The sequence below is a fragment of the Cololabis saira genome, chromosome 7, assembly GCF_033807715.1.
Source record: "Cololabis saira isolate AMF1-May2022 chromosome 7, fColSai1.1, whole genome shotgun sequence".
In the NCBI taxonomy this organism is placed as follows: domain Eukaryota; kingdom Metazoa; phylum Chordata; class Actinopteri; order Beloniformes; family Belonidae; genus Cololabis; species Cololabis saira.
Window position 1 is genome coordinate 13,962,763 of NC_084593.1, and position 71,291 is coordinate 14,034,053.

At 44.8% G+C, this 71,291-nt stretch overlaps 3 protein-coding genes, 1 long non-coding RNA gene and 1 pseudogene across 4 annotated transcripts; all 5 read right to left on the bottom strand.

Annotated features, from left to right (window-relative positions):
• The window catches only part of LOC133447332 (NLR family CARD domain-containing protein 3-like), a 9,958-nt pseudogene extending 9,042 nt beyond the window's left edge, over positions 1-916 (bottom strand).
• An 8,672-nt stretch (positions 917-9,588) lies between these two features.
• On the bottom strand, positions 9,589-23,658 carry LOC133447333 (NLR family CARD domain-containing protein 3-like). The gene is made up of 7 exons (XM_061726005.1): positions 23,385-23,658; positions 20,012-21,779; positions 19,599-19,772; positions 16,012-16,185; positions 10,899-11,072; positions 10,626-10,672; positions 9,589-10,524 (listed from the first exon to the last, which is right to left on the bottom strand). The coding sequence occupies exons 1-7, from the start codon at positions 23,656-23,658 to the stop codon at positions 9,968-9,970; spliced, it is 3,168 nt and encodes a 1,055-aa protein (XP_061581989.1). The 3' UTR covers positions 9,589-9,967.
• A 96-nt stretch (positions 23,659-23,754) lies between these two features.
• LOC133446775 (uncharacterized) lies at positions 23,755-25,779 on the bottom strand. The gene is made up of 3 exons (XR_009782879.1): positions 25,669-25,779; positions 24,365-24,517; positions 23,755-23,833 (listed from the first exon to the last, which is right to left on the bottom strand). It is a non-coding gene; the product is annotated as an uncharacterized LOC133446775 (long non-coding RNA).
• Positions 25,780-34,120: 8,341 nt separating this feature from the next.
• On the bottom strand, positions 34,121-46,722 carry LOC133447334 (NACHT, LRR and PYD domains-containing protein 3-like). Its single transcript, XM_061726006.1, has 10 exons — positions 46,634-46,722; positions 46,068-46,190; positions 44,959-45,037; positions 44,589-44,796; positions 40,356-42,135; positions 39,705-39,878; positions 36,674-36,847; positions 36,389-36,562; positions 35,622-35,668; positions 34,121-35,520 (listed from the first exon to the last, which is right to left on the bottom strand). The coding sequence occupies exons 1-10, from the start codon at positions 46,720-46,722 to the stop codon at positions 34,970-34,972; spliced, it is 3,399 nt and encodes a 1,132-aa protein (XP_061581990.1). The 3' UTR covers positions 34,121-34,969.
• Positions 46,723-62,606: 15,884 nt separating this feature from the next.
• tmem216 (transmembrane protein 216) lies at positions 62,607-68,725 on the bottom strand. Its single transcript, XM_061724847.1, has 6 exons — positions 68,689-68,725; positions 68,134-68,147; positions 67,940-68,033; positions 64,154-64,246; positions 62,911-63,112; positions 62,607-62,828 (listed from the first exon to the last, which is right to left on the bottom strand). Exons 1-6 carry the CDS (start codon positions 68,696-68,698, stop codon positions 62,813-62,815), a joined length of 429 nt encoding a protein of 142 aa, XP_061580831.1. The 5' UTR covers positions 68,699-68,725; the 3' UTR covers positions 62,607-62,812.
• Between the last annotated feature and the right edge of the window lie 2,566 nt (positions 68,726-71,291).

The following is a 71,291-nucleotide window of genomic DNA, read 5'->3' on the forward strand; positions in this document are numbered from 1 at the left end:
TGCAACCACAGCAGAAAGATGCCCCCTGCTGTACAAACCAGTGAACTACAGTCAACAAACACCCCATTTAAAGTCTGCTGTGTTTCTGGAAACATCAACAACCATCTAAGAATGGCAGCAAAACAGAGAAATGTTCACTTTAAACGGGTTATGATTAAAATGTTTCAGTCTCAGTTACGTTTTTCAGAAACAACGTTTACAAACAACTCACCTCTTTGAAGGACAAACAGGAGCATCATTAAAACTGATTAAAAAATCCTTTGATCTGTCACTCTTCAAGGACACACAGCTGGGTTCAGGTTCAGGTTCAGGTCCAGGTCCAGATCCGGGTTCAGGGCCAGGTCCATGAGAGTCTGTTTTCTGATGAAACCTGGGAAAAAGAAATCTTTAGTTCCTGACATTTGCATCTAAACTTCTGGAAAAGGTAGTTTCAAGCCAGTCATGTGACCATTTGTATAGTAATGATCTATTTGAAGTTTTTCAGTCATGGTTCAGGATGCATCAAAGCACAGAGACAGTACTGGTTCTATTGGACCTCATAAGGGATTAGTGTCCATACTGTTTGAAACAACGTTTACAAACAACTCACCTCCCTGAAGGACAACCAGGAGCATCTTTAAAATTGGTAATTAAACCCTTTGATGCATCACTCTTCAAGGACACACAGCTGGATCCAGGTCCAGGTTCAGTTCCAGGTCCAGGTTCAGTTCCAGGTCCATGTCCATCTCCATGTTCAGGATGTCTCCTGTAATAAAGGTGTTTGGTGAAGTGAGGGCTGAACTCTGACGTGCAGAAGAGTCATGGACAGTTAGAGGTGATCATCTCACCTCTCTTCTTCTCTCCGACTCTCAGGTTTTCCCCTCGGGGAGGTTTTAGAGGGAAGGACTCCGTCTTCTCTGTCCTCACACTGATCCATGCAGCTGGATTAAAATCAGCTCACACACACCTTTTACCTTCATCTGCAGAGGAAACACACGTCATTGTAGATGTATAACGACCAGCTGCTCCATCTTCATTTTTTGATGCAGGTGGTTTTTTTTCATAAATGAATGATGTAGTGATGAAAAGGCAGCAGCTTCTCTCTAAAGTCCAAGCTCAGTCCTGGATGACACATCTCTAAATATAAATGTGTATTTTAAGAGTTTTAGTGTTTAATTGTTGTGTTTTGATAACTTAAAGCTCAGTGTGACTGGTGAAATATGTCTACATCCTCCTAAAATAATAGTAACATTTATGCAGCACGTTTCTAAGCAACCTTGAAAAAGTGTTTAAAAAGCAGCAAAGAATTAAAACAAGAGTAAAAAAGTTCAAAAGGCTTCCTGATAAACTGAACATTGACAACAATAATAACAAAGGTGTCGTCTGTATGACACCTGTCTGTCCATCCATCATCTATAACTGCTTATTCCAGTGCAGGGTCACGGGGCTCTGCTGGAGTTTCTCCCAGCTGTCTTCAGGTGAGAGGCAGGAGCTCACCTGGACAGGTAACCATTCCATCACAGGCATCACCTCCCAACAAAATGACATGCTAACCCAGATTTGATCCTTATCTGTTTCATCCTCTTATTCTTGGACAGTTACATGTTCTCAGGGTGCCTGGTGAATGATTGTGGTTTTTGCTTTACAATCTGAAGCATCTGGTCGTTTGTCTCCAGCCGATAGTGAGCAGACCGCTTCTTCTCACCAGACAGGGTGTACGTTGCAGTTTTTTCACAATTATCTCAAAAGGGATCCCAGATGCTGCAGAATCTGTTTTTATACCCACTTTTATTGGCATAAACCTTTTTATGCATTTAAAAGTTGGCCACACATGAACAAATCCGGCTGTTTTATGTTCTATTATTTCAGCTGAGTTTTCAGAGGAAGGTAAGGAAAGTGTGTCATTCTTGCTTCAGCTTTCTTGCAGAAAAAAGGGGAGGGCTTAAAGGAGCCGTCTGTAAGAAATGGCCAAAACTGGTACTGCAGTCACTTTCAAAATATTGTTGAGCGGCGTGTACCCTCCCCCTCCTCCCCCCGACCAGAGGTTGCCAGGTAGGCTGCAGAATGCAGCAGGAACGTAGGCTGCGATAATTAGAGCCGAGCTGGCAACCCGGATGCCGAAACAATACTGACTTGGTGATTGGGAGATAGGTGGAGGGTGGAGCTTCAGGCCAAAACAAAAAATGACAACATAAACATCAGTTGAGGGCTGCAACTCCTCTTTTTAAACTGGAATATCCTGGCTTGAGTGCTGTTGTCAGTGACATAAGTATTTGAAATGAACATGATTTTTAAATGTCTGTTGACATATCGGGGGTCATTTTATGATTCGTTTTATTATTGCTCTTACATACAGCTCCTTTAAATAAGTAAAAAAGAAATCTATGAACCACGTTTTCGTAGTCCGAGTTTCATTGAAGGGTCATTTTATCTGCTTATTTTTTTATCTGTCTTTTTCTCTCAAAGGCTTTAAACAAGTCAACGACACTTCCCTTTTCCTGTCCTCAAAGATGTGTCACTGTCCATCCAGGAGGCATCTTCAGTTCAACCTGAACTCAGGTGAAACGTCTTCAAGAACAACAGAAATGGAAGTCATATTTGTTTCAGCCTTTGAGAGTTTCTCTGACCTGGATGATAGTCTGTTATTTCATATTAACTTTTAAAAAAAAGCTTTAAATAAAGAGTCAAACTTCCAAATGAAGTGAACAAGTTTACAGAAAACAGTAAAGTTTCTGGAGACCAAGTTCAAACATGAATCAAACTTACAGTTTGTTGGATCGCAGCTCGCCTGATGACTCCATTCCACGGCCTGAAAAACCAGATCTGAGTCTCAAAAAGGTTCACAGGTAAGAGTCCAGACTACGCCCCCTTATCTCCAGGAGTAATGCAGTCTTGTTAACTCTTGGTAGACTGGATTCAGTGAATGATCCATGGAATGAGTAAAGTTCAGGAACTGTCAGAAGCAGCAGTGTTGTTGGTGTTGATGCCGGATATTCATTTCTGCTGTGGTTTTAGTGAGGAGAGTCGGCTCTCTGACCCTGGAGGACTGGAACTACTCTAGTCTTGTTCCTGTCAGTCGTTTCAACCAACAGGAGGCTGTTTTTTAGTTTTGTTGACAAGGAAGTACATACCTGACATGCCTCAGCTTCGTCTCAAACACCCAAACACATTTAGTTCTGCTGTGTCTACCTGAGGATTCACAGATGAAAGAATGTGCCCTAATCTGTCAACACAGCTTCTCACGTCCCAGCAGCACGTTGACCAGCAGAACCAGACGGACCAGTTCAACCCAGTCAGAAGCAGCATCTCTAGAGGAGATCCAACTGTTAAAGGAACTAACTCATTTCTAACATTTAACACAACTTACAGAGAACCAACAACTGTGTCATATAGCAGAACTAACGTTGCCACAGTAACTGTTAAATAGTAACGTAGAATGTTTTGATTTGCAGTTAATGTGTCGTTGCCTTGGTTACTGAGACACTCTTTTTATGCCGGATAGCTAGATGTTGTGTGCTCGCCATTAAATAAATATTACTGATCAAGCCGACTATCGATCACTCCACATGGTGTCAGAAGTAGTTCAACGAACGATCAAGAGACAAAGTAAGAAGACAGACGGCCAGAAAGTTTAAGGACTTCTTTTTACTTTTTAGGAGGAATATTATCCACGAACGGGCATGTTTACACCATCGGATCAAACGGTCGGGCGAGAAGGCAGAATGTTTCATCAGAGCCCTGTATGACCTCTCAGAGCAGTGGTTCCCAACCTTTTTTCCTTGGAGCCCCCCCTACTTGTGTCTAACACCAGCCGGGCCCCCTGACCCGTACGTACTAGCACCAAAAGAGTTAAGTGATTCGTTACAAATCTTTAATTGAAAAAATTAACATTAATTATGTTTTTTTGATATATTTCGCTTTGGTTTACCCTGTATACAAATGACTTTTTTTTTCTCACCTTCATTTTGTGTCACCAATGTATAAAATACGCAGAAAAAATAATTGCAAGAACATAAAAATATTTCTGAAAAATTTCTCTTTTAATATGAGAGTACACATTTTTAACATTTTTCCTTTAACAACCTGTCGGAGTAGTATGATTAAATATTGAATAATGATACAATAATATGTATGTAATTTGTAAGTAATTAAATCATTTCCTGTGTTTGTCACCAGTGTACAAAAAACACAAAAATGATTCAAAGACATTCATAAATTATTCCTAAAAATGTCTTATGAAGAAATAAACATTAAACATAAGCCTGACCGTTTTCCTTTAACAACCTAACACAGTAGGCCTATACACGCACATCCTTACAAAGGAATAAAAAAAAGCTCTATCACACATCTGAATTAACTGCATTAACTGAAAAAAAAACATTGACTGAAATAAAAGAAGAAAAAAATTAACTGAAAAGCAGAGCCAGTTTGTTGTCTCATATCCACATGCGCATCATTTCAACACAGGTTTTGGTACAGCTATACACAGTATGTCTAAGCATTATAATAAGAACACACAGTAAAAATAACAAACAGCTTTTAGCTTACTTTTTTTTCTGTGTCATTCTGTTCATTCATGAACTAATGGCCACCTTGGGCTTCAAACCTCTGATAAGGGATGCAATGTCAGGTGTGATGCTTGTGACAGCCAGCCTGGAGTCCTGGTGGACATCAAGTCTGTTGCGTGCTTTTGTCTTTATTGTTACAAGGGCACTGAAGGCGTCTCGGACAGGTATGTAGTGCTAAATGGGAGAATAGTCTTCGTAACTGCATGTTCCGCCAGTGTGGGAGCAACAGTGTGTCCAATGGCAATCCAAAACCTTTTGTATCCGTTCTCCTGGAAGAATTTCTTTGACACCGAATCAGCTTGAAGGTCACAAAGCTCATCTTCACAGCCGAGATACTCCACGTCCTCAATTGTGGAAATGTAGGGATTAATCACCCACGTTTCCTTTGATAAGTAGTCGTTAACATCGGCAAAACAGGTCTTGATCTCCTCCTGGAGCAGGTTCATGTGTTGGATAAACACGGTGCGTAAAGACGCACGCACAGTGCTGCCAGACTGCTTCAGTAGCAGTGGAAAATGTTGCAAGTCCCCTTGTGACATTTTTTTGACTCTGCAATCCACTCTGCGCACAAACGCGTCCTTGCACTGCATGACATTCGATTCAGGCCCCTGCATCCGATTGTTCGTTTCATTGTAGAGAGTGAATATGTCTGCCAAGTATGCCGTTTTGATCCAAAACGCATCAGTCAGCTGTTCATACAGTGATCGATTGTGATCTTGCAAGAACGCCTTTATTTTTTCCCGTAGCTCCCTAAAACGCCCGAGCACTTGTCCACGCGACAGCCACCGCACCTCCGTGTGTAGCAGCAGTGTTTGATGCGCTTCATCGTCACACAGCTGGGCAAATAGTCTCTTGTTTGAAGAGCGCTTTTACGTTTCTCAGACATGGTTTCACTAATAAAGAGGTGCACTGAAAGAAGGAAAAAGCTAGCCGTTAACTGACCTGACGAACGTGACTGACACACTGTGCTGGTCACAGATGTTCAGAAGATACAGAGTGACCTGCTAAATAACTTAGTATTTTAAAATAACCAAAATATATTGTGCATTCTGTTCTGCATTCTGATTGGCTAAATAGGCACTTCTTCACTTCCTGTGTCAATAATGTTGGTCGCTTAGCAACAGTGCTGGCCAATGAGCTTCAGCAGCATCTCAAGAACGGGAGCCTTTGATGAATCGTTCATTACAGTTCTCAGATATAATCGATGGTGACATGTCGGTTTATAAGAATCTTTTCGCCCAGAAGAAAAAAGAGCGCCAACAACTACCCATAACTATGTTCTTCTCTCCAATAAACAAACCTGCACCGCGGCTTTAGAAGAAAAAGACGCTACAGAGCGAGTCAGGATGCAGCGGCATCAGAAGAGTAGTGAAATACGCGCCAGTCACAATTTGTCCTACTGTACTTATTATATTTCTTTCATAATCATTTTTTATTTTCTCCCGTTCAAATCCAGTTACTCGGGTTGCGGTGGGGCGGAGCTGATCTCCGCAATTTGAAGCCTTGTATAATAATTGTAAAAAAAAAAAAAGGTTGCTAATTGCGAAATTTCACTTATCACAGGTTCTTTTTGGAACGTAACCCCTGCGAAAAACAAGGGATTACTGTATTCTGTTAGGTGTGTTATTATGATTTTTGATTTATTTAACATGCACAAATGTAATTTTTACAACTGCATATCCTCAAAGCAGACAAAGTTTTGCGCACCCCCAGAGATCTCTGGTGGACCCCAGGTTGGGAGACACTGCTCTAGTGGACATATAATTTACTGCATTAAGATTTAGTTAGTTGCCCTCTAGTAGACATATAAATTACTGCATTTAAAGGTATTTACTTCCACTCTAATGGTCGTATAGATTACTGCATTAAAATGTACTTACTTGAACTCTCGTGGACATATACATTCCTGCATTAAAATTAACTTTGTGGCCCCCTAGTGGACATATACATTCCTGCATTAAAATTAACTTTGTGGCCCCCTAGTGGACATATAAATTACTGCATTAAAATTGACTTAGCTGCCCTTTAGTGGACTTATAAATGATTGCATCAAAATAACTTAGTTGCCCTCTAGTGGACATATAAATTACTCCATTAAAATGTACTTGGGTGCCATCAAGTGGACATATCAATCAATGCATTAAAATGTACTTAGTTGCCCTGTCAGGGTTTGACATTTCCCCCAGTTTGTGTTTCAGTTCTGTCCCTCCTGTTTCCCATCTGCCTTGATTGTCTGCACCTGTGTCTCGTTATCCCCTGTGTATATCTAGTCTTGTCTTTCCCCTGCTCCCTGCTGGTCCGTACTGTTTGCTCCCTCCATGTCTTCTCGTTTAGTTTTGGATTCCTGTTTTTGCGCTGCCTTTTTTGATCCTGTTCAGCAGCGCTTTTGGTTTGTTTTTGGTTTTGCTGAATAAATCCAGCTTTGGTGAACTCCTGCCTCCTACCTCATGCTCTCCTGCGTTTGGGTCCTCAACAAACCTAATCGTGACATGCCCTTTAGTGGGCATATAAGTTAGGACAATTAAATTACTGCATTAAAATTTACTTTGTGGCCCTCTAGTGGACAGTACAATTAAAAAGATTTTATTTATATAGTGCCTATTACTATACAAATTGTCTCTAGGATCTTTCCAAAGATGCAGAACATGACCCCCGAGCAATTATTACATAGACATAACACAAACACTGGCAGGTAAAAACTCCCCTAGTGGGAGAAAAACCTTAAACTTAAACTTTAAACTTAAACTTTATTTATTTATATAGCACCATATCATACATTTAAGAATTGCAACACATGCAGAATAAAATGACAATCAGAAAAACACAATTTAAAACATCCCATACGACCCCACCCCCCACCCCCCACGCGTACACACACACTCGTTCACGCTCATACACATGTGCACACACACACACACACACACACACACACACACACACACACACAGTAAGTGGACTGGTGACATGGCTTAGCACTAACAATCCAGGTGAGGAAAACACTACCTATGGGTGGTCGTCCGCACTGAGAGGCATCACCGACCACGACCACAAGGAGCATCACCACAGAGACCCCCCCAACCGGGACAGATCAGGGCAGACCCCACACAGAAGGTGGAGTCAGGCCTGAGGGACCCCCATGACGACATACCCATGGGCTGAGCAGGCACACCTCCCAGTGTGGATGACCCCCCTGAGGAAACACTGGAGCTAAAAACTAAAAGATGAAAAGAAAGTAAAAAATGCCTAAAAGTATAAAATGTTTAGAGAAATCTATACAAAACTTAAAATGAATAATAAATAACATAAAATAAAATGAAAGTCATTAAAATGGATTAAAGGTTTAAAGATAATAAAATAGCTAAATAAATAAACACAATAAATAGATGAAAAGACTAGGTAAATGAGATCAGATAAAAGCCAAACTAAAAAGGTGTGTCTTGAGCCTCCTTTTAAAAATATCAACGTTCTCTGCGGCCCTGAGGTTCTCTGGCAGGCTGTTCCATAAATAAGGGCCATAATGGCTGAATGCAGCCTCACCGTGGGTTTTTGTCCCGGTTCAGGGAATGGTTAAAAGGCCGGTGCCAGAGGACCTCAGGGTCCGTGAGGGTTGATACGGTAAAAGCAGGTCAGATAAATAAGATGGCCCAAGACCGTTAAGACACTTAAAAACCATTAAAAGAACCTTAAAATCAATTCTGAAGCGGACGGGGAGCCAATGCAGCGATTTTAAAACAGGTGTAACGTGTCGCCTCCCGCCCTCTGGTCCTCGTCAGCACGCGAGCGGCTGAATTCTGTAGTAATTGTAAGTTCTTAATACTCTTTTTAGGAAGACCAGAGAGCAGGGCATTAAGCCAAACAGTGGCAAGGAAAAATTCCCCCTTTAGGAGGGAAGGAACCTGAACCAGAACCTGGATCATAAGGGGGAGACCCTCCTGCCGGAGGCCAGACTGGGCAGAGTAAGAAAAGAGAAAACAGACAGAAAGAATGAAGAACAGAGAAAGGAGAGACACAGACACCATGGCTAACTGGTGCACTAGAGGGATGACAAAATAAACAGATGTAGACCGCAGACACTGAGGTGGTCAGAGGCGGGGGGTAGGCCAGGATGTCAGCAGGTTTTTTTCTGTTGAACATAATCTATAATCTATACGTGGCTTCAAGCAGAGTTAATGATCTATAATTACTCCCAAACTTTTAGATTTATGTACTCTTTCAATTTCAAACGCACCATTTATGTACCCGTCATTAATAATTGTCTTACAATAGTTATTAATAATTAATAAAGAAGATGACTTAATTATCAAAATGATTAAATCAAAACAGGGCACCACCTGACTTTATCAGGAAATAATAACTAAACAGCAAAATCAGTCACAAAGTAGCTGTTATTCCATACGTGCCAGCCTGTTGCCAGGGGGGGGCGTTACAGAATAACAGTGAAGAAAGGAGTCCGAGCACAGAGCTTTGCAACCAGCAGTCGTGACAAATATGTATAAAATAAACACAAACAACTTCTCTCATTCAAAAATTAATCAGAATTTATTTACACAAGTGTCAAAAGACAAACGCAAACTTCAGATCACATGTGTGTGTCAGTGTCTGTGTGTGTGTGTGTGTGTGTGTGTGTGTGTGTGTGTGTGTGTGTGTGTGTGTGTGTGTGTGTGTGTGTGTGTGTGTGTGTGTGTGTGTGTGTGTGTGTGTGTCAGGAGGACAAACCCACTTAACGTGGACCAAAAGGAAAATGATGGACAACATCACGTCACATAAGACCTCAAAGAGAGATAGCGGACGCACACTTTCAAAACTGCATGTGGGTTGCTCCACCCGGACCTTCACCTCCTGAACTGAGTGTTTCCATCATCCATCCTTTGATCTGGATGAGTGTAGATGAAGCTGTGAGAGGAAGATGGAGTTCCTGGAGAAACCCACACAAGCACCAGGAGAACATGTGACCTTCACCCAGGAGTTGAAGGTCAGAGAGGAAGAGGAGTCATCACTTCATCTTCACTTGGTTTCTAACGCTGATGCTGATGAACTGGAAAAGTTGAATGTAAAATGGAAATGTTTAGATTTGAAGCTCAAACTTTCTTTCAGGGAACAAACAAGATTTTAAGAATCTAAACGTAAAGTTAAACATAAAAACATTTAGAGATCGAATCAAGAATAAAACAAGAAAAATGAGATAAAAATGTAATTTCTGATCAAACATCAACAATCCAGTAAATGATTTAATGTTTAAATGTGACAAAGATCAAATAAAAACACAATAAACAAAACTAAAGAAAATCGGTGATCATTATCATTATCATCATCATCATCATCATCATCATCATCATCATCATCATCATCGAGACACTGAGGAACCAGAACCAGAGTCCAAGTCCAGGATCCAACAGTTTTCTCTGACAGGACTCTTGAGACTAAACTGGACACAGAGACACTGAGGAACCAAACCCAAACCTGGACCAGGACCAGACTCCAAATCCAGGACAGAGAGGTTCAGTAAAGTTGGTGTTGAAGGTGTGGAGGTGGATCAGTCTGTCAGAGACGACTTCATAGAAGGACAGAGTTCCAGCAGGAACGTCCACGTACACTGCTACTCTGCCAGAGTCTGAAGATGGAGATGAGGAGATGATGGATGTTTCTCTCTTATTGTGCCAGACATAGTACTGACCATCTAGATAACGGTCCAGACTCCAGGAATGATCGTTTCTTCCAAACCTACAGTCACCAGAGTTTCCTCTCCTGCTGATTTTTCTATAACTCACTGAAACAGAAACATTTCTGCTCCACTGCACCTCCCAGTAACAGCGGCCCGTCAGAACTTCTCTACACAGCAGCTGAGGATGAACATCAAACCTGTCTGGATGATCAGGATATGACTGATCCGTCCACACATACATCATCTTCCTTTGGTCATCAGACAGTTTGATGTTGTTGTGGACCGTGTTGGTGTCGATGGTGAGTTGACAGGAATCTGATGAAGAGAACAAACAAGCAGCTGCAGTTATTATTGATCAGTTATTGATTACTGATGGACTCATGAACGAGTGAAGATGGTTGAATAAAAACACTTACACTTCCTCAGACCTGGTCTTAACCATCGTTGTCCAGCAGGCTCCACCCTGAAAGGAGGAGGGGGGTCAGACCAGCTGAGTCTCTTTCAGAGGAAGCAGAGATGTCAGAGCCCTCCCACCCCCATTACCTGTTGGGCACTCCCGTATCCGCTAAATAACATCCCACTACACCCCTGAGCAATCACCTGATGTGGAGGAAAACCCCCACACCGGTGCCACCATAACTACCACAATATAACCCCGCCCACCCCCCGACCCAGCAGTGTGTCCATACCTGAGAGTGTCCAGCCTCCAGCGGGGATCATCCAGTCCAGCAGACAGACGCTTCCCTGCTGACTCCCCTGGATGGTTGTAGCTCAGGTCCAGCTCTCTCAGGTGGGAGGGGTTGGAGGTCAGAGCTGAGATCAGAGAAGCACTTTCTTCCTCTGAGATCAGACAGCCTGACAGCCTGCAGACACACAACACAAGTCTGCTGCATGTTATCTGCACAAGTGTCCTGCTGCAGACTGTGGCAGGGTGCAGGATTGGGGCGTGGTCTGCAGGGGAGAGAGGGAGTGCGGGGGAGTGGCACACAGGTGACGCGGCTGGAACAGCTGACGGTACACAGGTGTGTCTAATCACTATCTGTGTATTTCAGTAGGTGTGCGGGCCCTGGAGACGGGAGAGGACGGACGCAGAGCGGAGCAGAGGTGCAGCTCTGCGGACGGTGCAGAAGCACAGGAACTCTGAGAAACAAATAGAAATAAAAGATCTCTAAACAAATCCCGGTATCTGCTGTCTTGAGTGACCCCCGTAGCAACGAGCAGTGCTACAGTGGCTCCCAACGTAGGGCACCGAAATGACAGCGGAACGCGGAGGAGAGATGGAGCAGACAGTGGCGGCCCTCGCCCAGGCGATGACCGAGATGTCGGCCGCGCTCCGGAGCCAGGGCGAGCGGCAGACGGCCACCCTGGATGCGCTGGCGGCGCAGCAGCAGGCAGGCAGGGGGGGTCGCCCGCCCGCTCCTTTTGCGGGGGTGTCCCTACAGAGGATGACTGAGGCGGACGACCCCCTCGCATTCTTGGATACCTTCGAGGCGGTGGCGGAGGCCTGTGATTGGCCGGCGGCGGAGTGGGCGGTGCGCCTCCTGCCGCTCCTGTCAGGGGAGGCGCAGATGGCGGCTCTCGCCCTCCCAGCGACAGCACGCGCCACCTACGGCCAGGTGCGGCGGGCGGTGATGGACCGGCTGGGGCGGTCCCCGGAGGACTACCGCCGCCGGTTCAGGGAGCTCAAGCTGGGGCCGACGGACCGCCCCTTCACCTTCGCCCACCAGCTCCACGACGCGGCGGTGCGGTGGCTGCGCCCCGGCGAGACGGAGGGGGAGAAGCGGCTGATGCAGCAGTTGGTGATGGAGCAGTTCGTCCAGGGGCTCCCCACCCGGACGGCGGCGTGGGTCCGCTGCCATCGCCCGGGGACCCTACAGGAGGCCATCACCCTGGCCGAGGACCACCTGGCGGTCCATCCGGCGGCCGCAGCCGCGGCGGGACCCGCAGCGCGTCCCACTCCTGCGCCGCGCCGGAGGTTCGCCGCTGCAGGGGGTCCACCAACTAACGCTTTTCCTTTTTCCCCTCCCCAGAGCTCGCACACGGTTCCGCCCGCGCCAACTGACCCTGCGGGGGCCCCTCAAACGCCTGGGCAGGGCTGCTGGCGGTGCGGCCAGCCCGGACACATCAGGCGGGAGTGCCCGCTGATGGAGGTGGGCCAGGTGATCCGGGTGGCCGGTCCGCCAGCATCCTCCCCGGACTCAGGAGGGACATACCAGGTTCCGGTAAGGATCCGTGGGGGTATACACTCGGCCTTGGTGGATTCTGGCTGCATGCAGTCGGTAATTCACCAAAGCCTGGTGCGACCCGAGGCTTTGATGAATGTGTCGTCCTGGGTGGAGGTGGTGTGTGTTCACGGTGATGTGCATAAGTACCCCGTGGTACCAGTGGAAATTAGACACAAGGGGAAAAATCATAGAGTAAAGGCCGCGGTTAGCTCCCGCCTTTTGCATCCTCTGATTCTAGGACTCGATTGGCCAGGGTTTGGAAATTTGGTGAGTCAGTGTGTGGGGATGCAATCACGGCAGTCAGGGACATGCGGTATGTGCGCTGTGCTCAGTGGTGACGCGAGGTTGTCCGACGCTGCAGACGGAGAGGGAGAGGGACCCGCGGAGGCTCCGGCGGAGGCTCGGCGGGACCCGCTGCACTCTATGGAAGATTTTCCACTCGAGCAGTCTCGTGATGATACTCTACGCTCAGCCTTCGACCAAGTGATACTAATTGATGGTCACAAGGTGCGCCCTGATGCAGCGCTCACATATCCGCACTTTGCATTGAATAGGGACAGGTTATATCGAGTGAGCCGTGACGCTAAATCTGGCCGCATTATTACCCAGTTGTTGGTACCAAAGAACCGCCGGGAAATGGTTTTCCAGGCGGCTCATTATAACCCGATGGCTGGTCACATGGGGTGCGACAAAACACTGGCCCGCATAATGGACCGATTTTATTGGCCGGGTATTTGGGGGGAGGTGCGCCGCTGGTGCGCCTCCTGTCCCGAATGCCAGCTAGTTAACTCACCGGCTGTGCCAAAAGCACCTTTGCAGCCGTTGCCATTAATGGAGGTTCCATTTGAGCGTGTCGCCATGGACCTCATCGGTCCATTTCAGCGGAGCGCACGGGGATATCGTTTTGTACTAGTCCTGACGGATTATGCAACACGTTATCCAGAGGCAGTGCCGCTGCGCACCATCTCGGCAACGAGTGTGGCGCGGGCGCTGCTTCAGGTCATCTCCCGCGTCGGGATCCCGAAAGAGATTCTGACGGACCAGGGCACGCAGTTTATGTCACGAACACTGAGGGAACTTTACGGATTGCTGGGCATTACGTCGGTTAGGACCTCCGTTTATCATCCCCAGACGGATGGTTTATGTGAGCGTTTTAACCGGACGCTTAAGGCCATGATCCGTAAGTTCATTCACGAGGACGCTAGGAATTGGGATAGGTGGCTTGATCCTCTGCTGTTTGCAGTGCGTGAGGTTCCCCAGGCCTCAACAGGGTTTTCCCCCTTTGAGCTGCTGTTTGGCAGAACACCACGGGGGGTTTTGGACCTGGTTAAAGAAAACTGGGAGGATGGTCCGAGCCCCAGTAAAAATGAGGTTCAGCACGTCTTGGAGCTGAGAGCAAAACTCCATACACTGGGGAGGCTATCACGGGAGAATTTGCTCTCAGCCCAGGAGCGGCAACAACGGCTGTACAACAGAGGAGCCAGGCTGAGAAATTTCACTCCGGGAGATAAAGTGCTTGTATTGCTGCCCACTTCTAGCTCCAAATTACTCGCCAAGTGGCAAGGGCCCTTCGTGGTCACACGGCGAGTGGGGGACGTGGACTATGAGGTGGTGCGTCCTGACAGGGGTGGGGCGACACAGTTATACCACGTCAATCTCCTTAAAGCATGGAGGGAGGCGGTGCCGGTCGCTCTGGTGACGCAGGTAAGAGAGAGAGATGAGTTGGGGCCTGAGGTGCCAAAATCTGCAAATCCAGCCTCGCTCGCTTGTGGGGACCAGCTCTCAGCGTCCCAGAGGGCAGACCTGGCCTCGTTGCAGCAGCGGTTTGCTGATGTGTTCTCTCCCTTACCAGGACGCACGAACCTCATAGAGCACAAGATTGTGACACGCCCGGGGGTGACGGTGCGCTCACGTCCCTATCGTCTGCCTGAACACAAACGCAAAGTGGTGAAGGCTGAATTGGACGCCATGCTGGCAATGGGGGTAATAGAAGAGTCCCACAGTGGCTGGTCTAGTCCCATCGTTCTTGTGCGCAAGAAAGACGGGTCTATACGCTTCTGTGTGGACTACCGCAAGGTGAATGAGGTGTCACGTTTTGACGCGTACCCGATGCCTCGGGTCGACGAGCTCCTGGATCGGCTGGGCACGGCTCGCTTTTTCACGACACTGGATTTGACCAAGGGCTACTGGCAGATTCCCATGTCTCCAGAGTCTAAGGAGATTACGGCTTTCTCCACTCCGTACGGTTTGTACCAATTTCGCACACTTCCGTTCGGCTTGTTCGGGGCCCCGGCCACGTTTCAGCGTCTCATGGACAGAGTGCTGCGCCCGCATGCTGCGTATGCTGCCGCCTATCTGGATGATGTCATCATCTACAGTGACAGCTGGGCGGAGCATGTGCGGCAGGTGGGTGCGGTGCTCGGTTCACTGAGACAGGCGGGGCTCACGGCCAACCCGAAGAAGTGTGTGGTTGGACGGAGGGAGGTACGGTATCTGGGGTACCACTTGGGAGGCGGGCAGGTGCGTCCCCAGGTAGATAAGACAGCTGCGATTGCGGCCTGCCCAAGACCCAAGACCAAAAAGGAGGTTAGGCAGTTCTTGGGGCTGGCGGGGTATTATCGGCGGTTCATTCCGGACTTTGCCGATCTGTCCAGCCCCCTGACTGACCTGACCCGAAAGGGTGCCTCAGATCCGGTCCAGTGGACGGAGCAGTGCCAGCAGGTGTTTGAGAGGGTGAAACAGGCCCTCTGTGGGGAGCCGCTCCTTTATACTCCTGACTTTTCTCTCCCTTTTGTTCTGCAGACTGATGCCTCGAACAGAGGGCTGGGGGCCGTTTTGTCCCAGCAGGTGGAGGGGATGGACCGCCCCGTGCTATACATCAGCCGCAAGCTGTCGGAGAGGGAGGGGCGGTATAGCACGGTGGAGAAGGAGTGCCTCGCCATTCGGTGGGCGGTCGGGTCCCTGCGCTACTACCTCCTGGGACGCCCATTCACCCTCTGGTCGGATCATGCTCCCCTCCAGTGGCTCCATCGCATGAAAGATACCAATGGGCGGATCACACGTTGGTATCTGGCTTTACAGCCCTTTAATTTCAGAGTGGTTCACAGGCCGGGGGCTCAGATGGCGGTCCCTGACTTCCTCTCCCGCTCCGAGGGAGGGGGGGGGGAGTTGGCTAGGCCGGACGGTCCCCGGCCTGAGTCGGGCGATGGGGGTATGTGGCAGGGTGCAGGATTGGGGCGTGGTCTGCAGGGGAGAGAGGGAGTGCGGGGGAGTGGCACACAGGTGACGCGGCTGGAACAGCTGACGGTACACAGGTGTGTCTAATCACTATCTGTGTATTTCAGTAGGTGTGCGGGCCCTGGAGACGGGAGAGGACGGACGCAGAGCGGAGCAGAGGTGCAGCTCTGCGGACGGTGCAGAAGCACAGGAACTCTGAGAAACAAATAGAAATAAAAGATCTCTAAACAAATCCCGGTATCTGCTGTCTTGAGTGACCCCCGTAGCAACGAGCAGTGCTACACAGACATATTTAGCAGCATGTTCACTGGAAAAGGAAAAGACTTGCATGAATCCTGACCTGAGAGACTCCAGTTTACAGTGTGGACTCTCCAGTCCAGGACACAGCTTCTCCAGTCCAGAATCCTGCAGGTCGTTGTTGCTCAGGTCCAGTTCTATCAGACTGGAGGACTGAGAGCTGAGAACTGAGGACAGAACTGGGCAGATGTCCTTTGAGAGGTTACAGCCACTCAGTCTGCAGACAGAAGAAAAGAACAACAACCAGGTTATTTCACTGTTATGGAAGAAAATGTAGTTGTATCTCCAACTGTTCTGATGGTCTTCAGTAAAGTTTGCATTAAATCACATTTCAGCAACAAACAATTCAAGCTGCTTTACATGATAAAAACATGAAAAGTAAAGAGGAAAAAGTTAAAATCATGACTTTTAGTGCAGTTGGCAGAATAAACAAAAGTTAGACTTAAACTAGAGTTACAATTGAGTACTAATATTAAAACTGTTTAAAGTTAAATTCAGAATAGTTTCAATAATCCAGTTTTAACTTGATTCAAAGGAACTGAGGGTTTCAGTTCCTGCAGGTTTCTGGACGTTTGTTCCAGATCTGTGGAGCATAGAAGCTGAATGCTGCTTCTCCATGTTTGGTTCTGGTTCTGGTTACACTGAGCAGACCTGAACCAGGACACCTGAGAGGTCTTGATGGTTGCTATTGTAACAAGTCTCTGATGTATTTTGGTCCTGAACCATTCAGTGATTTTTAAACTACCAGAAGTATTTTAGAGTCTATTCTCTGAGGTGCAGGGAGCCGGAGTAAAGATCACAAAACTGGACTGAGTGTGGTCCACTTTCTTGGTTCTGGTGAGAACCAGCAGCGTTCTGGATCAGCTGTCAAGCTGTTTCAGCTGTGAAAGCTAGTCAAACCTGTGAAGACGCCGTTGCAGCAATCAAGTCCACTGAAGATAAACACGGATGAGTTCTTCAAGGTGCTGCGGAGACATCAGTACTTGATCCTGGAGATGTTCTTCAGGTGATAGAAGGACGACTTTGTACATGTTTTAATGTCTCTGGAGGTCCAGGTCTGAGTCCATGACTACACACAGATTTCAGGTTTCATCAGTGGTTTGTAGCTGTAATAGCTGAAGCTGTTTGCTGACTCTTAAACGCTCTTCTTCTGGTCCAAAAACAACAACTTCAGTTTTGTTTGTGTTCACCTGAAGAACATTATCCCACATCCACTTATTGATTTGTTCTCTGCATCTACTCAACACTCGTATGGGCTCATTGTCTCCTGGTAACATTGTAATGTACTGTGCTGCGTAGTTATGGTAACTTATCTTGTTGTGTATTATTATCTGAGCTAGCAGAAGCATGTAGATGTTAAATAGGAGGGGTCCTAGGATAGAACCTAGGGGAACCTCACAAATAGTCCCTGTCCTTTAATGGCGCTTTTCCACTAGTACATATTCAGCCCGACTCGTCTCGGTACGGCTCGTCACGCATCGTCCCGGCTCCAACCGCTTTGTCCTCGTTTGTTTTTCGACACCCAGGTGAGAAGTGGGCAGGTTGGGATGAAGCTGCTGTGACGTACTCGATTGCGCAACCCCTTTGTTTGTGTCGGCGCAGATGAGAAATCAGCTGGAGCCGTGAGCGGCTGAGAGTAAAACAGAGCGCCTGTGGATCTGATCGTTCCTTATCGCCCGTCTACATCCCTTTTTTAATTCTCTCGTCAGCCACCAGGTTTATGAACATCTGCGCTTCAGAGTTTGGATCACCAAACAGACGTTTGCACTGTATAATAAAATCGCAGCGAGCCGTGAGTTGCTCTCGCGCTGATCCCGCTTCCTGATTCAAACATCTGACGGCCCCGCCCCCCGACCAATCAGTGGCGTGGAGGGTGATGACATCAGATATAGTGCCGGCTCAGCCCGGTTAGAACCTCGACAGAATAGATACAGAAAAAGTATCTGCTTGGCACGGCTCCACCCGCCTCGGCCCGTAGTGGAAAAGCGCAAGACGGGGGCGTGGCGGGTAGAAGCGCGCTGAGTAGATACTAGTGGAAAAGCGCCATAAGTGAGACTCAAACAAGTCAAGTATTGTGCCAGAAAGTCCGACCTAGTTCTCCAGTTGTCTGTTGCCAGTTGTCTCCAGCGTCTCTGGATGATTCTTCACGTTCTGCTTTTGACCAGAGGATAAAAACTGACGGTCACGTTGATGCAGCTTCTGGCAGATACCACGTCCCCATGACGCTGCAGGGGCATTCTGCATCACTTCCTGTTGCGGTCTGTGTGTCGTAGTGTGTCTCTCCTGTCTGCATCACTGATCAGCGCTCCATTTCTGAGTCTAGCCACATGTTTACCGCCGTGAACTCGGGGTATGCACCTCGCCACTAAAACACTAAGTTAGTGTGGTACCGCTGTGTAACTCTACCAAAACAATGTGAGAATCCGGAGTTTTCTCTGACCTCAAATCTGACCGGTGACATGTTTGATGGCATGTCGTCTTTCACCGCTGGCTGTCCAGGTGGAGACCAAGCGCCGACCATCTCACTTCTGGGTCGGGTCTCATGAGGAACTCTGACTCGCTGCAGTTTCTCGACTGGCCGCTAGAAGCTGCAAAAACCAGCTCATCGTTGATTTTACATCCACGACAACTCTGAGGACGGATAATGTGTCTGTACCACGTCAGGAGAGTTTAAGGAAAAAACGTACATCTATTTGTAACATGACTGATGGACAGTCAGATCAGCTGATGGTCATCCAGCACCATCCCTAATCGTCATAACAGTCATCAGTGGGTTGTAGTGACCCAGCGTGGCTAAACGCAGTAATCCTGGATTTCTCCGGTGAATCAACATGTGGAAGGCGATATTCTGCTGGAATCCTGAATCCTGCTGCTGCACAGCTGGATGATGTTGTTTACAGAACTACAGCTTCAATGTCAACAACGTTGGATGGTGTCATCTCTCAGGAACAGAAGGTCAAAGGTCAAAGCAGGTTGGCCCCGTGGTTTAATTTACAACTGCAGGTTTTAAAGCAGACCTCCAAAAAGATGGAGAGAAACTGTTGTTCCCATAATTTAATCAAGATTACATTAATCAAGAATCAATAATATCGTACTTGTAAGTGGCTTTCCAATGTCACTTACTTGATGGTGCATGTCGTTGCAATTTATTGACGCACGCCAGGCTTGGCTCCCACAAATCAATGTCCACACATTTCCTGTTGCTTTTGTTTTGTTTATTTGTCCGGTCTTTAAGTCCAGCAAATACAAAACCTCGGTTTGCTATTAAGTAGCCTATAATTTCACACTGCTACTATCTGCAGACACCTCAGCCTTGCCTCAGCCACGCTCAAAAACTGTTTGCTTCCACCAATGCACACCTGGTCTCATTAACGTGGCTTAATAAATGCACTTCCACAGGAAGTTACCACAGCGCCCTCCACAGTACAAACAAAAACATTTACAAAGAAAACCCACATAGGAAAATGGCATTACAGTACTGATTAGACCACACTGAGGTTTAAACCTTTGATTTCTGTGTGGAGTGTTGAGGGGACATTCTAGTGAAGTGGGTTCTACCAGTAAAACTGGACTGAAGTGAATTATCTGCTGCAAGGGAGTCAGCAGGAAAAGACTTGAATGAATCCTGACCTGAGAGACTCCAGTTTACAGTGTGGACTCTCCAGTCCAGGACACAGCTTCTCCAGTCCAGAGTCCCGCAGGTCGTTGTGACTCAGGTCCAGTTCTGTTAGACTGGAGGACTGAGAGCTGAGAACTGAGGACAGAACTGGACCGATGTCCTCTGAGAGGTTACAGCGATTCAGTCTGCAGAGAGAAAGAAAAGAACAACAACCAAGTTAGTTCACTGTTATGGAAGAAAATGTAGTTGTGTCTCCAACTGTTGGTCTTTTAGGTCCAATGTGTCATTAAGGTCTCTGGAAATGAAAGAATCAGCGTAAACTCACTCATGTGGGGTGGTGCTGAAAAAAGACCCCAAACAAGTGAAGAAAACATGGAATCTGGAGGAAAAACCAGAGGTCCAACATGTGTCCGTTGGTACTTACAGAACTTTCTTGGAGGCTTGGACCACCGGCAACAGCCTCCGTAAAGCCTCCTCTGAAGCTGAGAACTTCTTCAGGTCAAACACCTCCAGATCTCCTGATGACAGTAAGATGAAGACAAGAGCTGACCACTGAGCAGGAGACAGTTTATCTCTGGAGAGACGTCCAGACCTCAGGGACTTTTGGACCTCATCCACCAGAGACCGATCGTTCAGTTCATTCAGACAGTGGAACAGGTTGATGCTTCTCTCTGCAGACAGGTCCTCACTGATCTTCTCCTTGATGTATTTGATAGTTTCCTGATTGTTCTGTGAACTTCTTTGGTTTGATGTCATCAGACCTCGTAGGAGGTTCTGATTGGTCTCCAGTGAAAGACCCAGGAGGAAGCGCAGGAACAAGTCCAGATGTCCGTTTGGACTCTGTAAGGTCTTGTCCACAGCTCTCGGATAGAAACCTGTTGAAAAACGGTGAGTTGTTAGTTGATCTTCCAGCAGGTTGACTCCAGACTTGATGAAGGTCTGATGGACATGAAGAGCAGCCAGAAACTCCTGGAAACTCAGGTGGATGAAGCAGAAGACCTGGACCTGGTACAGGCTGCTCTCCTCTCTAAAGATCTGGGTGAACACTCCTGAGTACACTGAAGCCTCTATGACATCGATGCCACACTCTCTCAGGTCTGGTTCATAGAAGATCAGGTTTCCTTTCTGCAGCTGCTCAAAAGCCAGTTTGCCCAGAGACTCCATCATAGTCCTGCTCTCTTGACTCCAGTGTGGATCCGTCTCAGCTCCTCCGTCATACTTGACCTTCTTCATTTTGGCCTGGACCACCAGGAAGTGGATGTAGATCTCAGTCAGGGTCTTGGGCAACTCCCCTCCCTCTCTGGTTTTCAGGACGTTCTCCAGGACCGTAGCAGTGATCCAGCAGAAGACTGGGATGTGGCACATGATGTGGAGGCTCCGTGATGTCTTGATGTGTGTGATGACCGTTTTAGCCTCCTCCTCATCTCTGATCCTCTTCCTGAAGTACTCCTCCTTCTGTGGGTCAGTGAACCCTCTGACTTCTGTCACCATGTCAACACAGTAAGGAGGTATCTGATTGGCTGCTGCGGGTCGGGTGGTGATCCAGAGACGAGCAGAAGGAAGCAGGTTCCCCCTGATGAGGTTTGTCAGCAGCACGTCCACTGAGGTGGACCTTCTGGGGTCACTGACGATTGTAGGTTTGTGGAAGTCCAGAGGAAGTCGACACTCATCCAGACCGTCAAGGATGAATGCGACCTGGAAGTCTTCAAAACTGCAGATTCCTTTGGTTTCAGAGAAGAATCCATGAACTAGTTCCACCAAGCTGAACTTCTCCTCTCTCAGCACATTCAGCTCTCTGAAGGTGAATGGAAGCAGGAACTGGATGTCCTGGTTGGTTCTGCCTTCAGCCCAGTCCAGACTGAACTTCTGTGTTAACACTGTTTTCCCGATGCCAGCCACTCCCTTCGTCATCACTGTTCTGATTGGTCCTCCTTTTCCAGGTGGGGGTTTAAAGATGTCTTCCTGTCTAATGGCTGTTTCTGCTCCCTCTGGTTTCCTGGAAGCTGCTTCAATCTGTCTGACTTCATGTTCTTCATTGACCTCTCCGGTCCCTCCCTCTGTGATGTAGAGCTCCGTGTAGATCTGCTCCAGAAGGGTTGTCTTTCCTGCTTTAGTGATCCCCTCAAACACATGCTGGTGCTTCTTCTGCAGGTGACCTTTGAGTTTGGATTGACAAATGGCATCGACGGTATCTAAATAAAGATGAAGTAAAGAAAACCACTTAGGGCCCGATTTACTAAGATCCTAAATAAAGAGTACTAAATTGCGTGTGCACTGAAAAAGTTTGCACGTGCTGTTGTTGTGTGTTGTGTGCGGGTGATCAACTAAGATTGCGTGCGCAATTGATAACAGGTGCAAACCTCAGTATTTAAATGAAGTGTTGCGTGTCTTACGGTTTGCGAGCGCAAAATGAAATTTGACGAGTTGGAGTTAGAGATATTAGTGGAAGAGGCAAATTGTTGTGCCGTATTCAGCACCCCTGCCGTGAAAAGCACCCCCTATATTCAATGATAAGTAGACCAAGAAAAAAAACAACACACTGACACTTCAATATATTTATATATACACACTCACACAAACACATACTTAGGAGTTTATATTATATATATTTACAAATATTATGGAAGACAACAAAGTAAGCAGGCTATTAATTAATGACATCAATAACCATTTACCCGATTTTTGTCATCTGTGACTGTGATTGTGGAAAAGTATGACTATTGTGGAATCCATGAGCGCATTTAAACATGAATCATTAAAACAAAACTGGACGCTAAACAGAACGTGACACGGAATGAGAATATAATTTTTGCATAATTTTTACACTTTTTTCTCCATGAAAACACGTGATTTATTTGTTATCACAAATAAAAAAAATTAAGGTGCCTCCTGTGGCAACCTTTTGCTGAATAATACTCGATTTAACATTCAAATAAAATATTTCTTTTGCATGTGGAGAATCCTCACCACAAGTTGAGCCATCCCCACCCCAGTCGTCAAATCAGGCACCAACAAGCATCCCTGCGTAATGCTGGGCAGATTAGCACCTTCCTTTCGAACGTATTAAATACAGCCGCAATCACAATCCCCGCAAAAACTTTCAGGCTTGGTAAATCTCATTGCGTGTGGTAAAAGGAGATATTTGCATTTTCCCCTCCCAGTATTTAGCGATTTCTGGCGGGTACGCCCCATATTGATTATTCATCAGGGCAAAAGTACTAAATGAATAGCGTGTGCTATTTTGCTCATTTGAGAGGCGCAGTCCTCTTTGCACGCTGTTAGTAGATCAGCTTGCACATTGGTTTGCGGGTGATGTCAAGTTTGCACACGTTTTTACGCACGCAAACCTTTAGTAAATCAGGCCCTTAGTCTTTAAAACCAGCCCCAACAAGTTCTACTTCCTCAAAAGAATCAACATTTCAACATTCACTGATCAGCAGTTCAATGAGGAGTATTGAAGCGTTTTCCTCCCAAAAACCCCTCCGATCAATCAGAAGAACAAGAACAGTGTTTCCTCTATGATTCACTTCAGACACACAAGTTGTGTTTGTTTTGTGTTTTCTGGAACTAAATATTAAATGCACACGGTTCAACTCTTTGGAATAAAACTTTTGTAAACTGGGATATTAATGACCCTATTAATGAGATGTTCCTAACAGAAGACTGGTGCAGGAAGATGAGCTGAGTTACTCCACGTTCCAGTGGTTTTAATGTTACTGATCTGTGAATGTTGGTCATCTACTGAGACATTCGGTGTCGTTTATCCAGCAGCTCAGATGTTCAGAGAAACGTCTTACTGCTCCGCAGGAGGTCAGCCAGCTTCTCCTGCTTCCTCCTCCTCAAGAACTTCACTGTTATTTTCATGAATGCCTCTCTGATGCTCTTCTGCTCTTCATCTTCATCCTCTTCCAGACTCTCTGAAGAGTCTGGGTGATCTGGACTCAGAACCTTCTGGATCTTCTTCAGCTCGTCCTTCACAAACATGACGATGTCGTCTTCCAGCAGCTGGAACAGAAGATCATATGAATGACCCAACCAGACTGAAATCATGGAGACAAACATCAGGACCATGCTGGACAGACTGACAGTCCACTGGTCTACAAAGACCAGCATGCAGATGGACATCAGGACAACAGATGGAGAAGCAGTTGTTGTTCATGTACAGACCTGAAAGATGGAATCCAGCTGGGTCTGATGCTGCTGGACAGACGGACCACTGGGGGACTCTGAGATCTGCTGGTCCACTCTGTGGAGGAATCATGAAGAACTAGGTCACATCATGTCTGAAGGTCCATGGAGTCATGTTTGGATGAGAACAGTCCACCAGAGGACTTCCTGTCATGTTAAAGGTTTGCTGGTCCTCCTGAGACGACTGAGATCGTCCACGTTTTACTCCCAGTACAAGGTCTCAATCTGGTGGTACAAGAAGGTCCACCAAGTGTCCACAAAGACCACCTTCTCAACAGATCAATGTTTACATGGTTCCAGGAACCATCTGTCCTCCTGCATCCAGCAGCACCTGCCACCTGAGGAGAACTTCCTCCCTAAATGATGTTGCAACCACAGCAGAAATATGCCCCCTGCTGTACAAACCGGTGAACTACAGTCTACAGAAGAGCCTCCAACACCCCCTTTATTGTCTGCTGTGTTTCTGGAAACATCAACAACCATCTAAGAATGGCAGCAAAACAGAGAAATGTTCATTTTAAACAGGTTATGATGAAAACATTTCAGTCTCAGTTACCTTTTTCAGAAACAACCTTTACAGACAACTCACCTCTCTGAAGGAAAACCAGGAGCATCATTAAAACTGATTAAAAAATCCTTTGATCTGTCACTCTTCAAGGACACACAGCTAGGACCAGGTTCAGGTTCAGGACCAGGTTCAGATTCAGGTCCAGGTCCATGGGAGTCTGTTTTCTGATGAAACCTGGGAAAAACAAATCTTTAGTTCCTGACATTTGCATCTAAACTTCTGGAAAAGGTAGTTTCAAGCCAGTCATATGACCATTTGTATAGTAATGATCTATTTGAATTTTTTCAGTCATGGTTTAGAATGCATCAAAGCACAAAGACAGCACTGGTTCTACTGGACCTCATAAGGGATTAGTGTCTGTAGGAGCCAAAACAGCATTTATGTTTTTGTTAAAGGAATATTTATGATTTCACCACTTCCCATATTTTTGGTTCTAGTTTATTGTTTGTTTTGGCAGTTTGGCTACTGATTGACAGTCTGGCCACTGAGTGACAGCTTGGCCACACCCATGGTAATTGTGGGTGTGGTGCCAGTTGACAAAGGGAAGTGGAAAATGTTTGTCAGACAATGGAGTCTGAGACTTAGTTGAGAAGCAAACACAGTTTTTTAACCACAACTAACCGTAGAATCTCACCATAGCATTCCCATACATTTTCTTTCTTTCCCATAAACAAGAACATACACTTTGTGCTGGCGTAAGAATTTTTGTGGGGTATTTTTTAAGTTTATTTTTACACAATGACTGGCTGCATGGTGGATCTGGATCTACAACCAAGGTGCGTTAAAACCACTCATCTAAGGCTGGGGCTGTGGCTATATTAAAGAAAATAGCCAGAACAGTGTCCATACTGGTTCTATTGGACCTCAGTTTGGATTTTGACCCTGTAGATCAGCATTTTACTGCAGGTTAGAGCATGTTGTTGGAATTAAAAGAGACAGCTCTAGATTGGTTTAAATCACATCAATGCTGATGATCTCGTTTACTCTGATCAAGATCAGGGCTCTGGCTCCAGCTGGAGAACTTTGAGACCGTGTTTGAGGGGAGGACACTGAAGAAACTGTCCTCCATCATGGACCAACAGGACCACCCCTCCACCTGGTACTGGAGAGACAGCGGAGTACCTTCTCCAGCAGACTGTGAAAGGTTTTGGGGGCCTACTTGACTTCTTGGTTCCATAACCTCAGGATCCTTTAAAACATTCATAAAGACCTCAACAGTGATGACGCGTTGAGAGAGGCCTTGCTGATGCAGTGCAACAACCCGACCACCTTCAAACACAAGTCTCAGTTACGTTGTTCAGAAACAACGTTTACAAACAACTTACCTCTCTGAAGGACAACCAGGAGCATCATTAAAATTGGTAATAAAACCCTTTGATGCATCACTCTTCAAGGACACACAGCTGGGTCCAGTTCCAGGTCCAGGTTCAGTTCCAGGTCCATGTCCATCTCCATGTTCAGGTTGTCTCCTGTAATAAAGGTGTTTGGTGAAGTGAGGGCTGAACTCTGACGTGCAGAAGAGTCATGGACAGTTAGAGGTGATCATCTCACCTCTCTTCTTCTCTCCGACTCTCAGGTTTTCCCCTCGGGGAGGTTTTAGAGGGAAGGACTCCGTCTTCTCTGTCCTCACACTGATCCATGCTGCTGGATTCACATCAGCTCACACACACCTTTTACCTTCATCTGCAGAGGAAACACACGTCATTGTAGATGTAAAACGACCAGCTGCTCCATCTTCATTTTTTGATGCAGGTGGTTTTTTTCATAAATGAATGATGTAGTGATGAAAAGGCAGCAGCTTCTCTCTAAAGTCTGAGCTCAGTGTGACTGGTGAAATATGTCTACATCCTCCTAAAATAATAGTAACATTTATGCAGCACGTTTCTAAGCAACCTTCAAAAAGTGTTTAAAAAGCAGCAAAGAATTAAAACAAGAGTAAAAAGTTCAAAAGGCTTCCTGATAAACTGAACATTGACAACAATAATAACAAAGGTGTCGTCTGTATGACACCTGTCCATTGATGAGGCCCCCTGCAGATCCCCTGCGGGGACACGACGCCGCCCTGCGGACGGCTCCTGAACTCATATCCCCCTCAGCTCATTGACATGCAATTCCAGTTGCTAAGGACCCCTGCCGGTACGACACCTTGCCAGCAACGTATTGTCTCATTCAATGTCCCTAGGCATTGTAATTCCAGTCCCTGCGTCTTGTTTCCCTGCTGGGACAGGCACCAGGAGAGTATCGGACTTCCAGCCCCCCGCAAGGCCACGCCTCTGACTGTCACACTGACTTGTTTAATTCTGTTGTTTGTTCTTGTATAAAAAAGCTTGTTACAAACCATTCGAGGTCAGCCCACCGAACGAGACACTGTCTGTATCTGTCGGCTGAATGCCGGCTAGATTAAAACCTCTCTATACCACGAGCGGACTTCTGAACTGGTTTTTGATAAATTCCACAACACCATCCATCATCTATAACTGCTTATTCCAGTGCAGGGTCACGGGGCTCTGCTGGATTCTCTCCCAGCTGGATGGTAGTCTTTTATTTCATATTTACTTTAGCTTTAGCTTTAAATAAAGAGTCAGACTTCCAAATGAAGTGAACAAGTTTACAGAATACAGTCAAGTTTCTGGAGAGTTCAAACATTAATGTACAAACTTACAGTTTGTTTGGATCGGTCCACAGCTCTCCTGTTGACTCGCTTCCACGGCCTGAAAAACCAGATCTGAGTCTCAAAAAGGTTCACAGGTAAGAGTCCAGAATCCGTCCCCTCGTCTCCAGGTGTAATGCAGTCTCGTTAACTGTTGGTAGACTGGATTCAGTGAATGGATCCATGGAATGAGCAAAGTTCAGGAACCGTCAGAAGCAGCAGTGATTTTGGTGTTGATGACAGATATTCATTTCTGCTGTGGTTTTATTGGTGAAGTCGGCTCTCGACCCTGGAGGACTGGAACTACTCTAGTCTTGTTCCTGTCAGTGGTTTCGACCAACAGGAGGCTGTTTTTTAGTTTTGTTGACAAGGAAGTACATACCTGACATGCCTCAGCTTCGTCTCAAACACCCAAACACATTTAGTTCTGCTGTGTCTACCTGAGGATTCACAGATGAAAGATAGTGCCCTGATCCGTCAACTCAGCTTCTCACGTCCCAGCAGCACGTTGACCAGCAGAACAAGACGGACCAGTTCAACCCAGTCAGAAGCAGCATCTCTGGAGGAAGTCCAGCTGTTAAAGGAACTAACTCATTTCTAACATTTAACACAACTTACAGAGAACCAACAACTGTGTCATATAGCAGAACTAACGTTGTCACAGTGACTGTTAAATAGTAACGTAGAATGTTTTGATTTGCAGTTAATGTGTCGTTGCCTTGCTTACTGAGACACTCTTTTTATGCCGGTTAGCTAGATGTTGTGTGCTCGCCATTAAATAAATATTACTGATCAAGCCGGCTCTCGATCATTCCACATGGTGTCAGAAGTAGTTCAACGAACAATCAAGAGACAAAGTAAGAAGACAGACGGCCAGAAAGAAGAAGAAGAAAGAAATGGCGAAGTTTAACCCTTTGGAAAACTACGACGGAGTGGCCCGAGTGGAGACAAGGGTTGGAGCGATAGATTCACAACAAAACACAAGGACCAGGGACAAGTACAATGTGAGCTGCCTGATTTCTGCCGTGTCCAACAAGGCAGAAACATTGTTAAGTCCTTCACGTTTGCTCAAGAGGACGATCGCCATGACTTTGTCTTCGTCATGTGGAAGTTTAAGGACTTCCTTTTACTTTTTAGGAGGAATATTATCCACGAACGGGCATGGGGCATGTTTACACCAACGGATCCAACGGTTGGGCGAGAAGGCAGAATGTTTCATCAGAGCCCTGTATGACCTCTCAGAGCACTGTGAGTTTAGAACATGTCCAGCAGGTCAGAGGTTACAGAGAATGAGAGGGAGATCAGTGAAAACACCAGCCATCTATAAATCCACAGTGAACACGGCACTCTAATAACTGAACCGGTCAAAAGAGAAGATGCTGTACCATATCCTGTGCACACTGCACGCCACATGCCCTTTCCCATGTTACAGAAAGCAGAGGTAGAAATACAGAAATACAATACAAATACAAAGAAATACAAAGATGGTGTCACCTACTGAATGGTGCACTCCCATGGTACCAGTCCTGAGGAAGAACACAACCAGGAGCTGCGGTGACCTGACAAAAGGAAATAAGTCAGTCAAAAGAGAACCCTACATCCTACCTTCCTCAGACGAGATAACAGCTAAGCTGAGCGATGCAACTGTGTTTTCTTCCCTTGATGCTGCCAGCGGATTTTGGCAGATCCCTCTGCATCCAGATAGATCCAAGCTGACAACTTTCATAACACCGTTTAGCAGATACCATTTCAAAAGATTAGCTTTTGGCATAACAAGTGCGCCGGAGATCTTCCAGCGGGAGATGCTGGAGACTCTGGAAGGACTGGAAGGCGTGGCGGTCCTCATGGATGACATCCTCTTCTACGGGAGCTGGATGGAGCAACATGAAGGTGCAGCTGCAGCGTGTTGAGTTGGGTGTCCATACTGGTTCTACTGAACCTCAGATAAGGGATTAGTGTTAGAGGTTATTATTTTTGGTCCAAAGCATTTTAGGAAGGGATTAGATGGTGTTGCAATGGCTTCCAGTGCAACTGTGAGAAACCTTGGTGTTGTTTTCAATCAGGATTTGTGGTTTAAACAGTATATTAATTAGGATTTTAAAACAGGGTTTTTCAATTTGGGTAATATCACAAACATCAGGAACATCCTCTCAGAAAAAAAAGTCCCAGGAATAAAAAAAATATTCTAGTGTGTCCAACTGAACTCCCAGCAGTCTGACCAGCACTTATCCAGCTGGACCCTCCGATGTGATTTCTTGCTTGTTTTGTTCTCTCAGATGTAAGTCGCTTTGGATATAAGCGTCTGCTAAATGACAGTAGTAGCAGTAGTAGTAGTAGTAGTAGTAGTAGTAGTAGTAGTAGTAGAGTGATGCCAAAAAACTAAGTAATGTAAGTAGTGTATTATTGGCAGGATGTCCCAGTAGTTCTCTGAATATCCTCAAGCTGATGCTCCAAAATGCAGCTGTGCGAGTGCTGACAGGAATCAGCAAGAGAGATCACGTCTCTCCAGTGTTAGACTCCTTCCATTGGTCCCCGTAAAATTTAGAATCCAATTCGAAATTTTATTAATTGCGTAGTCCTAAATGGCCTCGCTCTGCAATATTTGCAAGACCTGATAGTTCCTTATGTTTCTAATAGAGCTCTTCGTTCTCAGAGTGCATAATCCACAATCCAGGAGACCAGGGGCAACATGTACAAAGAGTGCGGCGCACAAAAACATGCATACGCCACTTTCTACACTCACGGTCGGATGTTCAAAAAGTGATTTGAACGCAGAAAGTTGCGGTCCTCCACATCAAGTCTGGCGTACACACATTTCTGAGGTTTTTTCTGTTAGCGAAACTCACTGGTGATGCAGTGAAATCCAGAATATGAGGAAACGTGATGTCATCAATAAGTTCACGACCACACGTGAAGGACACGACAGTCGCCACATTACCGGATAAGTTACGCAAGAGTGGAACAGCAATCTCACAATCAACAACATGAACATATGAAGGTAGGAGCACAACGATAGAACCTGTCAATCGAAACGATGGAACCTGTCAATCACAACGATGGATCCTGTCAATCACAATTATGGAAGCTGTCAAGGAATGTTGTGCTCCTGCTTGTGTGCTCGATTCCACGTTCATTGTGATGTTCAAAGAAATGTGCGTGGATTTGGGCGTACGCACATCTGAATTTTTTTTGAATTACTTAGTTGCATTCTAATGGACATATAAATGAATGCATTAAAATGCATAGACATATGCGCGAGAAATACGGCCGCCATCTTGGACCAGTCATCCTACCCATACGACAACATAAGACAGAACAGTATTGAAGATGCCAGAGCACTGTTCCGCGTATTCCTGTACAAAGCGGCGAACAATTGCGACCAGGGATCGGGGGATTACTTTTCACAAGTAAGATTCTGAAAATTAGGGCCCGAGCACTGACAGTGCGAAGGCCCTATTGTATCTGTAGGAATTTTCTTCTTTTTTTTTTCTCGTTTTTCTCATTTTTTTCCTTCTTCCGACGAAATGATGGCCTTTTTGCCCCCCTAAACGTGCCCTAAAAGTCACCAAATTTTGCATGCAAGCCAGGCCTGGCGAAAAATTTGATATTTAATGGTTTGCATTATTGGGCGTGGCCTAATGGCTCAACAGCGCCACTTAGAAAACTTCATGCCTCAAGCCCCACAATACGGTTTGACGTACATGCATGAAAATCGGTACACACCTGTATCATGTCGCAACTTAAAGGGGACCTATTATGTCATGTAATATCTATTTTAAACAGGCCTTGAATGTCTTAAAAACAAGCTTTTTTTTGCTAAATAAATTAGAAATTCAGCCTCTGAGCCATGTCTTTATCTCCCCCGTTTCTAACCTCTTTCTCTATGCTTAGTTGTGGGCGTGGTTTCACGCATCGCTCCTGTCGTGACATCACGACAGGAGCAGAATCTGAACGGCTCGTAGAAGCCACATGACACTGGATGGATCATCTGGGCGGCTGTACAGACACTGCAGAATTTGGTTGCTTTCTCTGAGTTGGCAGGCTGAGGGGAGACCACTTTATATTTGTTAAAGCAAGAAAAAACGTGTTTTTCATAATAGATCCCCCTTAAAGAAAAGTCTCTTGGCGCCGAAACCAAACAGGCCATTTTGAACCGTCGGCCATTTTGAATTAATCATGTAATTTTGGCGCCGGAACCGTAACGTGCACCCAGGTGTGTTATACATCAAAATGTGCGTCTCGATCCTGCGACGATTTTCTCAGTCAAAAGCGTTACAGTGACGACGATAAATGCCAAAAGTGCGCCCCCTAGTGCCCTCTAGTGGACATATAAATTACTGCATTAAAATGTACTTACCATATTTTCTGGACTATAAGCCGCTACTTTTTTCATAGGTTTTCAACCATGCGGCTTATACAAAGGTGCAGCTATTCTGTGGATTTTTCTTCCAGCACTCGGGGCGCTCTAACCGGAATTAGAATCAAAACTAAGACAAGATAAATGCAAAGAAGAAGAATACGCTACTTCTTCTTTAGTCGATAGAAGTAGTTAGAAGCAGATTTCAAATAGAAAAATAGATCAAATAAATACGGGTTATTTTCTCTTGGTTCTGTCCCATTTTAATCAGCAAAGTTGCTGCCGTGTTAAAAGACACTGTTAGGAAAGGATCTATTTAGGTACAAACATGTACATCATTTACAGTTCAAAATCCTTCTGTACATGTAGTAAATATCTAATCTAACAACATAAATATCTGCGGCTTGCATATCTTTTTTTTTTTTAATAGAACGGATGCGGCTTGTATGCAGGTGCGGCTTGTATATCTTTTTTTATTATTTTTTTAAAAATAGAGCGGATGCGGCTTATAGTCCAAAAAATATGGGTAGTTGCCCTTTAGTGGACATATAAGTTACTGCATCAAGATTTACGTAGTTGCCCTCTAGTGGACATATAAATTACTGCATTCAAATTATTTTATTTGCACTCTAGTGGACAAATAAATGACTGCATTAAAATTGACTTTTTGGCCCTCTAGTGGACAATACAATTAATAAGATTTTATTTATATAGTGCCTATACAAATTGTCTCTAGGATCTTTCCAAAGACACAGAACAATTATTACATAAACATAACATAAACACTGGCAGGTAAAAACTTCCCTAGTGGGAGAAAAACCTTAAGCCAAACAGTGGCAAGGAAAAACTATGCACTGTCCGCGCGGCACTTTCATACCACCCCTTTTATTGCCCTTCGGGGAAAATGGAGTCATTCCTTAATTTTAAGACCATGCGGTCAACGTAAAGACAATGTGGACTTAAAATCAAGGCTGATGTAGCACATATAGTCAGGCTACTATCAAGTGTGGGCTAGTGCAAGGCTCAAGGAGCTGATTGAAGGACAATGAAATACTGAGACCAAGGTTTGAATTTAACTGCAGTATATTGTTAAAATGATTAAAACATTACAAAAAGCACAACATATAACAGAAAAAAAACAGACAAAGGCCTTTCAAACAGTGACTAGATTAGTCATTTCAAATACTAGTATTTAGAGTACTGCACTTTTACTTCAGTTCTTAACCACTGTCAATGTCAGTCAAGCCAAGTCAGGAAAGTCCAAGGCAGGCTTGATGCTTATAGAGCCGTTGAACAAGGGCTCAAATCCTTTCTGCAGGTATTCAAGGTTCAGGGTTGGCTCGCCATCCAGTTAGATCAGTTCAAAGAAATTCAAAGCTTTCAATAAAGCCTGACCAATGCAGAATGAAGCACCATACACCACACCAATAATCTTCAGTGATTCAGCACCTCAGCTTTGGGAACTAGTGGAAATAGCTGAATTAGCATTGAAACTTCAAATGAAATGCTGAAGTGGATCTCAGCTCACCTCCAGGTGGTTTGCAGATTTCCTTCAAGGCTTGAAAGAAAATGTTTAGTGAGAATGGAGGATGGGTGCAGTGTGGAGCCTGCATCCATTGGCCCAGGGTCCAAAGGGCGTTTCCAGTTGGAGTGTCCAGTCAAAGGGTAGTGGGCGTGTCCACAGGTAACAAGATTCACTCAACTCTTTTCACCAGGGTTACACTGATCTCAGAGTTAAAGGAGCCGTCTGTAAGAAATGGCCAAAACTGGTACTGCAGTCACTTTCAAAATATTGTTGAGCGGCGTGTACCCTCCCCCTCCTCCCCCCGACCAGAGGTTGCCAGGTAGGCTACAGAATGCAGCAGGAACGTAGGCTGCCATGGCTGCCATAATTAGAGCCGAGCTGGCAACCCGGATGCCGAAACAATACTGACTTTGTGATTGGGAGATAGGTGGAGGGTGGAGCTTCAGGCCAAAACAAAACATGACAACATAAACATCAGTTGAGGGCTGCAACTCCTCTTTTTAAACTGGAATATCCTGGCTTGAGTGCTGTTGTCAGTGACATAAGTATTTGAAATGAACATCATTTTTAAATGTCTGTTGACATATCGGGGTCATTTTATGATTCGTTTTATTATTGCTCTTACATACAGCTCCTTTAAGCCTCAGAGCTGGGCGTTAAAATTGAAATTGAAGCTTCCTATGTTCACATAGGACTGTGGCCCAACACAGACAAGGTCTCATCCCTCGATGTGGACTGAGTCTCATCCCCTCCACCAAGACAAAGTCTCATCCCTCCACCCACACGGTCTCATCCATCCTTTTAATCAAAATTAATATTTGATTATTTTACACAGATTTGACACAAAGGTGGTATATTACAATCCTTACACGGGGCATCATTTATGTTGTGCCAGAAAGGGAATTCTGGTTCAGTTATTAGAGAGTTATTAATAATTGTCTTATGGTAGTTATAAATAATTAATAAAGAAGATGACTTATCAAAATGAATTTCCAAAATGATTCAATCAAAACGAGGCACCACCTGACTTTATCAGGAAATAATAACTAAACAGAAAAATCAGTCTCAAAGTAGCTGTTATTCCATATGTGCCAACCGGTTACCAGGGGTGGCGTTACAGAATAACAGTGAAGAAAGGAGTCCGAGCACAGACCTTTGCAACCAGCAGCCGTGACAAATATGTATAAAAAAACACAAAAAACTTCTCTCATTCAAATTAATCAGAATTTATTCACACAAGTGTCAAAAGACAAACACAAACTTCAAATGACATGTGTTTATCAGTGTCTATGTATGTGTGTGTGTCAGGACAAACCCACTTAACGTGGACCAAAAGGAAAATGATGGACAACATCACGTCACATAAGACCTCAAAGAGAGATAGCGGACGCACACTTTCAAAACTGCGTGTGGGTTGCTCCACCCGGACCTTCACCTCCTGAACTGAGTGTTTCCATCATCCATCCTTTGATCTGGACTGTAGATGAAGCTGTAAGAGGAAGCTGGAGTTCCTGGAGAAACCCACACAAGCACCAGGAGAACATGTGACCTCCACCCAGGAGTTGAAGGTCAGAGAGGAAGAGGAGTCATCACTTCATCTTCACTTGGTTTCTAACGCTGATGTTGGTTTATTTCAAGAGTACTTGAATACTTTTAGACAAGTTGCTGATGTTTTTACATGTTGGATGTTATATTAATATTTCCATCTTCTCACTTCATTTTTACATCAACAACTTTAAAAACTGAAGGAATCAAATTAAAACAATGAGATAAATCAATCAAATTTTGTACAAACTGGAAATGTTGAATGTAAAATGGAAATGGTTAGATTTGAAGTTCAAACTTTCTTTCAGTGAAGAAACAAGACTTTAAGAATCTAAACGTGAAGTCAAACATGAAAGAATTTAGAGACAGAATCAAGAATAAAATGAGATAAAAATCTAATTTATGATCAAACATCAACAATCCAGTAAATGATTTAATGTTTAAATGTGACAAAGATCAAATAAAAACACAATAAACAAAAAAACTAAAGAGAATCAGTGAGCCCAGGATCCAAAAGAGACAGTTTCTCTGACAGGAGGACTCTTGAGACTAAACTGGGCACAGAGACACCGAGGAACCAGACCAGGACCAGGGCCAGAGTCCAAATCCAGTACAGAGAGGTTCAGTGAAGGTGGTGTTGAAGGTGTGGAGGTGGATCAGTCTGTCAGAGACAACTTCATAGAAGGACAGAGTTCCAGCAGGAACGTCCACGTACACTGCTACTCTGCCAGAGACTGAAAATGGAGATGAGGTGATGATGGGTGTTTCTCTGTTATTGTGCCAGACTTGGTACTGACCATCTAGAGAACGGTCCAGACTCCAGGAATGATCGTTTCTTCCAAACCTACAGTCACCAGAGTTTCCTCTCCTGCTGATTTTTCTGTAACTCACTGATACAGAAACACCTCTGCTCCACTGGACCTCCCAGTAACAGCGACCCGTCAGAACTTCTCTACACAGCAGCTGATCCCAGTAATCAAACCTGTCTGGATGATCAGGATATGACTGATCCTGCTTCACATGTGTCATCTTCCTGTTTTCATCAGACAGTTTGATGTTGTCGTTGACTGTGTTTGTGTCGATGGTGAGTTGACAGGAATCTGATGGAGTGAACAAACAAGCAGCTGCAGTTATTATTGATCAGTTATTGATCACTGATGGACTCATGAACGAGTGAAGATGGTTGAATAAAAACACTTACACTTCCTCAGACCTGGTCTCAACCATTGTTGTCCAGCAGGTTCCACCCTGAAAGGAGGAGGGGGGTCAGACCAGCTCAGTCTCTTTCAGAGGAATCAGAAATGTCAGAGCCCCCCCACCCCATTACCTGTTGGGCACTCCCGTATCGCCTAAATAACATCCCACCACACCCCTGAGCAATCACCTGAGGTGGAGGAAAACCCCCACACCTGTGCCACCATAAATACCACAATATAACCCCCACACCCAGCAGTGTGTCCATGCCATGGATCTATAATATTAACTGGATGGTACACCGAAAATGGCCGCCCATTCATTTCAATGCAATTTACTCACCCAGCGCATAAGCCGAAAAAATGTCTGACTTCCGGGTTTACTTCCGCATTAAGGGGCCCATAAAGCATGCGCAGTTGAGTCACCTCCCATGATGATCTGGGGCCTCCTATCATGCCCCCGGGCAACATCAATGGCACCAACACGGCCGTGACGTCACGCCCAGAAAGAGACTTTTCTTTGACTTTTCTGGCCGTTATAAAACATTTTTGACGGATATAAAGTCCATGACTTAAAGATATAGAATACAAAGATTAGTAATTGCCGGTGATTACAGCTGGAGGTTCCTGTGAACAGTTTTAGAGGCTTCTCTTTTACTATTGCGGTCTATGGGAAAAAAGCTTTCTGGGCCCCATGGGATTTTTTGTTGCAGTACTGGCCACTGGAAAAAATCGGCGTGCCTTCTGAGTGCGAGACTCAGGGTCTGGTCCATACCTGAGAGTGTCCAGCCTCCAGCGAGGATCCTCCAGTCCAGCAGACAGAAGCTTCCCTGCTGAGTCCCCTGGATGGTTGTAGCTCAGGTCCAGCTCTCTCAGGTGGGAGGGGTTGGAGGTCAGAGCTGAGACCAGAGAAGCACTTCCTTCCTCTGAGATCAGACAGCCTGACAGCCTGCAGACACACAACACAGGTCTGCTGCATGTTATCTGCACAAGTGTCCTGCTGCAGACATATTTAGCAGCTTGTTCACTAGAACTGGAAAAGACTTGAATGAATCCTGACCTGAGAGAATCCAGTTTACAATGTGGACTCTCCAGTCCAGGACACAGCTTCTCCAGTCCAGAATCCTGCAGGTCGTTGTTGCTCAGGTCCAGTTCTGTCAGACTGGAGGACTGAGAGCTGAGAACTGAGGACAGAACTGGACAGATGTTCCCTGAGAGGTTACAGCCACTCAGTCTGCAGACGGAAGAAAAGAACAACAACCAGGTTATTTCACTGTTATGGAAGAAAATGTAGTTGTGTCTCCAACTGTTCTGCTGGTCTTCAGTAAAGTTTGTGATAAATCACATTCTCAGCAACAAATAATTCAAACTGCTTTACATGATAAAAACATGAAAAGTAAAGAGGAAAAAGTTAAAATCATGACTTTTAGTGCAGTTGGCAGAATAAACAAAAGTTAGACTTAAACTAGAGTTACAATTAAGAACTAATATTAACATTGTTTAAAGTTAAATTCAGAATAGTTTCAATAACCCATTAAAGGCTGTAAACTAACGAGTTTTAACTTGATTCAAAGGAACTGAGGGTTTCAGTTTCTGCACGTTTGTTCCAGATCTGTGGAGCATAGAAGCTGAATGCTACTTCTCCATGTTTGGTTCTGGTTCTGGTTACACAGAGCAGACCTGAACCATAACACTTGAGAGGTCTTGATGGTTGCTATGGCAACAAGTCTCTGATGTATTTTGGTCCTTAACCATTCAGTGATTTTTAAACTACCAGAAGTATTTTAGAGTCTATTCTCTGAGGTGCCGGGAGCCAGTGTAAAAATCACAGAACTGGACTGATGTGGTCCACTTTCTTAGTTCTGGTGAAAACCAGCAGCGTTCTGAATCAGCTGTGTGATTGACAGCTAGTAAAACCTGTGAAGACGCCGTTGCAGTAATCAAGTCCACTGAAGATAAACATGGATGAGTTCTTCAAGGTCCTGCTGAAACATCAGTCCTTGATCCTGGAGATGTTCTTCAGGTAATAGAAGGACGACTTTGTACATGTTTTAATGTCTCTGAAGGTCCAGGTCTGAGTCCATGACTACACACAGATTTCAGGTCTCATCAGTGGTTTGTAGCTGTAATAGCTGAACCTGTGTGCTGAGTCTTAAACTCTCTTCTTCTAGTCCAAAAACCACTACTTCAGTTTTGTTTGTGTTCACCTGAAGAACATTATCCCACATCCACTTATTGATTTGTTCTCTGCATCTACTCAACACTCGTATGGGCTCATTGTCTCCTGGTGACATTGTAATGTACTGTGCTGCGTAGTTATGGTAATTTATCTTGTTGTGTATTATTATCTGAGCTAACAGAAGCATGTAGATGTTAAATAGGAGGGGTCCTAGGATAGAACCTTGGGGAACCTCACATTTCATTTCTGTTGATTCTTATGTAAAGTTACTTGACACAAAGTAGTCCCTGTCCTTTAAGTGAGACTCAAACCAGGCAAGTATTGTGCCAGAAAGTCCGACCTAGTTCTCCAGTTGCTCTAGTGAAATACTATAACAACGGTAGAAGATGCTGCGCTGAGGTCCAAAAGTACCGGCACTGTGGTTCTTCCACAGTCTACATTTATGTGGATGTCATTGAACACCTTGAGAAGGGCAGTCTCAGTACTGTGGTGAGCACGAAAACCGGATTGGAAGACGTCGGCTCATCCTGGTCCAAAAAGGAAATGTTCACCTGGACGGACGGATGTGCGGACACACAGCTGTACAGACGGATGTTCCCACCTCCAAGGTGTGTGGATGTGGTTATGAAGAACCCCTGGTTCCTCCTCCAGCGTCTCTGGATGATTCTTCACGTTCTGCTTTTGACCAGAGGATAAAAACTGACGGTCACGTTGATGCAGCTTCTGACAGATACCACGTCCCCATGACGCTGCAGGGGCATTCTGCATCACTTCCTGTTGCGGTCTGTGTGTCGTAGTGCATCTCTCCTGTCTGCATCACTGATAAGCGCTCCATTTCTGAGTTTAGCCACATGTTTACCGCCGTGAACTCGGGGTACGCACCTCGCCACTAAAACACTAAGTTAGTGTGGTACCGCTGTGTAACTCTACCAAAACAATGTGGGAATCCGGAGTTTTCTCTGGACCTCAAATCTGACCGGTGACATGTTTGATGGCATGTCGTCTTTAACCGCTGGCTGTCCAGGTGGAGACCAAGCACCGACCATCTCACTTCTGGGTCGGGTCTCATGAGGAACTCTGACTCGCTGCAGTTCCTCGACTGGCTGCTAGAGTCTGCAAAAACCAGCTCATCGTTGATTTCACATCCACGAAAACTCTGAGGACGGTGAATGTGTCTGTACCACGTCAGGAGAGTTTATAGAAAACATTACATCTATTTGTAACATGACTGATGGACAGTCGGATCATCCGCCATACGTAGTCCGTACATTCCATGTAGCCAGTTTGAGGGGTCTATTTCTTCTTTTAAGAAATGGTTGGTGCTCTGGCAAGCGCCTGGGCAGGTAGTTCAGAGTTCCAGCTGTTGCCCATGTAGCATGGTTCTCTCTCTCCACGGCGCTGGATTGTCTGGGGGAAAGGCGAGCCAATACAACCCAAATTCCAGTGCCGTCGCAGGTGCTGCCGGTCAGTCGTGCAATGCATCAGCTGATCGCCATTTGATGGGGGCACCAGCTCCCAGTGCCACTTCCGCCGATCTAACCGTTGTAACTGGTTGCAGCTGTCGTCCGCCTGGATTCACCGTTGTGGTCTTCAGTCGTAACCCTTACCAGGGGGACGCGTTATACCCCGCGACACCGGGTCCCCGTCTGAACTTAGCTCCTGCACAAGCAGTACCCAGCCCCGCGACGTACAGCGCCCTCCACAGTACAAACAAAAACAGTTACAAAGAAACCCCACATAGGAAAGTGGCTGTTACAGTACTGATTAGACCACACTGAGGTTTAAACCTTTGATTTCTGTGTGGAGTGTTGAGGGGACTTTCTAGTGAAGTGGGTTCTACCAGTAAAACTGGACTGAAGTGAATTATCTGCTGCAAGGGAGTCAGCAGGAAAAGACTTGAATGAATCCTGACCTGAGAGACTCCAGTTTACAGTGTGTACTCTCCAGTCCAGGACACAGCTTCTCCAGTCCAGAATCCTGCAGGTCGTTGTTGCTCAGGTCCAGTTCTGTCAGACTGGAGGACTGAGAGCTGAGAACTGAGGACAGACCTGGACAGATGTCCTCTGAGAGGTTACAGCGATTCAGTCTGCAGAGAGAAAGAAAAGAACAACAACCAAGTTAGTTCACTGTTATGGAAGAAAATGTAGTTGTGTCTCCAACTGTTCTGCTGGTCTTTTAGGTCCAATGTGTCATTAAAGCAGTGTTTCTCAATCCTGGTCCTCGTGGGCCCCTGTCCTGCATGTTTTAGATGTTTCCCTGCTTCAGCACACCGTGATAAAAGTACCTGTGTCATCAACAGAGCTGTGCAGACCTTCGTGACGAGCTAATGAGGACCTTTAATTAGAATCAGGTGTGTTGGTGCAGGGAAACATCTAAAACATGCAGGACAGGGGCCCACGAGGACAAGGATTGAGAAGCACTGCATTAAAGTCTCTGGAAATGAAATAATCAGCGTAAACTCACTCATGTGAGGTTGTGCTTAAAAAAAGACCCCAAACAAGTGAAGAAAACATGAAATCTGGAGGAAAAAACAGAGGTCCAACAAGTGGCTGTTGGTACTTACAGAACTTTCTTGGAGGCTTGGACCACCGGCAGCAGCCTCCGTAGAGCCTCCTCTGAAGCTGAGAACTTCTTCAGGTCAAACACCTCCAGATCTCCTGATGACAGTAAGATGAAGACCAGAGCAGACCACTGAGCAGGAGACAGTTCATCTGTGGAGAGACGTCCAGACCTCAGGGACTGTTGGACCTCCTCCACCAGAGACCGATCGTTCAGTTCATTCAGACAGTGGAACAGGTTGATGCTTCTCTCTGCAGACAGGTCCTCACTGATCTTCTTCTTGATATATTTGATAGTTTCCTGATTGTTTTGTGAACTTCTTTGGTTTGATGTCATAAGACCTCGTAGAAGGTTCTGATTGCTCTCCAGTGAAAGACCCAGGAGGAAGCGCAGGAACAAGTCCAGATGTCCGTTTGGACTCTCTAAGGTCTTGTCCACAGCTCTCAGATAGAAACCGGTTGAAGAACGGTGAGCTGTTAGTTGATCTTCCAGCAGGTTGAATCCAGAGCTGATGAAGGTCTGACGGACATGAAGAGCAGCCAGAAACTCCTGGACACTCAGGTGAATGAAGCAGAAGACCTGGTCCTGGTACAGGCTGCTCTCCTCTCTAAAGATCTGGGTGAACACTCCTGAGTACACTGAAGCCTCTCTGACATCGATGCCACACTCTCTCAGGTCTGGTTCATAGAAGATCAGGTTTCCTTTCTGCAGCTGCTCAAAAGCCAGTTTTCCCAGAGACTCCACCATCTTCCTGCTCTCTGGACTCCAGTGTGGATCCGTCTCAGCTCCTCCGTCATACTTGATCTTCTTCAGTTTGGCCTGGACCACCAGGAAGTGGATGTACATCTCAGTCAGGGTCTTGGGAAGCTCCCCTCCCTCTCTGGTTTCCAGGACGTTCTCCAGGACATTCTCCAGGACCGTAGCAGTGATCCAGCAGAATATCGGGATGTGGCACATGATTTGGAGGCTCCGTGATGTCTTGATGTGGGAGATGATCCTGCTGGTCTGCTCCTCATCTCTGAACCGCTTCCTGAAGTAGTCCTCCTTCTGTGGGTCAGTGAACCCTCTGACTTCTGTCACCATGTCAACACAGTAAGGAGGGATCTGATTGGCTGCTGCGGGTCGTGTGGTGATCCAGAGACGAGCAGAAGGAAGCAGGTTCCCCCTGATGAGGTTTGTCAGCAGCACGTCCACTGATGTGGACCTTCTGGGGTCACTGACGATTGTAGAGTTGTGGAAGTCCAGAGGAATTCGACTCTCATCCAGACCGTCAAAGATGAACGTGACCTGGAAGTCTTCAAAGCTGCAGATTCCTTTGGTTTCAGAGAAGAATCCATGAACTAGTTCCACCAAGCTGAACTTCTCCTCTCTCAGCACATTCAGCTCTCTGAAGGTGAATGGAAGCAGGAACTGGATGTCCTGGTTGGTTCTGCCTTCAGCCCAGTCCAGACTGAAACGCTGTGTTAACACTGTTTTCCCGATGCCAGCCACTCCCTTCGTCATCACCGTTCTGATTGGTCCTCCTCTTCCAGGTGGGGGTTTAAAGATGTCTTTCCGTCTAATGGCTGTTTCTGCTCTGTCTGGTTTCCTGGAAGCTGCTTCAATCTGTCTGACTTCATGTTCGTCATTGACCTCTCCGGTCCCTCCCTCTGTGATGTAGAGCTCCGTGTAGATCTGCTCCAGAAGGGTTGTCTTTCCTGCTCTAGTGATCCCCTCAGACACATGCTGGTGCTTCTTCTGCAGGTGACCTTTGAGTTTGGATTGACAAATGGCAGCGACGGTATCTAAATAAAGATGAAATAAAGAAAACCTCTTAGTGATTAAAACCAGCCCACAACAAGTTCTACTTCCTCTAAAGAATCAACATTTCAACATTCACTGATCAGCGATTAAATGAAGAGTATTGAAACTTTTCGCTCCCAAAAACCCCTCAATCAGTCAGAGGAACAAGAACAGTGTTTCCTCTACGATTCACTTCAGACACACAAGTTGTGTTTGTTTTGTGTTTTCTGGAACTAAACATTGAATCCAAACGGTTCACCTCTTTGGAATAAAACTTTTATTTAGTGGGATATTAATGACCCTATTAATGAGATGTTCCTAACAGATGTTGTGCAACTCAAGGTAGCTTGGCTGTCCAGTTATCAAGGCTAATGATAATTCTATTAAAGAATTATTAATAATTAATAAAGTTGACTATTTATCAAATTGTATTATCAAAAATGATAATTCTCGTAGGGGCACCACCGCCGGGGCCTTACTTCCGGTGGGATTCGATAACTAACAGCAGAAAATCAGTCTCATTATGATTTGAATTATCCTGCAGAACAGCAAATCCTACAGAATAACAGTGAAGGCGTGATATCCGAACACTAGGCTCTGCTTAAACAAATCAATTTGTGACCAAATCTTGCATGAAATAACACAACCACTCATAAAGAAATCAATCAGAATTTATTTACATACGGGTGTCAAAAGATGATAAACGCAACACCCAAATAAACCTGATGGCAGAAATGGCTTAAGTATCCATAAAACAATTAATTAACTAGAAAAACAACAATCAATAAAATGAAACATAAACGTTAAATGCATGGAATGAAAAAAAAGAAGAAATCAAGCAATAATAACGAAGATACAGAACATCTACAGTTCAACGGGGTTCCTGTGGTCTTTTAAAGATGGACGCGCCCTCTGGCCACGTGCAATTAGAACTGATGGTGATCCCGGTGTTAAACCGTGATCAACTGCAGAAAACAGCGCTTTAAAACATGAATGACTAGCAGAAAGTAGTGCCTACAAATTAATGAAAACAGTCCTTATAATGATGGTGGTGTAATCTCAGCTCTGAACACAGATTTGGCTCTGTAACACTCCCAGTTAAACTCATACACCCAGGTCTCAAAACCTCACGCCTCCTCGGGTCTCCGGGTGCCGATCAGGGGTTCCTGCCGGGTCTTTGGTCGGAGTCCGATCCCAGAGAGTCCTCCCGCCTCTCCCGCTCCTCCTCCTGACTCTGGAATCACGAGAGGACGGGGGTACAGCTGAAGCAGCCGGCGCTCCAGCCCCGGTCCGGAGGCTATCACGTCGTCTCGGGGGCGCGCGGGGCCAGTCTACTTCTTCTGAGTGCTGGTGCCCGTCGGCCTGAGCGCGTGGCCCCGGGACGGGCGGCGAGATGCGTCTCGGTTCTGCGCGGGGCAGGCTGTCCACAGGTCCTTTCAGGTGAAGTTTAAGAGCAGAGAGAGAGAAGTTAGGAAAGAGGAACGGGTCTCACCCTGGGCCGGGGCCGAGCTTCGGAGCGGCTTCCCCCCCCTTTCCAGCTCCCAGGGACCGGGGACACGTGAAGCAGGACTCTGGATGAAAAGTTGAGACCGAGAGCTGATGGGGGCGGCTCCGTGCACCGCGGCTTCAACGGGCTGCAGGTCCAACGGAGCGGCCCGATGGGGCCTTACACCTCCCCCCAGCCGGGGGGAGAAAGGGAGATGGGATCTTGGCCCAGAGCCAAACGATCCAGCTCGGATGAGAGGGTGGTCGGAAGAGCGAAAAAGAAGCAGCGGCAGGGGTTTTGATCCTACGCGCGCTGCAGTGACGTCATCGGTGCCTCATTGCGATTGGATGCGCGCGCTTGTAGGCGCCACCCCCCCCCGCAAGGCATGCTGGGGGTTGTAGTTCAGGCAACGGTTGCCATTTTAGGAGGCACATTTAAACCGGTTTTAGGCTTGGGGGGTTGACCATGGTTTCAAAGTTTTCTTCTGTTCAAAGGGGCAGCACCCGAGGGGGCAGCAAACCGAGGCCTGGTTTACTGGGTTTTGCTGTCCTGCTTTTGATCTGCCATGCAGCGGGGGTCGTAAATCCCCAGGGAGTCTGTTTCCCTGGCAGAAACTTTCCTTGCTGGCTTTGATCTGTTTTGACCCCCCCTCTTGGGGTCATAAACTTGCTATCTCGGGCCGGGCCGAGATGACCAGACGTTGGCAGCAGGGTTCATAAAACTGACTATAGCTTTCGGCCTTTACTGTTCTGAAAATGTTCACCCAATCATGAATACATAATCATTTATAAATTCAGAGTTCAGATGGGCATATGGGCGGGCACAACACAGAAGACTGGTGCAAGAAGATAAGCTGAGTTACTCCACGTTCCAGTGGTTTTAATGTTACTGATCTGTGAATGTTGGTCATCTACTGAGACATTTGGTGTCATTTATCCAGCAGCTCAGATGTTCAGAGAAACGTCTTACTGCTCAGCAGGAGGTCAGCCAGCTTCTCCTGCTTCCTCCCCCTCAAGAAATTCACTGTGATTTTCATGAATGCCTCTCTGATGCTCTTCTGCTCTTCATCTTCATCCTCCTCCAGAGTCTCTGAGGATTCTGGGTAATCTGGACTCAGAACCTTCTGGATCTTCTTCAGCTCGTCCTTCACAAACATGACGATGTCGTCCTCCAGCAGCTGGAACAGAAGATCATATGAATGACCCAACCAGACTGAAATCATGGAGACAAACATCAGGTCCATGATGCACAGACTGACAGTCCACTGGTCTACAAAGACCAGCATGGAGACAAACATCAGGACAACAGATGGAGAAGCAGTTGTTGTTCATGTACAGACCTGAAAGATGGAATCCAGCTGGGTCTGAGGCTGCTGGACAGATTGACCACTGGGGGACTCTGAGATCTGCTGGTCCACTCTGTGGAGGAATCATGAAGAACTAGGTCACATCATGTCTGAAAGTCCATGGAGTCATGTTTGGAAGAGAACAGTCCACCAGAGGACTTCCTGTCATGTTAAAGGTTCGCTGGTCCTCCTGAGACGACTGAGAACGTGACAGATACAGGAAATCTTCCCTCTCTCATGCCACAACCTGGTACAATAATTAATTTTAATTTAATGTATATGATGTGGGGCCCTGGACAGCTCACTGCGTTGAGCGGGTGCTGTTTACAGATGCTACTGCCCTCGAGCAGGCAGCGCAGGTTTTGCACTTTGAAGTTCTACTTAGAACCTCCTTAAGATCCAGAAGAGCAGAGTGTTAATTCTTAACTGGTCTTAATTTTGATCAGGAGTGTACATATAGACATTTTTAGGTAGCGCTTTTATACTTTTTACATTTTATTTTGAGCTCGTCACTGTCTGTTCCTTGTATGTTATGATCCTGCGTCCCAATAATATCCCAATCCTGGGATCAAGAAAGTACCTTTTATCTTATCTGGCAGATTCCAGTTTGTTCATGTTCATGATGTTTCTTCAGAACAGACGAGGGTCTGGTACGGTGTCCCGCAGGGTTCAGTTCTAAGTTCTGCTACGGTGTCCTGCAGGGTTCAGTGCTAGGGTCTGCTATGGTGTCCCGCAGGGTTCAGTGCTAGGGACATTCTTGTTCAGTTTACACTTGCAGCCCTTGGGAAGTATGAAGTAGAACCACGGTATCAATGTTCATTGCTATGCTGATGATACGCAGGAGCGAAAAACTGAAAGGAATCATGCATCAAGTCCTAGACGACCTTGCTCCACAATATTTGCAAGATATTTGCTAGACATGCTGCTATAGGGCTATACTGCAGGGGGACACCAACATGATCCAGACCTGCAGCCCCCCCCCCCCCCCCCCCCCCCCCCCCCCCCACCCTATGTTTACATAGTGGGCTCAATAAATCCTTCTGTTGATATTTCTCTGAGTCTGCTATTGGGTCCGCTCTGTAGTTAATTTATATAAAACTCACTTCACTGAGGGAGAACATTGGGTATCTTTAAAATCATAAAAGAAATACAATGATCTGTCACTCTTCAAGGACACACAGCTGGGTTCAGGTCCAGGCTCGGGCTCAGGACCAGGTCCAGAATGTCTCCTGTAATAAAGGTGTTTGGTGACTTGAGGTCATGTTCTGGTCCCTGGAAAGACCCTAGACACAACTTGTATTGTAATAGACGCTTTATAGATAAAACTGAACTGAAAATAAACAAGACACATATTTCTAAAACTAAAATAATCATGTTACGATAAAAACATTTCAGTCTCATGTTTTTCAGAAGCATTTATGTAAAACTCACCTCACTGAAGGAGAACGTTGGGTATCTTTAAAATCTAAAATTACACCCTTTGATCTGTCACTCTTCAAGGACACACAGCTGGGTTCAGGTCCAGGTTCAGATTCAGGTTCAGATTCAGGTCCAGGTCCAGGTCCAGATCCAGGTCCAGGACCACACCTGTAATAAAGGTGTTTGGTGAGGTGAGGGCTGAACTCTGATGTGCAGAAGAGTCATGGACAGTTAGAGGTGATCATCTCACCTCTCTTCTTCTCTCCGACTCTCAGGTTTTCCCCTCGGGGAGGTTTTAGAGGGAAGGACTCCCTCCTCTCTGTCCTCACACTGATCCATGCTGCTGGATTCACATCAGCTCATACACACTTTCTACCTTCATCTGCAGAGGAAACACACGTCATTGTAGATGTACAACGACCAGCTCTGACTGATCTTCTCTTCAGCTTCATTTCCGACAGCAGTGAGGACGCTGCTGCACTTCTACTATCCGACCACTAGATGGAGTCATGGAGCTGCAGCTCAGCTCACACCCTCAACTCACATTTACACTCCATTTAATCACACGTTTGCTCTTAGTTTCTGTCTCCAGGACAAAAGATCATCATTGACCCTTAATTACTGAAACACCTTAGACCCTGGTGAGTCCAGTCCTGGACCCAGTTTACACACAAACCAGGTACTGGGGTGGATGGTCATCTACCTCACACTCAGATCCCTCCTGGACACTGAGGAGCTCCTCTATGGAGCCAAATCAAGGCCAAAAGTTTTGCTAATTTGAAAATAAAATTTGAACCTGAAAATTATTTTTTACAGTTTCAATTTATTTTTTTTCGGTATCAGATCTTTTTTTCAGTTTCAGAACTTTTTATTTCAGTTTCAAATCTTTTTTTCAGTTTCACATCTTTTTTTTTCAGTTTCAGACTTTTGGCCCCGATGTGGCGTGGGGGGCGTGGCATCAACTGAGATGTGCGTGGCATCATGAGTGACAGCATAAGAGAGAAGGCTGGGGACGTTCCTCAGTCATGTTGCCTTCATGATTCAACACTGTATATACACCATATTCACGTGATTGGCAGTGGAAAAAACGGATACTAGTAACACATTTCTTTTTAAAAAGCTGTTTTAGACCGTACTTGGTAGTATGTGGAAGTGGGAAATGTCAAACTTTAAAGTGTGGCTGTTGAACTGTACAGTCTGGCATACTTTATTGATTTCATACTGCGATTGGTGCCAAGTACGCTGTCAGGTGTCAGCTGACAGCGTGGACCATCCTCATCCTCATCCCCAACCTCATCAAAAGATTTTAGGATGTGAGGTTTGTGAAATCCCACAGTAGAGACCAGGTCCTGCCTCAGTCCACAAGGTTGACGTGAGTTTATCCTGAAAATGTTTGAGGAGGTTTTAGAAGAAGTTCTATCTTCAAAACTTTACCACAAATGTGAAGTCATAACAAATATTCTCATTTAAAAAACATCTTAATACAACATTCTGTTAACAAAAATGAAGTTATAACTTTATATTTACTCCTCGAGTTCACATCGCTGACCTCTGTGTTCAAATGTCCAACTTTACAGCAGAAAGAAACATATTTACAGTTTGGTTCAAAACACTGAAAGAGGAGTAAAAAAATAAGGTTGTATCTTCATTGTTGTTTAACAGAATTTATATGATGGATGTTTTCGCAGTTCTTAAACTACTGTTTAGTAGCCTGTTTGCTGAGCTGTCACGTCATAAACACACACATTGATGTCTCCAACTGCAGAAATACTGAACTTTGTCTTCTAGAGTAGGCTACTGCAGTAGACTTTTTTATTAGATTAATATTTAACACCCAGCAGGCAGAAGCTGCTGCCACCATCTTTTGTTAACCGCTATGGTCCGGGGTAAGAACTCTGAGAACACACACTTCATCACAGTTCAGAAAAAGATATTTACAATATATGTCTTAAGAACTACTGAAGACAACAGCAGTTACTTCATAGGCCAAAGAGAGGACTGGCCAACTTTAAACAGTTATTAAACAGTCAGAACACACAGTAATATTGAATAACTGCCAGATATTTAAAAAATGGGCAGGAGCACTGATTCTTTGCACATTTGACAATTCTACAGCCATAAAATCAAATTAAAGCTGCAAGCAGCGATGAACGGGCCCTTGCGCGTGCAATTTCACCAATTATGTTCAAGGACTCAATACCGAGTCCGATGACACCACCCACGACTCTCTACATCAAACCATTCAAAAGTTATGGCAGAGAAAAGTTTTCTAGGGGGCGCTGTTGAGCCATTAGGCCACGCCCATTAATGCAAACCATGAAATATCAAATTTATCACCAGGCCTGCCTTGCATGTAAAATTTGGTGACTTTTGGGGAACTATCAAATATAGACCAATCAGATGAGGGGGGCGCGCTTTTTAGCATCTAGCGTCGCCACGGTAACACTTTTAAAAGAGAAAGGTAATGCGCGTAGTTGCAGGATGGAGACGCACATTTTGATGTATAACACACCTGGGTGAACTTTACGGTTCTGGCTCTGAAGCGGCTGAAGAAATGGCATAAATTTCACCAAAATGACGACGATTAATTCAAAATGTTCAAAATGGCCGACTTCCTGTTCGGTTTCGGCCATGGCGCCATAAGACTTTTCTTTAAGTTGCGACATGATACAGGTGTGTAGCGATTTTCATGCATGTACGTCAAACCGTATTGTGGGGCTTGAGGCACAAAGTTTTTTCTGTCTGAACCACTCAGATGAAGGGTGGGTGCACATTTTGGCGTCTAGCGTCGCCACGGTAATGCTTTTGAAAGAGAAAAGTAATGCGCGTCGTCAACAATTTCCGCATGTTTTCTCCGCCTGTTTCAACTCCAGACAAAGAGGAGTAGCAATTCTCATTAATAAAAGAGTAAATTTCACCGTAAAGGACACTCACATTGACTCAGAGGGTAGATATTAAATTTTAGTCTTGCAAATTCAAAGCTTGAATTTATGTATTTCTAATGTATATGGTCCAAATGTTGATGACTCCTCGTTTTTTCACTCTTTTTTCACCTCACTTTCTGCTCACCTAGACAACACAGTCATCATCGGAGGAGACTTCAACATGGTTCTGGACCCTGGAGTGGACAGGCTCAGTAATGCAGGCGGACACAGGAGTTGGCAGTCAGCAAGTATTGTTAAGCAATACATGAATGATCTGGGTCTTTGCGATACATGGCGCTCTTTACACCCAACCCTTAGGAACTACACTTTTTTCTCAGCCGTTCATCACTCATATTCTAGGTTAGATTATTTTTTAGTCAGTAGCTCTCTGATGAGAGATCTCTCAGAATCACAAATTCACCCAATCATTATTAGCGATCACGCACCTGTTTCTTTCACTCTGGGGAAGAGGGGGAGCGTATCATCCTCCAAAGTTTGGAGATTTAATACATCATTGCTCAAAGACACCGACTTTATTAATTTTTTTAAGAAAGAATGGGATATATTTTTACAAAATAACGACCAGCCGGAAATATCAGCGAGCGTTCTATGGGAAGCAGGAAAAGCAGTAATGCGAGGCAAAATAATTTCCTTTTCTTCAAATAAGAAAAAAAAAAGACAACTTAAAAACAAAAGAATTAGAATGTGAAATAAAGACGCTAGAGGAGGCCTTCCAGACCTCTGCAGACGAACGTATCCTTAACAGAATAAGGAAAACTAAAATAGAATTAAATAAAATAATTGACGCAAAAACACAGTTTCTAGTACAAAGGCTTCGCCTGGAAAACTTTGCACATGCTAACAGATCGGGAAAATACTTAGCCAATCAATTAAAAATAAACAAAGAAAAAACAACCATAACATCCATTAAGGACCAGTCAGGGGGAGTTACACATGACCCCTGTTTAATAAATTCAGTCTTTAGAGACTTTTACTATAAATTATACTCGTCACAAATTGAACCATCTGATCAATCCATTAATGAGTTTCTTGGAGACATTAATCTGCCGAAGTTACATCAGGAACAGGTTACGAATTTAGACTCACCGCTCTCAATAGGAGAACTCCATGAAGCTCTTCAACATATGCCCAATAATAAAGCTCCGGGCCCAGATGGTTTCCCAGCTGAATTTTACAAGGAATTCTGGAGCATATTAGCACCAACATTTTATAAAATGATTCTAAATGCTAGGGAGAATAAAAGCTTACCCTTAAATATGAACTCTGCTAATATTAGTCTTTTATTAAAACCGGACAAGGATCCCTTGCTCCCATCGAGCTACCGCCCAATTTCATTGATAAATGTAGACCTTAAAATAATTAGCAAGGCCATTACTGAACGTCTGAAAAGAGTCACCCCTTCTATTATACATCCGGATCAAACAGGCTTCATTAAAGGTAGACATTCGTCTACTAATATTCGCAGATTATTAAATATTATAGACTATTCGAGTATCAATAAACAGGAGACTACTATTATATCCTTAGACGCGGAAAAGGCATTTGATAAGGTAAATTGAAAGTTTCTATTGGCAACTTTGCATAAATTTGGATTTGGCGAATCTTTCATTGACTGGATAAAAATATTATACAGCTCTCCCAAGGCACGTGTAAGGACAAATGACCAAATCTCTACAAGTTTTACCTGCAAAGAGGCACTAGACAGGCTTGCCCTCTCTCTCCCTCATTATTTGCAATATTTATTGAACCTTTAGCAGCAGCTATTAGACAAAATCAAAATATTAAAGGTATACAATGTAAAATATTAGAGCACAAAATAAGTCTTTATGCGGATGACGTACTCCTCTTCCTCCAGAACTCACGATCTTCACTATCACAGACAATTGCACTTATAGAGGGATTTTCATCTCTGTCTGATTATTCTATTAATTGGTCTAAATCCACTGTTTTGTGTGTTAACTGCAATTTTAGGAATATAACAAATACTCAATTACAATCAGGGAACATTAGATATTTAGGCATAAACATCTCCCCTAGGCTCTCAGAGTTAATAAAATTAAATCATGTTCAGCTTATAAAGAAAATAGAAGATGATCTTTCCAGATGGAGCTCTCTCCCCATTTCGCTCATGGGTAGAATAGCCACCATTAAAATGATGGTTTTACCAAAAGTAAATTATTTTTTCTCAATGATACCATGCAAACCCCCTCTTTCCTGGTTTAAATCGTTGGACTCATATGTATCAAAATTTCTGTGGAAAAATAAAACTCCACGTATTAGTTTAAAGACATTGCAAAAATCCAAAGAATATTGAGGTTTAGAATTACCTAATTTTCAGTATTACTTCATAGCCAGTAAGTTACAGTATATTGTAAAATGGTCAAAAGATCATCCTTTAGATAGTCAATGGCTGGACTCAGAGCAAGTGTTTTGTAATGAACTAGAAATCTCACAGTTACCATTCATTAGTCAAAGTATCAAACATCATCAATGTTTCAAAAGCATTAATATTAGCACAACTTTATCAGCTTGGTGGGAATTTCTTAAAATAGCTAAAATTTCACTTTTTCCATGTGACCGTACACCCATATGGAACAACCCAGACATCGTGAAAAATGATAAAAAGATGGTTAACTTCGTTCAATGGAGGGATCAAGGAATACGGTACTTACAGCACGTAATTGTAGGAGGACTTTCAATACACTTATTGTTCAATACGGAGTTAGCAGGAATACATTTTTAGAGTATCAACAACTTAAGGCAATAATAAATAAAACATACAAAATTAGCCAATTAGATTTACAACTTCCTGCTAAGATAATAGATTTATTGAATCTAAGCACTTTAAAGTTGTTATCAAAACTCTACAGGTTAGTGTCTAAACTGGACGATTCAGTCTCTCTCCCGATCTCCAAGTGGGAGGCGGATCTCTCTCTGAATACTGACCAGTTTTCTTGGTCACAAATATGCTTAAATACTTTTACTATGACTAAAAACCCAAACCTACAACTTATACAGTACAAAGTTCTTCATAGAATACATTATACTGGACAAAGGATGTTCCAGATGGGCTTTGTCACCTCTAATATCTGTTCACAGTGCACAGAGAACACCCCAGATAATTATATGCATGCTTTATGGTTCTGTACACCGGTACAGAGGTTCTGGAAGGAGATTTGTGAGGATTTATCCACATGGATCAACCACAGAATCCCAGTGTGCCCCACGGTATGTATATTAGGTCACCTGGGAGACACTCAAATAGATCCTAATTGGACACACCGGGTTCTCACTGCCTTATGTATCGCAAAGAAAACCATTCTAGTAAATTGGAAACAAAAATCCAGTTTATGTATCAACCATTTTAGGAATCTTTTATCAGATCATATTAGTAGTGAGATAATGTCTGCCTCCACTGAACAACATTCGGCTGAATTGCACTCTCTGTGGTCCCCGTTTATTGGCTTCGTTACCTAGTGGGGGCGGGGGGGTGGTGATCTCGTAGCCCTTGGGGTAGGGGGTCGGCTTGGGGGGTCTGGGGCGCGGGCCTCTGGTGGCCCCTGGGGGGCGGTGGGGGGGGCCGCGGGGCCCTGTCCCTAGCCGGTGGGGGCCTTGGGGGGCCTATGGGGGGGGGTTGCCTCATGGCGGTGGGGGGGGTGGCTGGGGAGGGCTCGGGCGGGGGGCTGTGGCTTGGGCGTCTCCGGGCCTCCCGGGGGGGGCTGGGCCGTGGACGTGGGGGTCCCACCCGGAGGGCCCGACCCTGCCTGGGTGGGGGGTGGCTGTCTGCGCTGGGGGGGCATTGCTGCCTTGGTCCTCCGTCGCTGGGCGGGGGCCAAGTGCCCCTGCGGATGTGGGGACTCCGTGACCCTTGGGGTGTCCGCCGGGGTGGCCTCGGGGGGGGGTGGGTCCGGGGAGCGGGCCTCCCCTGACCGGGGGGTGCACGGGCGGGCGCGACGGCGGGGTGGCACCATTCCCAGGTTTCTATGTCTTATGTTGTCAGTATGAATGGGAGGATGTTGGACCGTTTCCCCCTCCGTCTGGGGGCTCCGGCGGCGCCGGGGGCGCCCGTGGAGGTACGGTGGGGCCCTGGCCCGGCCCGGAGGGCCGCCCCCCGTCTACTGGATGGCCGGTGGGGGGACGCGGGTGTCTTATCAGGGCCGGCTTTGCTGGTCCTGCTTCCTGGCTTCGGCCTCCGCTCCCCCTCTTTCCCCCCCCTACACGATTCATACGTACATAGGCGAAGGGCGGGGGGTCCGGGTCGTGGGGGGCACCGTCCCGCGTGGCCCGGCACTCCCTGCCTCACGGTTTTAACAGCAAAATAGACACTGCACATTCAACACTTAATAAATACATTTGACAAGGACACGTAGTTCGGGAGGGGGGGGGGTCGGTGTCAATCGATACTTGGCCCTCCCCCCTCCCTGTTTTTATGGCATTAATCACACGCACTCAACACCAGGGGCAGGAGGGGGTCCCACATCACCCGCGTTCCCTCACCGGCCTGGGACGGGTGGGTCGGGTTACCCGGGCCTGGCGGGGCCCGGCGTGCAGCCTGGCGTGCCTTCTGGCGGTGCTGGACCCCCCCGGGGAGGGGGAAACGGTGCGTGATTGTATGTCTGTGTCGGTGAGAATGCGGTATGGAAGGGTCCTGCCATGGAGGATCTGAGCCTCCATTGGCAGGACATCAAAACTTAATAATTTATGAATATTATATTATACAAAGATGGTTATTATTATTATTATTATTATTATTATTATTATTATTATTATTATTATTATTATTATTATTAGTATTATTATTATTATTAGTAGTAGTATTATTATTATTATGTATAGTATATTATATTATTATTAGTATAGGTATCGGATAGGTGAATGGATGAATGAATGGGATGCCTGGGTCTGGGGCCCTCCGTTGTCGGGCCTGCACGGGTGTCGCCTTGTTGGGGGGTTCCCTCTCTCCGGGCCCGTCTCCGGTCCCCCCGCTGCCTCTGCGGCGGGGCGCCCCTCTGGTCTTGGAGGGCCACTTTCGTGGGGGACGGGTGCGCCTGCCCGCGTCGGCGGCCGGGGCGGCTCTGTCTCTCCGGGCAGGCTGGCCCCCTGCCGGGTGGGGGTCGTTGGCCTGAAGGGTGAGGGCCTCCTGGCTGCGTGTCCGGCCCGGACCGGGTGGCCGGGGATTGCCTGGGTCGCGGTCCGCCGCCGCGGGATCCCTGGCTGCTTCTTCCCGCGCCGTGGGGGCCCCGCCCGCGGGCCCCCTCGGCCGCCGCCGGGGGGGGGGGGGGGCCTCGCAGGCGGTGGGTTGCCTCCCTCCTACTTCTCCCCTCTGTGGGGTTGCCGGTGGCCTGGGTTCCGGGCTCTTCCGTGTCGGCCTCTGGTCTCGCGGGTGGCAGGGTTGCTCCCCCCCCTCCCCCACTATAGATACATTTCAGGTGGAGCTTTGTTTGGTTTATTACACACACACACACACACACACACACACACACACACACACACACACACACACACGCATGATCATATACATACACATATAGTCACTTAGTCACATGCATATACACACACACACACACACACACACACGCATGATCATATACATACACACACACACACACACACACATAGACATACACACTGGCTTGTTCACCTGCATGCTGGCTCTCTAGTTTTTGGGTTTAGGTAGCGGTAGCGATAGCTTAGCTCAGACTGCGATCAGATCTCAAGATTTAGGTCGATTGCTGTTATTGTTTTGGTTGGCTCCGTGCCGGTTTCGTGCTTTGTTTGTGGTTTTTTTTTTTTTTTTGTTGCAGATTTCCAGTGCTTGACGTGTGTCTCCGTGTGTTCCTGCTTCCTGGATTGGCAGTGGATGTCGTCAACCCCCCCCCCCCCCCCCCCAAAAAAAAAAAGTAAAAAAAAGTAATGCGCGTTGTCGCATGATGGAGACGCACATTTTGATATATAACACACCTGGTTGCACGTTACGTTTCGGGCTCTGGAGTGGCTGAAGAAATGGCATAAATTTAGCCAAAATGACACGATTAATTCAAAATGGCCGACTTCCTAATAGGGCCTTCGCACTGTAAGTGCTCGGGCCCTAAATAAATCCAGGCGGCCTGAATGTAATTACAGTTATAGAAGGGTTAACGGACCCTCATCACACAAATCTGCCCTCCGGGCAGCGGCTCCGCTCAGACTCTGAACTTCAGAGTGTCGGACAGCGGGAGAGCAGTGGCTCATCTCCGCCTCCTTCACACACGGACGGAGGCGGTAAAGCTGCTTCAGTCACCAGTAACAGCTCTGGTAAACCTGCTGACCATCATCTACCTGAACTGCTGCTCTCATTCCCCGACTCTGCTCCAACATCTGGACGCGTCGAACCGTCGGCCTCCTTCGTCCTTCAGTTCCAGCTGTGAGTCCGTAAACGGGTATTATCTGCAGCGCTTTTGTCCAGAAACGGAGCTGCTGGCAGTTTAAAAACTGTTCCAATCACCTTCACACGGAGCTCCACGCGCAGAAACCCACGACACAAGTGAAGGGAAACTTGACTAAAGTATCTGCGTTGTCTCTCTCTGTCGTAAAAAGTAGGGGAGGCGCAACAGCTTATCCTTTGGGTTACTTATTCACAGCTCAAGTCACCCTCATATTTTAATACGAATAAACTCAGCTCAAAGATCAATTCAATAAAAGCAGCAAGTTCTGCTTGACTCCAGATGCACCAGCTTGTGGTGGAAACATGGAACCTGCACTCCCTAAATTACAGTGCAAAAAAATAAGGAAATTACTATTTTTTGCTATTTTCGGCCAAACAATTTCGGTTACCGAACATTCGGTGCATCACTAACGCTACGCTTTGTTGTGTGTAGTGAGTGTATACGTGTGTGTAGTTCATATATATATATATATATATATATATATATATATATATATATATATATATATATATATATATATATATATATATGTATATATGTATATATATAGTTATATAGTTATATAGTTATCTTTCTTTAACTGTAATGTCATTTGTTGGAGTTTGAGGTTTTTTGGAGTATTTGTCTGAAAGTTGCCACAGACACGAGAATTCAAAAAAGGACAATAAAACTCAGAAAATGTAGTTTCTTCTATTTTCTTCCATCCAGTTATTTCAGTATATTAACATACCCAATAATATTTTCTTCTCCTATATGTTCATTCAGCTATAATAATATGCAGTAATAGTCTATAAACAATGAAACAGTCACTGGTGCAATTTCACAAATACTTTACTCATAGGCGAGCTCATAGGCGCACTGGCTGCTCTGTATCCTGTATCCTCTGTGTCCTGGACCCATCAAAGGTAACCCCTCTACTGGAATTAGCTGGAGATGATGTGGTTGAATCTGAATATGCTGTGGCCCGTGAGTTCTTGGTGAAGAAAATGACCGACACCCCGGTCCCCCCCGAAGATGGAAAATGGACAATATACTGTAGCCAACATCCTTCGCACATTCAACTGTGCTCTCCAGGCTATGCCGACTGTTGTCACAGCATACGCCCTAACTTTAGGAGCTTCCACAGCAGTATGTGAAAACTAATTTTCCACGCTCAAAAACGTGTTCTCGGAGCATTGGCGCAGTATGCTGCACAGACGCAAGGCCCAGCTAGTTCAGCTCGCTTTTGAAAAGGACCTCACTCACAGGTTCAAGTCCCAGTGGAAGGATTCATTGATGAGGAGGTTCAGCTCGGAGAAACGCCGCCTCCCGCTGTACTGACACAGGATGGACTAATTAGAGGACAGCGCTGCCTCCACTAAAAGTAGGATCAAAGTGCGTGTGTCTGTGTGTATATGTGTGCGCGCGCGTGTGCGTAATGGAAATGCATATCCCTCTGTTGACTGTTTTAAAATGCACCCGCCGTGGTGCTTTTTCAGTTTGGTGTTACATCTATGTTGCATAGTCAAGTGTTTTGTGGATATTGCTTCAATGTTTTGTGGATACTGCTTTGATGTTATGCTTAAAATTGTGAGGAATTATGCTATATAAGGTATATAGCTGGTCATATTTGCTGTTGGTTATGTTTAACGTGATGGTTACGTGTATCAGTGCTGCGCAAATATATGGCTGAAGTAATGGTGCCCCCCCCATGCAGTTGATATGCCCCCCTTAAGACTGAGGTCTGGCGACGGGTCTGCTTAAAATGGAAAGGAAGTGGTAGTCTTGTAAGTCTGTAGACTCTTATCGTGAATGGAAAGATATTCTAATAGTATATAAAAAAGCCATTCGCAAAACCAGAACAGCTTATTATTCAACATTGATAGAGAATAACAAAAGTAACCCACGTTTTCTGTTCAGCACTGTAGCCAGGCAGGCTGACAAAGAGTCACAACTCTGTGGAGCCGTGCATTCCTGCAGCTCTCAGTAGTGAGGACTTTATGAGCTTCCTTAACAGTAAAATCACGAGAATTAGAGAAGAAATCAACCAGCCGGTTGTGGGCGTTTCTTCAGCTTTAGCGACTTCCCTAGGCTCTGACTTGACTCTAGACTGTTTTGATCCTATAGACCTCCCTGAGCTGACCTCACTCGTCAATAGAGCTTAGTCTACCACATGTATGTTAGACCCCATCCCGACTCGACTTATTCAAAAATGTTTTTTCTCTTATTGGTGCGACAATACTGGACCAAATCAACCTATCCTTAAATTTAGGATATGTACCACAGATTTTCAAAGTTGCAGTAATTAAACCTTTACTTAAAAAACCTTCTCTTGACCCAGACACCTTAGCTAATTATAGACCAATTTCCAACCTTCCATTTGTATCTAAAATTCTGGAAAAGGCAGTTTCAAGCCAGTTATGTGACTATTTGTATAGAAATGATCTGTTTGAAGTCTTTCAGTCAGGGTTCAGAATGCATCATAGCACAGAGACAGCACTGGTTCGAGTCACGAATGACCTCCTTATGGCCTCAGATAAGGGATTAGTGTCCATACTGGTTCTACTGGACCTCAGTGCTGCTTTTGACACTGTAGATCATGGCATTTTACTGCACAGGTTAGAGCATGTTGCTGGGATTAAAGGGACAGCTCTACGTTGGTTTAAATCATATCTATCTGACAGGTTCCAGTTTGTTCATGTACATGAGGTTTCTTCAGAACAGGCAAGGGTCTGTTATGGTGTTCCGCAGGGTTCAGTGCTAGGGCCAATCTTGTTCAGTTTATACATGCAGCCATTGGGAAGTATAATCCAGAATCACGTCATACACTTTCATTGTTATGCTGATGATACGCAGCTCTATTTGTCTATGAAGCCGGATGAAACAGAACCGTTAGTTAAACTTCAGGCATGTCTTAGGGACATCAAGGACTGGATGTCCAGAAATTTCTTGCTTCTAAATTCAGATAAAACAGAGGTTATCATTCTTGGTCCAGAGCATCTTAGGAAGGGATTAGATGGTGTTGCGATGGCTTCCAGTTCAACTGTGAGAAACCTTGGTGTTGTTTTCGATCAGGATTTGTCGTTTAAACCATATGTTAATCAGGTTTGTAAAATAGCATTTTTCCATCTCCGTAATATTGCAAAAATTAGGAAAATCCTCCCGCAGAGTGATGCAGAAAAACTAGTTCATGCATTTGTATCTTCTAGACTGGATTACTGTAATGTGTTATTAGCAGGATGTCCAAGTAATTTGCTGAATAGGCTCCAGCTGATCCAGAATGCAGCAGCTCGAGTACTGACAGGAATTAGCAGGAGAGACCACGTCTCTGCAGTGTTAGCATCGCTCCATTGGCTACCCGTAAAATTCAGAATCCAATTAAAAATTGTATTACTTGCGTATAAAGCCCAAAACGGCTTAGCTCCGCATTATTTGCAAGACCTGATAGTGCCTTATGTTCCTGGCAGAGCTCTCTGTACTCGGAGTGCAGGTTTACTCGTAGTTCCTAGAGTATCCAAATGTAGATTTGGAGGGCGGGCGTTCTGCTATCAGGCACCAATACTATGGAACCAACTTCCAATCTGGGTTAAGGAGGCTGACACCACCTCCACCTTTAAAACTAAACTTAAAACCTTTCTGTTTAGTAAAGCCTATAGTTAGTGTTTAGTAAACCTCTAGCTGGTGTTGGTAAATCTCTAGGTAGTGTAAACTCTAGTGTGTTAGAGTCAGTAGTCGTAGTTGCAGCTATAGAACAAGACTATAATAGTTAGTCTCAAATATAGCTTCGCGGTAGATATGCTGCTATAGGCTTATGCTGCAGGGGGGCATCGACATGATCCAGTGGGCGGTGCCTCTCAGCTTTCTTCTCCTCTCCTCTTCCCTTCCTCTCTTCTCCATTTCCATTTTTATTTATTATAAGTAACTCATAGCTATAATTTTTGTTCATCGCTCCTGTATTTTCTTGTGCTGGCCCCCCTTTTTTCTCTTTTTTCTCTTTTGTACATGGTGCAGCATCCTCTGCTGGTGGCGAAGAGCATCTCTGAATGCACAACACTGGAACCTGCAGCGTGGGACTGAGAGGGGCAAGGTAACGGCCCGGTCAGGCGGGGGAGAGATTTGTCCGTCAAGACACCTCTCCCTGGCCCTGCCCCTTCTCAACCTTTCCCCGACCCTGAACCTAACCTGGGGCTTGCTGATTGGGCCGGAGCTTCGGGAGCTGCATGCTGGCCTGCAGTCCCCACCCCTGGTCATCCCGTTGCCGCTTCCACATGACTGCTGTGTGCTGTTGACGTCCCCGACCCCCCAGTCTGGCCTTCGGCAGGAGGGTCCTCCCTCATGAGCCTGGTCCTGCTCAAGGTTTCTTCCCTCCTACAGGGGAGTTTTTCCTTGCCACTGTTTGGCTTAAGGTTTTTCTCCCACTATGGGAGTTTTTACCTGCCATTGTTTATGTAATAATTGCTCGGGGGTTTATGTTCTGGGTCTCTGGAAAGCGTCTGGAGACAACTTTTGTTGTATTAGACGCTATATAAATAAAATAAAATTGAAAATTGAAAAATTGAAATAGAGATAACATCAATAATATAACTATTCAAACTTAGAAGGCTACTCACTTGATGGGAAAACTCCCTTCAGTCTCAGTTTTCTGGATGTCACTGTTCAGCTGTTGGTTTTCAAACCAGCTCACTGGTCAGCGATGCGCTCAGTGCGATCCGGTTCCGATATATGTTTTACTTTTTTTTACCCCTCCCTGCATGTACTAATGTGAACTAGTGTAATTTAAACATTAACCTCTCCATTTTAGTGTTTTGGCGGCTGGTCGGTGAGTTTTTAAACCCAAACTCTTCTTTTTAAGTAACTTCCGCGAGCTGTTAAAGGTTCAAAGTATTTTTACACAAATATTCATGTTGATGGTGTTTTGCTTCCAAATTATTGGCGAGGAGTTTCACGTCCTGTGAAAAAAAAAACGATATAGAAACGTTTTTTCCTCCTTTTTGTTTCAGTATAGGGCTTGGTCGTCTTGACGTCATCACCTGGCGGAGCCGCCCTGTTGGATGCTACCTGAGCTGCTCTTCGGACCACTGCGCACTGTGTACAGACGTGCTCCCTCTTCGTTTTGTCTTAGCTTACCAGTACTTGTAATCGTTACCTTCAGTTATTCTGTAACCATGGTAACCCGGTTTCTGTGTTGTAGCTGCAGCAGCTCCACACATAACAGACGTGGGGAAAAGATCGCTAATGGTTTAACTTTTCACCGCTTTCCTGCTCGGAGGCAGAACCACGGAGGCCAAGTATCTGAGATACACAGAGTAAAAGAGTCGTTGGCTCGCTTGGATCGCGGCAGTAAGACGACCAAACATAACCTTCCACAGTAAACCACAAACAAACACTCACACAGACCGGGGTCGGATCATTCATACGGGTTTTATTCCCGATTCTTCTCGAGCTAAAAGCATTTGCTGGCCAGCTCTCTGCGGTGCGAATAACCCCAATCTTCAAATAAAACTAGTTTGTTGAGGCAAAAATATTAACTCTATTTGTAGCTGCAGAGGAAAAAAATAATCCCACGAGGAAAACAAAAATATTGCTCACGCCTCGGAGCCTCTTCCGCATAATATAGCGGTCAAAAAAAAGAAAAGAAAAAAGTAAGACTAATACAAAAATGTACTGTATGTTGTACTATTATACAAATTTATTGAAACACATGGCGAGTCAAACATTTTATTTACCAAAGCAGCTGCCAAACACTCGCAAACAAAGTAGCCGAAGACGTGGGTTGAGCAGAACTGCGGCAGTAAGTCCTCGTCGGAGCTCCACTCTTTAGTAGGGATTTCATATGGAGCCAGACCGTTAATAATCATTATTTTCTCCATATTCCCTGGCTTTCTTGTTTAAGGTATCCCGGAAAATTCCAGTTCCTTTCTGGCATTTTAACATCTTTTTTTGCGTTCCGTCTGTTCACTTGGTGCTACTACACTGCTGTGTGTTTACACTCACCAGGCTGCCAACACGGCCGCCGCGTCCCAGAATGCACCTTGGTGACCAAGCCCTATTTATGAAAACCCTGTTAAACTAAACAGAGACACAATAAGGTCGTAATTAAATGTCTGTCTCACAATTTGGTCAGAACAAAACGGCTGTATCAAAGTATTGACTATTAAAGCTTTTTAACATGACCTGAAAATTCCCCTTTTTAAGAAAGCTTAAAGCATGCTCTGTTTTTAAATATATTTAAAAAAAATGTTCATGTTTTATTTTTCTGCTCTGTAGCACTTGGAGATTACTAAATATAGAGTGCGTTATAAATAAAATGTATTATTATTATTATTAATATTAAAAGAACTGGACAAGCTCGCAGTGACGTCATCCGGAGACTTTCCTTAAACAGGGACACACCCACCTCCTGTCAATCACAGATGACCATTTCTGAAGTGACGTTAGATATCAGGAGGGAATCGATCAGATTGATTTCATGCTGATGTCCATGTCTGGAGTAACCAAAAGTGGGCGGGGCCAGCTTCTGCTGGTGTCCCTGAGGGGAAGTTTCTGAGACATCCAGTTCTTTTATACCGTCTTTACCTGGATGATCCCTGAAGTCCCAGCTGACCGTCTCCTGATGGGCAGAAAAACATCGATGATCAGGTCGTCAGCAGGGTCCAGACTGATGACAGCAGCTGTTCTAGCAGTTTTTTTAGTCTTCAATCCCGTGTGTTAACACAAAACCAAGAGGAAAAGACATCAGCAGTGGTGTTAGAGAAGCAGCTGCTGCACATTAATCTGAAAACATTGATCCACATGATTGTTGTTTTCTTGTTTCCTTCGTTCCATTAAATGAGTCGGTGAGTAAAAGCGTTGTGTTTTTCTGAAGGACGTCAGATTAATTTATTATTTTTTATCAAAAACAGTACCAAGAGGATCTGACAATGGATTAAAACATCTCCTTTATGTCAGTTTGGATGTTTATTTACAAAATTCAACTTTTATTTACAGAAAATCGACTCGGTAGAAAAATTCAGACGTGTAGAAAAATAAAGTTCTGGGTTTGGTCCTGGGTCCCGCTGGGTTTGATTGACAGCTGCTTCCTCAGTAGACTTTGGACCTGCAGGACGAGAGAGACTTAGTTAACGCCAGCTTTTACCCGGCGGCGGACCGGACCGGTGGGAGGGGGGGGGCAGGGTCACCTGGAGAAGGCGGACACGGACAGCAGCCCCAGCAGCAGCTCCAGGCCGTAGAAGCAGAGCAGCACGGCGTTGAGGAGGAACTCCAGCCGCAGGACGAAGGTCTGCAGCAGCAGGAAGTACACGGCCAGCGCCGCGCACAGCAGCAGGATCAGCAGGGACGTGCACGTGGACAGGGAGCGCTCGCACAGGTTCCCCTTCATGCCTGGACCGGGACGAGATGCTTAAAACTTTATATTTTATTCTGAGCCAGAGCTAGACAATAAAAAAGATATGAACAGAACTAAAAGGAGTGTAAAACATACTAAAAACAGCATAAATGAATGTTAATATATAAAAGATAACTTATGGGCACTAAGGCAGTAGAAGCAATACATAATTAATGAAAGCTTTAAGAGGAAATTAAGAGCAATAAAATGACATAAAGGAAAAAATAAGTAAGTAGTGTTAAACAAGTAAAAGGAGACTCAGTTAAAAGCTAATTTAAAAAGGTGAGTCTTGAGCCGACCTTTAAAAGCATGGACAGACTCTGCGGCCCTGAGTTCCTCCGGCAGGCTGTTCCACCGGTGTGGGCCATAAAAGTAAAATGAAGCTTCACCAAAGGTTTTCGTTCTAACTTTGGGAACTGATAAAAGACCGGTACCGGTCCGGAGGATCTCAGGGTCCGCGAGGACTGATATGGTAAAAGCATGTCTGAGAGATAAGAAGGGCCAAGGCCGTTAAGACACTTATAAACAAGTAAAAGAACCTTAAAATCGATCCTGAAGCGTACACGGAGCCAATGCAGCGATTCTAAAACTGGTGTAATGTGAGCCCACCTTCTGGTCTTCGTCAGCACGTGTGCTGCTGAATTCTGGAGCAGTTGGAGCTGTGACATACTCTTTTTCGGAAGACGGTTCACAAACTTCAAACTAAATATTTATTACATTGATTAATAAAATCTTTATTTCCTGCAGTTCTTTTAAATTTTGGCTTAGAGCTTGAAATTAAAATCACCCTGTGTAGTAACTGAATTAATCTTCCTGTGATGTGCTGCCCCCCAGTGGTCAGAGGTGCCGTTGCTGCAAAAAGAGGCTGTGAAGTCTGCAGAACTGTTTCAGAGCTGGACTATCGCACCATAAACCCAAGATTAAGATAAATAAATTATATCAGTTAAAATGTTGTTTTTTTCTAATTTCAGTCTATAAAAATTAATTTCAGCCTCTGCTGCGCTACAGATTCTGTTTTTAACATCGTCGTTGCTCACCGTAGAAGATCCTCAGCGTCTCCAGGCCGAGGAAGAGCAGCAGCAGGACCACGTCCAGGACCAGGTTGTCTGACGGGTACGGCAGCAGCACCCCTGGGACACCCGGAGACAGAGGACACCGCTTTTAGTTTCCATCGCAACTCCGTTACAAAACTCCAAGGATGAGGACGTTTCTTCATCGCCCTCCGTCTCTGGTCCAAACTGCAGACGGGAGATTCTGCTGGTCCTGTCACGGACCTGATGACATCCAACCTCCAGCCAAACCAGGTTTGTGATGAGCCGACGTCCCGCCTGAGCAGCCGACTGAACTAGGAAACCAATATATTAAATATATCCAGTTACCTCCTTCTTTTCAGCACCACTTACTTCTCGAGCCCTTTGATGCCCGTGTCCCAACTTCTCTGAGACATCAAATTCAAGACCACATCTACCCCCTTTCCACCAAACCAGTTCCAGTTCTGGTTCACAACTGGTTCAACTTGAGAACCGGTTTGTTTTTCCACAGCTCGGCTGCTAAGGGGAGCCACGTCATTACGTCGCTGCAAATGTCAGTTACGTCGCTGCGTTTGCGTTAAAGTTGAAGCAACAACAAGGTATTTGCTCTAATACGGACTTGGTCCTCGTAGCACCTCTGTGGACACATCTCTAAAAGACAGGTTGATTGCTCTTCCTTGGGTTCCCAGATGTCGTGGTTCAATTTTTTGAGGTTGAATTATTTGCAGTTGAATATGTTCATGTTAAAAAAAAAAACATTCAGATACATAAATTCAATGCATTCATCAGTGCTAGAAATTCAATCACTTTTTTCTTTCAAAATCCGATGACACAGATTTACTTCCATAGCTTATAACCTGGAAAGAATTTTGGTGGCAAAGTAACGCTCAAAAATCACCAGAAGGGTATTCCAGGAAGCAGGATCAACAAAATCTGAGTTTAAACCTGAACTCTGAGTTGACTTATCCTGAGATAGGAAACTCTGAGTTTTTGGTTCCAGAACAGCGGATATGAGTTAGTTCAATCAACTCTGACATACTTGACGCCACTGGAGTTAGAAGTGTTAATACGTGTGTATGGCGAGTATGAGAGCATATTTCGGAAAAAAAAACACAGCTGCAGCAGCAAAGGAGAGACAATTGCCATGGGAGAAAGTTGCTGCAGTCAATGTGTAAGTTTGAATGCAGTATTCATTTAACATTTAAGCACACTGTCTTATAATATTACAGATGAAAACAGTGGTGGAATGTTATTGGCCGGGTTTCCCAGATCCAACCTCTCTTAAGGATTTAAGAGAGGTTCAAAGAAGGTTTGAACTAAGAGAGAATCCTAAGATATGGGTGTTTCCCAGATGACTTCTTAACACCGTTCTTTAGTTTCGCTCTTTCAGACGCTCTTTGGAGGAGCTGTCCGGTTCTGAAACCAAATCAATCGATGCCAGGCAAATCGATCACCGATCACTATCAGCGCATTTTCACACGCAGCACTGCTACCTAACGCACTAATTCCCTGCTGCCTGTGCGTTATAATGAAAAATTAAGATGATAAATATAATTCAATTACCCTTTTTCATCCAAACGGTGCGTTACTCCGTTATTTCTGGCTACAGTGAGGCTTTTTTTCCCCACACGCAGAAACCGGGAGGAAACGTGGTGGGCGTGTGTGTGCGTTCAAAAACATGAGCCAAGAGAAGGCGAGTTTCGCAAATCGCAACGTGGAATTACAGCAATCCCTGGTTTTTCGCAGGGGTTATGTTCCAAAAAGAACCCGTGATAAGTGAAATTCTTTTTACAATTATAGAGGGCTTCAGATTGCAGAGATCATCCCCGCCACGCACGTATTCCTGCTCTTCTGATGCTGCTGCATCCCGCAGGTGGGTTTTTTCAAGAGAAGAAAATAGTTATGGGTCGTTGTCTTCACTCTTTTTTCTTCTGGGCAAAAAGATTCTTTAATATAAACCGACACCATTGATTATATTTGAGACTGTAATGAACGATTCATCAAAGGATCCCGTTGATCAGCTGCTGCTTCCCTGTCATCACATAGATGCGCTCGGGCGCAATGCAGGAGGATCAGTGTCACGGCTGCCTGGACAGCGCGGTCCGACAGCACGTCCAGGGGACTGAAGTGCTGACGCACGAATGCGTTCATAAAAACAGTTCTGCTTCGCGCACGGTGACGCGGTTGATTTGCAGCGAGAACATGCTGTATAGCAGCCAAATCATCAAATAAATGATATTCATGATGATCGTTTTATTTGTGCGTAATGCATAAAGCATATACAGGAACACACTTGTTATTCCTTATTTTTCTTTTTTTTCCCCCCTTTGCTGTCACCAATAAATGCTAAACAATATAAATCTAAAGTATAAAATAGATCAAAACTTGTGCGGGGTGCATTGTTTTAATATCTCATTGCTTGGTGTAATATTGTTTTGCCTGACGCGGCTGGATCTGTGAGTCTTTGTTCACTAAGATGGTTGTAAAGACTGGGTCAGCAGCATCTTTCATTTCCTTCTTAGTGAAAGAGATACTTAAGCTAAGAGCGACTCTGGGAAACGCGATTTTCTTTCACAGGCTCCTTAAGAAGGTTTGAAAGAAGTCTTTCGCTGTTAAGAACTACTTAACTGATCTGGGAAACCCGGCCATTGTCATTTAGATCAGGGGCAGCCGCCACACCTCGGCTTCAGGGGAAAATGTAAATGTTTTTTTGTTTTTTTTTAATGCATTTATGGAATTACTCTGTGTCTATTTGTATTGATTTATTCTATTACTTAATACATATAAAATAACTACAAATGCATATCAGAACAACATGATGGATCCCCCCCCCCCTAACCCCCTCATATCTTGAAATGTGATGTCCCAGCGTCCCTGAAGACAGTGGTCGCTATCAATCGCGTTTTTAGCGCGATCTGCAGTGTTACTAACTTACAAAAATGAAAAGGAAGCAGACAACCACGCAATTATAAAAAAGAAAGAAAGAAGGCAAGTGATGGGTCCAATGTTGCCCCAGCAGCAGAAGATATTAACGAGGCTGTTAGCCACTGATGGATTAATTATGCAAGTTCATCTTAAGGTAAGATATCAAATCACCCTACCCTCTTATAAATCTGTTTAAGGGAAATATTTGACTTTTTTTTTTACTCTCTCTCTCTTTCTCTCTTCTGCTCCCTCCCTCTCCTTTTTGCATTTGGACTTTAACTGTTTGAAGTTAAACTCGGATGTCTCTGTGATATTGTTGCACTGACATAGTGAATAAAGTGAACCGAATGAGTTAAATTGCGTTTGTCAGATACGCTTTTTCTGCTCTCTAACTCTGCCGCTTGCTGTCCGTGGTGCAGAAAACGGATGCATATTGCGTAAAGGCCCATTGGCTGAATTGACGCCACTGAGGGAGGAGACGGAGAGAAACTCAGGGTTTATTGAAGAAAACCTGCTAGCGAGCAGGTTAGGTTCACAGGGTCAGTTGCCATAGTAACGGACTCAGAGTTTGAGTTAACTCGCTTTGTGGAACTGAAAACTCTGGATTTCCCTCATCTCAGGCTTAACAAACTCAGAGTTTTCACTAAACCCGCTTCCTGGAATACCCCTCAGGTATCTTCATCAGATGTTTGTTTACAACCTTATCTGGTGCTGTCTTTAACCAGCTTCATTATTCATAGTAGCATGAATCATGTTTATTTTTGTGATGATGTCAAAAGTCTGCAGGGTAATTGAGAGCTGGGAAAAGAAACCACTGAAAAATGTGACCACTGAGAAGATCCTGATTTATGAAACCTGCTGACTCACCTTTATAGATGAACATGAGGATCTCTGCCAGGTAGAAAGCTGCAAAATACCAGCTGTTGAGGTGGAAGAGGATCTGCAGCGGCGTGGACGAGGACTGGGGGGTGCAGGGTCAAGGACAACAGGGGGACAGAGGGATGTGCACACTGACACTTGTTGTTAGTATTGTTATTATTACACGTGGATGTGAAGGATACGATTGGCTGGCTCCCTGCGGACAAACAGGAAACAGCTTCAACCAAACTCCACAGAAATGTGACGCAGTTTCAAATTACTAAGAGTTTCTTATTAACTCACGCAATAAAAACTAACAAAAAGACATGAAACCAGTACATCTCTTAGAACCAACTAATTCGGTGCTTGTTATTATTATTAATGTAAACTTTAAAGCTGATTTGTGCATTATTAAATATTTGGATGTGAGTCGTTCAGTAGTGAAAAACTACAAATACGCTCACTGTAGTTTTAGACAGTTATTCAATCATGTAGACTGTTTTTGCTTTAGTAGCAGGTGGTTATAACGTTATAAATCAGCGTTTTGACGAGTTTTCTGCTCTTTTATCGGGATTCTGCAGCAGCTGCTTTGTTAGCATGTGGCTAACAACAGAGTGAAAACTCTGACTTTTCTCTCAGTAACTTTTATTTAATTCACGCATTCTTCAAAAACCTTGTTTTTTTGGTTAATTTGGAGCCAATTCTGGCACCATAATCTCCCACGTTCGTCAGAAACAGACAATTAATGTGAAACTCACCGCGACCCATGTCTGACTCCGGCAGGTTGCTATGGAAACGGCTTGGAGGACGTTCTTCTTCGATGCTCAAATTCCGAGTCCGTGCAGCGGCCGCCCCCTACTGGTCATCCGGCGTCCTGCAGGTTGACAGGGACATGTATGTCCATAACTTCTTTTAGAGAGAATATAATAAATAATAACAATTCCATAACAAGAAATATGTTTTAAAAAATTGAATATACATAAATAAGATAGAAAATAAATTACTAAAGTGTTAATGGGAAATACAAATTAAAGCAAATCCATCAAGATAATATTTTACCAAACAGGAAGTAACCTGCTCGAGAAAGACATTGTGGTGTCGGTAGTTTTTCCAATAAAATAACTTACTTAACTAAATAACAGTTGAGCATCGACTGAGAAAATCAAAAAGTTCAACTTTTGACGTGTTCATTCAACAGTTGTAGGGCAAGAAAACTGAATAAAACAAAAGGAACAAATAAAAAACCATAAATGTGTGAATATTGAGACCAAAAAAACTGAAACACGATGAATCTTTGTAATAAATTTTGTTTTATTTTTCTTTAAACCATTCTCAGGATATGGTATTATTTTTTATTTTTTTATACGTATGAAATAATTTTTTTGTATACATTTCTTTCCATTTATTTAATTATTTGATTTATTTCATTCATAATTTAGGTCATCTGGTGTCCTGCAGAATTGACAGGGACATAGAATGTATTTATTTTATTTTCTTGTATGTCCATACATTCATTTAGAGAGAATATAACAAATAATAACAGTTCATTAACAAGAAAGATGTTTTAAAAAAGTGAATATAAATAGATAAGATAGAAAATAAAAAAGCATTAATGGGAAATAGAAATTAAATCAAATCCTTTGAGATAATATTTGACCAAACAGGAACTAACCTGCTAGAGAAAGACATCGTGGGGTTAATAGTTTTTGCAATAAAATATGTTATTTTAAACAACAGTTGAGGATCCACTGAGAAAATCAAAAAGTGCAACTGTTGATGTGTTGATTCAATGAACAGTTGTTGGGCAAGAAAACTGAATAAAACAAAAGAGAAACCAATAAAAAAAAACATAAATGTGTGAATATTGAGACCAAAAAAACGGAAACCCGAGGAATCTTTGTAAACATTTTAGTTTTAGTTTTCTTTAATCCACATTTCTTTCCATTTATTTGATTATTTAATTTATTTCATTGATAATGTATCTACTGCTTGAGGCTTTTTATTTCATAAATGATTAACAAATATAAAAATAAATGCATGATATAATTAAATGCAAATCTATAAGGATAAACAAAGATATCTAGATAAATATGTTAATACTTTACAAAAAAGAATATAAAGGTATAAATGCAAATAAAGAAATATATTAAAAATGAATGATTAATGTGAAAATAAGTGTATAAAACTGAAGCTTTTAATTCATTCTGTCAACACAATCTTTGTAAATATGAAGTGGCTGAGAGGTTGAAATGAATAACTGTATGGGCTCAAATTAATGCCATAAATATTTTGTATCTATAAATAAACTTTGTACTTGTAGAAATAGTTTGTGCGTGTGCAAAAAATATTTGTACTTGCAAAAAATATTTTTTGCAAGTACAAATATTTTTTGCACACGCACGAAATATTTCTACAAGTACAAAGTTTATTTACAGATACAACATATTTATGGCATTAATTTGAGCCCATATAACTAATTAATTCCGTTCATAATTAGTAAATAACGCTTTTCAACTCACGTTTATTGTCATTATTATTACCAACAATGAAAATTAGTAACCCCGTCTTGCAGGGGCGTCGCCAGGTGTAATCCCTTATGGGTTCTGAGCCCAAAGGGGCCCTTGCGAGCGGAGGCCTAAACTGCGTGCGCGCGCTTTGGGATTTTTGGGATCTTACGGGTCGGATTGGTTAACTTTGCATGACTTTAAGTCGTTTAGAAACAGATTGACAGCCACAAGCAGCTTCAATGATTATAACAAAAAAGACTATTCCAGATCAGCAGATGAATGCATAGCACAGGATAATAATAACTGCAGGGTGGTGAATAGTGCAACAGGGCAAAGCTCTGTGTATTCCCCTATTCAATTTTAGACAATATAAGGAGTAAAAACTTAATGAGAAACGAGAAAGCCACAGAAAGTGTCATGACAACAATTATAATTATTATCCTCCTCATTTTATTGCTGCATTCAGCAAAATACCAACAAAGATAACGGACACCTCATCATACCCAGCAAACAACACAAATGCTCACATTTACTGAGCTAAGCAAGCCTAGGTGCCTCAGAAAGCCACAAACCAGTTCACACACACACACACACACACACACACACACACACACACACACACACACACACACACACACACACACACACACACACACACACACACACACACACACACACACACACACACACACACACACACACACACACACACACACACACACACACACGCCACGCAGCCTGACAGCCGTCAATCTGAGCGCGTCGCTGTCCTTGGTGCTGTGGCGGTGACTCACAGGGTCTGAACTAAACCATCTTTAATACAACTTAAAACATAAAATGTAAACTACAATTAC

Excerpts from the sequence above, each read along its gene's own strand:
- LOC133447333 (XM_061726005.1), bottom strand. The coding sequence starts at position 23,658 with ATGGTCCTGATGTTTGTCTCCATGATTTCAGTCTGGTTGGGTCATTCA. Across the intron at positions 19,773-20,011 it reads CAAGCCTCCAAGAAAGTTCT|ACTGAATCGCTGTAACCTCT; the intron begins GTAAGTACCAAC and ends TTCTCTCTGCAG. Across the intron at positions 16,186-19,598 it reads TGTAAACTGGAGTCTCTCAG|ACTGAGTGGCTGTAACCTCT; the intron begins GTCAGGATTCAT and ends TTCTGTCTGCAG.
- LOC133447334 (XM_061726006.1), bottom strand. The coding sequence starts at position 46,722 with ATGGATCAGTGTGAGGACAGAGAGGAGGGAGTCCTTCCCTCTAAAACC. Across the intron at positions 45,038-46,067 it reads CAATGTTCTCCCTCAGTGAA|AGTGGACCAGCAGATCTCAG; the intron begins GTGAGTTTTATA and ends ATTCCTCCACAG. Across the intron at positions 35,669-36,388 it reads TGGAGGCTGGACACTCTCAG|GGTGGAACCTGCTGGACAAC; the intron begins GTATGGACCAGA and ends TCCTCCTTTCAG.
- tmem216 (XM_061724847.1), bottom strand. Across the intron at positions 64,247-67,939 it reads CCTCATGTTCATCTATAAAG|GGGTGCTGCTGCCGTACCCG; the intron begins GTGAGTCAGCAG and ends CGGGTGTCCCAG. Across the intron at positions 63,113-64,153 it reads GACGCTGAGGATCTTCTACG|GCATGAAGGGGAACCTGTGC; the intron begins GTGAGCAACGAC and ends GTCCCGGTCCAG.